Here is a 72,086-nt window from a genome sequence, read left to right as displayed (position 1 = left end):
GCCGTGTAGCTTTCCGTGTGCTATTTCGGATGACGCTTCCCCCCCCTCTCTCTGCGTAGTATAGCGGGCGTTATGCTGCAGCTTAGAGCCGAGCGAGGTCACGTAATCTTTCCGCCGTAGTTCCTTCGGCTGCCACTTGGGGCTGCAGGTGGGGGAAAAAGCTCGACTTTTGCTTTGCGATTAGCAGCGGAATCACAACATTTTTAATAAAAGAAGTGTTTTCTCTATCCTCTGGGATACGATAAACAACGTAAAAATGACGAGATGCAAATTCTTTTAATCACAAAATTGTTGCACCGCCCCTTTAACGGCGCGGTGACGGACACGGAGCGCCATGGGAAGAGCGGTCGTTGAGACCGACGCGCAACGGCCAATGGGAGCTTCCTCGACGCGCGCCAGCCAATGGGACCGAAGCTGAAAACAATCAGCTTTACTGCGCTGTTCTGGAATAGGGGAATTTTGGAGCCGTTGGCTACCTTTTCGCGTGGTGTCATAGCTGGGAGATGGCTTCAATCGGAGAAAAGATTTAAGGTGCCGCTTTCGCGGGTCACTTGACGAAATCCCCCCAGTTCACGCTTTCGCATTAAAACAGAAGGTATGTTATGGCGGCGCCCATGAACAGCTGCCGCAACGCGTCTATGAATGCTTTCAGCACACTAAGGGCCTGTTCACACATACAGCGGAGCGCTAAGTTAGCGCTACGTGAGCGCTCCAAAGAGCGCTCATGTGGCGCTTCCAGCGCGTGACTTCGTTCTAATATAGCGCGCGATTAGCGCTTCTGTAGCGCCTTGTTAGCACTCCAGTAACGCCTTGTTAGCGCTCCAGTAGCGCCTTGTTAGCGCTCCAGTAGCGCCTTGTTAGCGCTCCAGTAGCGCCTTGTTAGCGCTCCAGTAGCGCCTTGTTAGCGCTTCGGTACCGCCGTGTTAGCGCTTCAGTAGCGCTTCTTGTACCGCGGTGCTGCGGATTAGCGCGTGCACTGCGGTACCGGTTCCTGTGGTTGGGTGTGCATCAGCAGCACCATGGCGGACATGTGGGATGCTGAAATAGAAACGCGGCAAAGGCTCTTAGATACGTGATTAGTGCATATGTGTGTGGACGGCTTAACGCCCATAAAAGCCTTCCGGGTGCGCGAAATCTTTCGCCACCGAGATACCGACAAGTACCCGGCGAACCTTCTTCCCAGGCTGAGGGACAGAAACACAGAGCTCTTTCGAAGGCGGTTATTTTTAACTGGGTGTCTTTGAAACCAGGGTCACGCATATCGAATAGGAAGCGATGAGGTCGTACCAGGTCAATTATGGTATATTCGGCAGGTCGCTTTTCAGCCTCTTGGAGCGCTCTGAAAAGCCGGTGTGCACTCGGCTGGTCGATGCCAGGCGCTCCAAGTATATTCGTCAGGTTCTTTCGGAGCGCTCTCGAAGCTCCTACTCTCGCCGTCCTCCGAATCGGAGCGGTTTGAGGCGCTCTGACTTGGAAGTGGGAGCGCGCGAGAGATCTGGCTGGCGACCGGTCACGTGACCCCAGCCATTCCGCTATTTTGCTTTTGTGTCGGAGGCGGACGGCGAGAACGCAGCTACTGCGTAGAAAAAGGTCTGCGAAAAACAGCCGTCAGTCTCGACGCCGTCACCGTTTGTTGTCTCCCCGAATTGAGGTGAAATGTCGTTGAAACGAAGACGTTTATTGTTAGGGGTGGCACCGTCAGTGCTGCTGGCGAAGCTAGCAGACAGCGACAACACGAGCGCTTTGGACGACGACGACGACGAGGGCCGTGTTTACGAAGCGAAGTTTGCTGAGTTCTCTGACGCAACTTGTACGGTGCCCAAGGCCAAGGCCTATGTTTCTATAGACCTTTTTTGCAAGGGCGCCGCCATCTTGAATTGTCGTCACTTCCAGTATGGGCGAAAACATTGTTTTGCCGTCGCCACGCCAATAGAAGGCATTTAGGACATAAACGTAACCGTCACACATTCTCGCTTTGCCTCCCCTTATTCTTTTACTATTTGCACGTTGAAACCTTCTGATATTTTTTCGTCGCCCATACCGGATATGCCTACTTCATGGTCGGGGGCGAGAGTAAGCGGAAAAGGTCTATAGTGCGAACCTACTCGGACAAAGCGGTAAGAACAAAAGTACGAGAGTTTTCAAGCTGTAATGTTGCCTTTTGTGATAGTTTCGCAGGAACTTCCGCTTGACACGGCTGGCTTGCAATGACCTTATCAGCGTCCGCGTTGACGGCTGCCATTTTTTAAGGATTGGCGGATGGATGGATTACTGAATACTGCTGAACCCTTTGAATGCGAGAAGCAAAAGTTCCGCTAGAGGGCGGCTCGCGCCCTCCTTTAGTGGCGCAGGCCACCCTCTATCCGCTCGGTTTGCCGCTCCGAAGAGCTGAGCAGCGTTCGGCTGGGCGCGCCGATTCTCTCGCTCCGATGCGGAGGCGCTCCGGTATCTGGCGGCTCCGACTCGGATGATTGGAGCGCTCGAAAGTGACCAGTCGAATATACCATTAGTCGCTCAGAGTCCGTGACTCTGGATCGCCTGCCCGACCCTTTGCTTGGAGAGCGGCTGTTTTACTTCCTCTTTCAATGCCAAACGGAAAAACAACAACAAAGAAATCGCCGTACACGCGCTGTTCCGCAGCAGCAAGCACGGCACAAGGAGCGTGAGAGCGCTAACAGAGCGCTTCTGTAGCGCTAACATGAGCGCTAACAAAGCGCTTCTGAAGCGCTAACAGAGCGCCACTGAAGCGCTAACCGAGCGCTACGTCACGCGCTAGGAAGCGCCACGTGAGCGCTCTTTCGAGTCCTCGCGTAGCGCTAACTTAGCGCTTCGCTGTATGTGCGAACCGGCCTTAAAGGCCCGTTCACAAAAACATCGGAGCGCTATAAGCAAAGCGCTGACTTCGCGATGAGCGCGTGCTCATGGGAGCGTTCACTGGTTTTGTATCGCAACGTCAAAACTGTTGGTCATGGCAGATGATAAGTATCTGACGACGCATGAAAAGCGCTGTATCAGCGCTCCAATGCATGTGGGAACCGGCCTTAAAACTGCTCTCGCTAACCCGCGCTTGATCAATCACTGAGCTCTACAGCGCGCCCAATGCATCAGTGAGGTTCAAACACAGTTTGGTTCGCTAATTCAGTTTGCCCAGGGGCAATGCACACGACGCATAGCTTCAATGGGTTTGCAGCAGACCCTGTTTTTAAACAAAGAATCTTTTTTGCGCCCCGTTGTTCGCGGGACGCAGACACTAAAACACAGCGGTCGGTGCAACACGTGCTTTCTGCAGAATAAGAGCTGAGACATTTTTAAAGAGCAGTATAGCGAGCGCTTTAACGAGGGAGCAGCAGCAGAATAAGATGCTTCCACGTCTGCTTGCTTAATCTGGCAGAGCTGCGCCACTGTTTGTGTGCTCCCCTCCGAGTTTCGTTTTTATACTGCGGTGATTGCCATTTTGGTCACGATTCGTGCGTTATAATTAACAAAAGCACGCCGTACACTGCTCGACACCTTTACCCCGGGCACGATGTTGGCATATCTTCCCGTTTTATTTTATAGAGGTATTAGCGCGCATCAAATTTGATCGATCAAGTTAGTGTCCAAAATAGGCACTTTCCATCGCACCGTACTTGAGGAAACATTTTTTCTGACACTTCAAAGGAAATAAAAATCACGAGTGCACAGTTTTGATGGGCGCTCAATGAGTACGAACGAATTTTCACCCATATATTTGACTTCGTTGCCAAAAGAAGACGTTCTCAAGCATGGTAGTATTGACACAAGCATATAAATAAAAAAGGGGGAATTCAGTGTTGCGTTGAACATCGCCCTGTTCACGCACAAATCAGCGGAAGTTAAACTCGTAAGTACGGCAGCCTCTACTACAAAACTAAACCTCTTTTGATACATTTTTCCCAAGCCCCCTCGACGTCGTTGCTGCACACTGACCAAGGCTGGAACTGTGTAGTGCTCCTTTGAGTCACAATGAACTTGTTTGTTTTTATAAGTAAGCAAGTCGTTGACACGTATGTCGGAAAGTTAATTTTAGTAATAAAAATATAACAATGATCCACAGTGTTCGCTAGAAATACCCTCACACGTTTTGGGGAGCATAAATATTGAGGTGAATGAGAAATGCAGCTAGCATTCATACTAAATTACATTCATACAAATTAACGTATCGAAAACGCATCTGAACTACATTTAAATACATAAAAATATTTTTGGCGATACAAATAGAGAAAACGTTTGCCTGGGACGAAAATACTGGCCTGAAATTAATTGCGCGCACCTGGTAGTAAAAATTTAGAAGAAAAAATGAAAATTTTTTACTCTTTTCTGGTATGCGAAAATGGAGCAGAGCTCTTGAGGTATTTTAATTTGGCGATATACCGTGGCAAAGAATTTAAAGGAGAACTATTAAAAAAAGAAAAAAAATCGGCGCTCTCAAAGTGAACGTGATCTACAATTATTTTAAAAAAGAGTACAAAAAACATAGGATATCTTTGTTCAGACAGCAAAGAAGCCGACGCACGGTAAGATGACATCTGATTTTAGAGTTTTACATTGCCGAGGCAGAGATTAATTCTTCTTTTTTTATATTTTCTCATCAAAAACGAAGAGTATCTAGTGTTCTGCATATTCTACCCTTCTCGCGAAAAACACTATGTGCATTTATTTTAATGTTCCTGGCGCCTTATTAAGCGGTGATATCGTTAGATCATGGTGGCATGAATCGGTGTTTTCTTATCATTCGGTCGAATCTGAACACGACATTTTTACCTCAGCTCATGCGTACTTGAGCTAAACATACTTGTACTCGCAAGCTTTGACAAGCCTTGTGCGAACAACTTCTTTAACATTTAGGTTATTTGTACAATAGGAGATAACGGCACATGTGTGATCTTTCAGCGCTTATTCCTCAGTAAACACGCTCACAGCCACTAACCCGTAGGCGCGTGTGCCTACAGGTGGCGGTGAACTTGTTTACTGAGGTATTATTTCTAAGTAAACAAGTTCACAGCCACTGACCTGTAGACGGATGTGCGGTGCGGAAATTTAATTTTTTTACACAGAGCTAGCGCGTGTGTTCGCAGCTCATTCCAGAGTCCAGTAGAAAAAACATGGCGGCTAGCAGCTGGCGATTTTTGGGATGGTAACAAGTGAGAGACAAAGTGTTAATGCGCCCCCATCACTGCGCATCAAGCTCACCTCAGCAAAAAAAAAATAATAAAAATAAAAAATACCAACAATAAATTGTTGGCTTTACTTCGTCTTATTCAACAACGGACTTCAAGCAAAGCCGCTACGTGCTGCCAGTTCCAGTTACAAGACACAAACCACGTGGTGCACTGCTCGGGTGTGCGCGCGTTTCACTGTACGAATAGCATTGCACTATCGCGCGCCAGCTCGGAACACGTAAAGTGAGAGCTCGAGCGGCAGAACACAGGGTTCCGGTTTCCTGCGCCAAATTGTTCGGGGCCAAGTTGACTGCGTGGTGCTGTTGACGGCGCTGAACTTTCTTGTACCATCGGTGTGGACTTCCAAGTACCGATACAACTTTGATCACGATGTGAGGGCCATTTGCCCCTTGACACGTTTGAAACAGAGTTCCGATATTTTGTTTATTCGCGTAGACATCTTTTTGTGACTTCAATATTTAGTTTCTACTGCTCTAATTTTTTGTACTTGTAATTCACAAGACAGTGCAGTGCTGCCCAAGCCACTTGGTTGTTGGAAGGCACGTTAGTAAAAATTCCTGCCTACCTACCACTGTTACGAAAACGGGCATCCCATTCCATTCCAACTCCATTCCGGAGAATTCGTTCCCGACAATTCCATTCCTTTCAACTCCTCAGAATGGCGAAACTGGGTTCATTCCTACTCGTGGATTCGCTGAATTTCAGCCTTCCATTTCTCTAATATATAAAGGTGAAAAAATGGTCACTCACAGCCACGTTGTGTTACTGAAAAAAGATGCATAAAGCTGCTAACGTTATCGAACGCGGAGATTACTGCAAAAGTGTGCAAGAGCATCTTCAAGGCACTAATCGTGCTAAGCCGAAAGGTGGTCGCACAAAGTAATTTGTGGCAACCTCTTGTCACTACAGACATTGATCGCGCGATCAAGCATAAAAGATTTGCGAGTCGCAACAGACGCCAAAAATTAAGACTACCTATTTCCTTCGCAAACGGACCGTGTACCTGTATACCCTCCACAGATACGTGGTTAGCGTCTTGTTCGTTTAATAAGGCCTTAAAAATGTCTAGTTTGTGCGTCGAGCAAGAAGGTGCTATCTTTCTCTCTGCTTCGAATACCTCGCAACCGCACCTTTAGTGCTCTGTTAGGAGCGACGCCGCCTATACCTGCCTCCAACCTCCATGCATTGCGGCACGAACGGAAAACCACGGACAAAGTGCAATCGGTATACTTCGCCAGCACAAGGGACTGTACCACCATATTATGCAACGTGCCTTCAAAATATTAACTTTTACCTTTGTTGTATATACAATCTATGTTGTTGTTGTTTTCTTATATGTGTGCCACGGAAAAACCATAGACGTTCGGCAGGGTTAAAAGCAGTGAGTCGAGCCGGTCATTATTCCTGTTCGTTTCAGGTTTCGGTTAGGAATTCGGTTCGGGTTCGGTTCGGGTACGGGTTCAGTTCGGGTTCGGTTCGGGGTTGGTTTGCTTCGGTTCAGGTTTGGGTTGCTTTGAATTTTGTTCCTTTTTAGTTCTAGTTGAGGGACGGTTTTGAAATAACGGTTTGGTTACCGATTGCACGAAGCGCGAACCAGTACAAAGCTGTTGTTGAAAGGAAAATCCACAGCTCCCTGTTGTTAAAAAAAAAGGTAAGTTTAGCACGGCGTCACTTTTATAATAATGAATTACATCATCAAAAGCCGTGCTTCGAAAACGAGGAGAGCAAAACAAATATATGCTTCATTTCATATTGTGATCTCGAATTTTTAAAGCAAATACTTCTTTATGAAAAATACGCGGTTAAACAGGCGTTTGGAAACAGTACCAAGGTACAGTACTCACACGTGAAGTCAATCAGACAGCACGCACAGTGACACCGTGACGGTAGCACGCACCGTACTCGCATCCTACCCACAGAAACCCACAAAACAAATTAGTCGTCAGTAGTTCAGGTATGAGTTTATAGTGTGCCAGATTATGGCGATGTTATGCCCACTGTACATGCTTATCTAGAGCTCATTCGGATTGAAATGGCCGAATACACCCACACCGCACGCCCGAATGACTTTCTCGAACGGCTGAGTTGAAGGGGAGAAGACAGCGAGGGCCCGTCGAAAGACAGTCAAAACAAAAAAGACATAAAAAAAGGCGACTTGGTGCTTCTAGAAAACGCACACATAAGAATATTTGCTTTAAGCAACGTAGTCTTGGGTGAGTGGCGTCCCGGTGATCGACGCTGCAGTGTCTTGCTCGTCGCGGCTTCGCCTCTTGTAGCCTCCAGATTTCACCACCAGGGTGGGTAACAAACGCGCCGACAGCCGTCAACTTTTTGTGCTTACTTTGATGTTTATGTTTCCTTTCTCCTTCCGGCACGTGGGAAGGGATTTTTTTAACAGCCTGGATGGGAAAAGGAAGTAATGAAACAAATTTACAACGAACAAGTAACATTTTTAGAGCTTTATTTACCACCAAACGAATTTGTAGTTGGCGCCCGCAGGCGCCCTCGGAAAAGTGGCCCTTATTTATCACGTGACTGGGCCTTATTTATCACGTCGTACTTGCGCACTTTCGGAAGCTTCCCATTCTCTCTAAAAGTTACTTATTAATCTTCTTTTGAAGTGCAACGAAAGACCGAAGGTGTATACGTAACTTTTCGAGGACAAAAGAAGCTCCTGAAAGAGCGCAAGGCACCACGTGATAGACCTGTGCGCCAGTCGAAAATTGACGGCGGCGGCGCGCTGGATTGTTCACATTTATTCTCTTTCTGCTGTTGTGATGGCGGCGTGAAGAAACGCGTTCAGCCGACGGCGCACCACGCTCAGCGTGCGGCAGCGGTGCTTCGTTGTAAATAGGTTTTATGACACTCTTTTTCCACCTAGCATGTTTAAAAAAAATTTAAAAAAAGCTTTTTCCTTTGCATGTGGCTTTTAAGGAATATTGCTTAGCAGCAAGAAAAGCAAAGAAACACGCACACAAACACACACAAAGAATAGCACTTTACCCTTTTGGCACAGTCAGATATCCTCCGATTTACTTTACGATGTGCCGCGATGGAAGCTACGAGCTACACGAGCCAGTCCGTAGTTCGTAGCTTGTGTAGTGCCTTCGCACTCCCAGGGTCGCTCCACCCAACTTCTAAGGTGTATGACGCCCTCCGAGCTACAAATTGGTTCCAACAGCTCGTTCTTTGCGGTCCATCCTAAACTGAAACAAAGTATAGAAGTGTACGCCTCCACGCCGACTGGCCGGCGCTAATTCGCGCTGCACATTGACGTGAAGAAATACACTTTTAGAGCGCAGCTCTTAGGGGCCCGTTTCCGGCTTGAGCGGCGTCGCCGTCGCCGTCGCCGTCGCCGTCGGCGTAACCGCGCGGTGCATCATGGGAAATATCCCATAATGCACCGCGCGAGCCCCCCACCGGGGTCACGTGACTTCGTGGGGAGGCACGTGACCCCCCCCCCCCCGAGGTCACGTGACCCCCCGAAGTCACGTGACTCCCCTGAGGTCACGTGACCCCCTCCTCGAGGTCACGTGACTCCCCTGAGGTCACGTGACCCCCTCCTCGAGGTCACGTGACTCCCCTGAGGTCACGTGACCCCCTCCTCGAGGTCACGTGACCCCCGCCGATGTCGCGTGACCCCCCGATGACGTCATCGACACTGATGACGTCACCGGCATCCACATCGTCATCGTCATCATCAGTGATGACGATGACGATGCGGATGCCGGTGACGTCATAAGTGATGATGACGATGACGATGTGGATGCTGGTGACGTCATCAGTGATGATGACGATGACGATGTGGATGCCGGTGACGTCATCAGTGATGATGACATCAATGATGATGACGTCATCAGTGACGATGACGATGTGGATGCCGGTGATGTCATCAGTGATGATGACGATGTGGATGCCGGTGACGTCATCAGTGATGACGTCATCAGTGATGATGACGATGACGATGCGGATGCCGGTGACGTCATCAGTGATGATGACGATGTGGATGCCGGTGACGTTACCGACATCCGCATCGTCATCGTCATCATCACTGATGACGAAATCAGTGACGTCATTGATGTCGTCACCGGCATCCGCATCGTCATCGTCATCATCACTGATGACGTCGTCAGCGACGTCACTGATGACGTCACCGACATTCGCATCGTCATCGTCATCATCACTGGTGAAGTCATCAGTGACGTCACTAATGACGTCATCAGTGACGTCAGTGATGACATCATCGGCATTGGGGGTCAGGTGACCCCCAAGGTCACGTAACCCCCCCCTGGTTAGTCTAACCCCCCCCCAGCGCCCTTCCCTCCTCCTCCTCAAGAGCTGCGCTCCAATTCGGCGTTACAGGGAGTTGTAAGCGGCTTTCACTTTTTAGAGCGCAGCTCTTAGGGGCCCGTTTCCAGCCTGAGAGGCGTCGCCGTCGCCGTCGCCGTCGGCGTAACCGCGTGTTGCATGCAACTGAGAGGAGATGCAACAGGTTGCATGCAACTAGAGATGCAGCAGGTTGCATGCAACCTGAGATGCAGCAACTCGGAGGAGATGCAACAGGTTGCATGCAGCCTGAGATGCAGCAACTCAGAGATGTAATAGGTTGCATGCAACCTGAGATGCAGCAACTCAAAGGAGATGCAACAGGTTGCATGCAACCTGAGATGCAGCAACTCAGATAAAATGCAACAGGTTGCATGCAACAGGTCACGTCACCCCCGGTCACGTGACTCCCCCAAATCACGTGACCCCCAGGTCACGTGACCCCCCCCCCCGAGGTCACGTGAACGCCTGCCCGAGGTCACGTGACCCCCTCCCCCGATGTCACGTGACCCCCCGATGACGTCATCGTCACTGATGACGTCATCGGTGACGTCACCGGCATCCGCATTGTCATCGTCATCATCGCTGATGACGTCATCAGTGACGTCACTTATGACGTCACCGCCATCCGCATCGTCATCGTCATCATCACTGATGACGTCATCGGTATCCGCATCGTCATCGTCACTGATGAGTGACGTCACTGATGACGTCATCAGTGACGTCCCTGATGACGTCATCGGCATCGTCACGTGACCCCTTAAGGTCACGTGACCCACCCACCCCCCGTACCCTTACCTCCTCCTCCTCAAGAGCTGCGCTCAAATTCGGCGTTACAGGGAGTTGTAAACGGCTTTCACTTTTAGAGCGCAGCTCTTAGGGGCCCGTTTCCAGCCTGAGCGGCGTCGCCGTCGGCGTCGGCGTCGCCGTCGCCGTCGCCGTCGCCGTCGCCGTCGCCGTCGGCGTAACCGCGCCCCTCCCTCTCCTCCTCCTCCCCCTCCTCCTCCCCTCCTCCTCTCTTCCCCTCCTTCTCCTCCTCCCCTCATTTAGTATGGTCCGGGCGGGTCACGTGACCTCGGGGGAAGGGGGTCACATGACCCGTTTCCAGCCTGTGCGGCGTCGGCGTTGGCGTCGGCGTCGCCCCTCCCCCTCCTCCTCCTCCCCGCTCCTCCTCCTCCCCCCTCCTCCCCCGCCCAGGTCACGTGACCCCGGGGGGTGACTCCCCTCCCCCCGCCGAAGTCACGTGACGGCCCGCCCAAGGTCATGTGATCCCGTCCCCTCGAGGTCACGTGACCCCCCGGACCTCTGCCCTCCTCCTCCTCCCCCTCCTCCTCCTCCCCTCATTGTCTGGTTCGGGGGGGTCACGTGACCTCGGGGGGGGGGTCACATGACTTCAGCGGCGAGGAGGAAAGCAGTATGAAGGTGGAGGAGGGGGGGGAGGAGAGACGAGGAGGTGGAGGCGAGGGGAGGGGAGGAGCTTGAAGGACGAGGAGGTGGTAAAGGAGAGGGAGGGGGAGCAGGAGGGGAGGAGGAGTAGCAGGCATGATCACGAGGGAGGAGGAGGAATATACCCTCCACTCCTCCTCCTCAAGAGCTGCGCTCCAATTCGGCGTTACAGGAAGTTGTAAACGGCTTTCACTTTTTTGTTTCACTATTACTGAGCTGTTTCCATGACGTCGCAGCCATTTGTTTAGTTGAAAATGAGACAACGACGTCGATGTCTAGAATATTTCAGTCACTTCGCGCCGCCAATTGCAGGAAGGTACTGCTTATATTTTATGACGCCGAACCGTTTTTAATGAACTGGTAACCGCCGCATGAGATTACGGTTGTGTTCCGGTTCGGGTTGAATATCCATTGTTAAATTTCGGTTAGAGTTCTGTTCCGATTCATTTAGAAATAACGGTTTTGCTTTGGTGTTCGGCTAGTGTTCGGTTCGACACCTTGTTTATAAGCTGCATGCTAATTTCGCTTGATTACAATAGCCGAATTGTAGCATTTCGCGGCGCTGGGAGCGACACTATGGTGCGTGGAGCGCGTCTCCGACTGGTGTGTTTAGCGTCCTATGACGCCCATACATCAAAAGTGGTCCCAAAGCGGCAACAAATGACGTCACAGAAGCCGGAGTGTCATGATGTTGCACGTCGCGATCCTGGCGGTTGGTCGTAGAAACACTGGCGAAAACCACAGGCGAACGCGAGTGTCGCTGTCGTCACGGCGTTCCAGGCGTCCCAACTTCCGGCTGCTTTAGCTTCCATGGACTGTAACAATGGAGAGCGACCTGCAGCAGAACAGGCGCCTGCCACATACACCACAGCCATGGGGACGCCACCAGGTTCGCGACCGGCGACAGCATGACACTTGTATGACGTCATCAGGCGGAAATCGAGGGACCACTTTTTTGAACCCGGTAAACACACTAGTCGGAGACGCGTGCCAGGCACCGTAGCGACACCTTGTCTGTCTACCGTTTGGTTGCTCCATTGAGGGCGCGCCATTTTCATCCTCCAAGGAGCATGAGCGAGTGCGACAATAAGTCCGTCAGTCACCTCCAGTGTAATGATGCTGTTTCAAGAGCCACTTACCGCGCAATAGCGAGTTGCGCCATCAGCCCGTAGGCCCTAGATGAAAACCAAGAAAGCTCGTATAAGAACCGAGCCCCATTCTATTCCCACTCCATTACGGGCCAAAGTCACATAATTCCATTCCCATTCCACTCCCATCAGCGCTGCCGCCATTCCATTCCCATTTCATTCCGGGGTCGCGAAAGTGCGGAATAATTCTGGAATCATTCCAACTCCAGAAAGGCAACTCTGCAACACTGCGTACATGCTTACCACTCCTGCCCGTTTCGATCTGTAGGAGCATCGCACCCGCGAGGGCTTTAAAAAATTCCTACCAATAAACAGTTAAGAAAAAATGTATCTCTTTTCGAGAAGAGACAGCTATCCACAACGGTCGTCGGGGATTGCAAAAGAAAACAACAACAACTAATAAGTTAATCAGTAACTAAGAATGAATAATATACTTTTTTAATTCCTGAAAATAAAAAAAAAAATATTTAGTTGCAATCTTGTTGTGAGTCATCTCAAACTCCTGAATTATTCAAGTTTAGGAAGTTTGAAAGCACATGTTAAGTGTGGAAGTGCGCTAATAAAACCAACGTTTTCACATCTTCAGCCTTTTGTCAGCTGCACGAGGGGAATCTTTGTCACAACCCCGCACTTCACGCGTGCTTTAAGTTTTTATATAGTTAATTTATTTAAGGGTATTCGACAAGGCTGAACAAGTTTCTACTTGGAACCATGTGATACAAGTTTGGAGCAATACAAGATATACATTTGACTGGTTGTATCAAGACTGCAACAAAAAAGTCAGGCAATATTTATATCCGGTTCATATTAACGTCATGAAAACCGATATAAAAGGTTAAAAGAAAATTTAAGACATTGCCCTTTCTAAAAGTCAACCTAGAAATATAAAACAAAATTTTTTTATCACGTTTGGAGCAACATATAATAAATTTCATAAAACTGACCTACACGAACAGTTTATCTTCAGATAGCTTATGTTTGAAGCCATGCACTGATGGTTGTTTAACATCTTAAATCGTAACGGTTCAGTTGCTCCTGAAATCTGAGTAAAATTGCTCGGAAAAGCAAATTTGCGATTTATAAAGAAAGTAAATGTAAACTCTAAAAGTATACTATTTTTAAAGACAGTTAGTAATTGTCTTTAGAGGATGAATAAATATTCGTCGTAAGAAATAACTCAAGAGATCGTAGAAAACGGTCAAAATTAAAAAAAAAATCAAATCGGTTTTTTTTTTTTAATTCATTTCGCCAGGTTGAACTTTAGAATTGCTTTCTTTAAATTTTTGAAGTTCTTATTTCTTTAAAGAGCTGTTTCGCTTATCCTGGGACTGAAGCTATCATATTGTTTAGCCGTTTCGTTGGTCCCTTCGTTCGCGCATGGTACGCGGTGGTTCGACAATGCCTGGTGCTACTGAGACGTAGGATTTCTTGCGCCAGCTGAGCCATGAACGATGATCCATGGTCTGTAATGAGGACTTCGGGAAAGCCGTGTCGGAATGAACTCGAGGAAAAACTTTGCGACTTCAACAGCCGTACCGGATGGAAGGGTTTTCGTCCCAGGTATCGTCTTAGATAATTGGTCGAAACAATCATCCATTTGTTTCCTTGCGTCCATGGCGGTAACGGTCCATGCAAATGTATTCCGATTTGCTGGAATGCTGTAGGCAGTGGTGAAACACGCTGAAGAATTCCTGCCGATCTCGTCGCTGGTTTCTTCCGTCGTCGACACTCGTGGCGAGATCGGGTGTAGTAATGAACTGTCTTCAAACGCTTGGGCCAGTAGTACTTTTCGCGTATCCTGACAAGAGTCCTGCTGTAGCCAAGCTGTCCCACCGTCGAGTCATCGCGGCAGCCTTTAAATGTCTCTTCTCGAAGACTGGATGGGATCACAAACAGCCATGCTGTGTTGTTGTCGCTGACGTGCTCCTCTGAAGTCGGAGAATTCGTTACTGAGGCCCCAAACATCAAATGTGCCCTTCAAGCACGGGCATCCTGGTACCGGCAACTTCCCGGCGTCGCTGTCCTCTCGACTTCCAGCTGCGACGGCCCGGACCTCCGAGAGATCATCCGGGATGACGTGTGGGGGAAAATCAGGAAGCTTCGACCTGCCGCCGAAATACTGACTTCGCCTTCAATCGCCGAGATTTCCCGGGAAGAAGTTCAGCAGGCGCTGCAACCAGAAGTTCTCATCAACGTCGCTCCCGAACCCCCAACGCCGAGCTACGCCGCAGCTACCCGAGGACCACTGCCCTGCGCTCACCCGTATACGGCGCCACCCTGACGTGAACCTCCAGCGCCGCAGTTTTCCGGACGCCAGGAAGATCGGGCGCACGTCCGCCCAGAACAAGCTGCTCCAAGAAAGACCGACGTGTGGAGGACGGCCGATCGACGCCCGTTGTTTTATCACTGCGGGGAAGCCGACCACACTTACCGCCGCTGTCCCTACCAGCAAATAGGGCCGCGCGGCTTCCACCCAAAGGACCCACGCCCACGCTACGGTGACCTACCGCGCGATATTTAAGAGTACCTCCGACGACCTCAGTCTACCCCGCCTGCACCTCACCGCAGGTCCCCGTCGCCGTCGCCACGACGTCCAGCTTCGCCAATGCACCGACCCCGTCGTGAAAGCCTCTCACTCTTGTCGTGCCTGGAAAACTAAGCGCGGCAACCCCTGGTGGTGGAGTTTCCCTAGAACGACAACGAAAAGAGCCTTTAAAAACGCCGGTGGCCTCTCACTCGACCGAAAACGTACAGCGAAGCGACGCTTCTGCAATGGTGCCCAACAACCTCAACGTGACTATCGACGCCGGCTATCCGTCGGCACTTGTGGACACAGGAGCAGACTACTTCGTTCTGAATGGGAGGCTTTCACGCCGTCTTCGGAAATTGCCAACGCCGTGGAAAGGCCCTCAGAACCGAACCGCTGGTGGGCACCTCATCACACTAGACGAGAGATGAACTGCTCGCGTCGAGATCCACGGTAAAAAATGCCCTGTGAAGTTCGCCGTTTTGCAAGACAGTTCGAGGGATGTCATCTTCGGAATGGACTTTCTCTTTCAGTGTGGCGCCGTCATCGCCCTCGCAGCAAACCGGCTCACACTACGAAAACATGTTACACTACCGGAGGAACTCAAAGCGACGTCATCCGTGGTCCGAATCCTCGCAAACCACGTGAACTTACCGCCGCGGTCAAGTATTTTCGTACTCGTCGGGACCATAGAAACTTCCTGCGGCGATGTGCTGCTCCAGGGAAGCCTCCAGTTGTTTCTAGAAAGTGCAATCGGCGTTGTACAAGGAGTGACAAAACTTCAAGACGGGCGTGCCATGGCCCTGGTTACAAATTTCCAAGAAGAGCCGCAGCACCTTACAAAAGGTATCACCGTGGGTCACATCAATGAACTCGAGAACTCAGCCGCAATCGCTGCACTTTCGGAAGAGCCGACTTCATTGCAGAACGAGAGAACGCAATCCCCGGAACTTGACATAACCCCGAAGCTTTTAGCTACAGAACGAGGACGGCTGCTTGGCCTGCTGAGCGAATTTCACGAGTGTTTCACCACAACATCATGGGTACGGCAAACAACGGTTGCGAAGCACAACATCAATACTGACGACCACGCGCTCCCGGCCCACCAGTCACCGTACCGAGTCTTCTTAAGGAAAGTAAAGTGATTCAAGATAAAGTCCAGGAAATATTTGACGACGACATCGATCATTTAACCCCCGAGAAGTCCATGGGCGCCCCCTGTCGTCCTTTTAAAAAAGAAGGACGGAAGCCTGAGGTTCTTTGTGGACTATCGTCGACTGAACGCTGTGAAGAAGAAGGACGTCTATCCGCTCCGCCGCATTGACGATACCTTAGACCGACTGTGCAACTCCCGATGTTTTTCGTCGATGGACCTGAAGTGTGCCTACTGGCAGATTGAAGTCGATGAACGCGACCGAGAGAAAACTGCCTTTGTCACTCCTGATGGACTGTGCGAGTCCAAAGTAATGCCGTTCGGCTTCTGTGCAGCACCAGCCACCTTCCAGCTTGTCATGGACACCGTGCTGGCAGGTCTAAAATGTCAGAGCTGCCTCGTCTACTTGGACGATGTCGTGGTATTTTCACGGGATTTCGACAAATACCTAAGACGACTTCGAGCTGTGCTTCAAGCTATCATGATTGCCGGCCTGTCAGTCAAGCCAACGGAGTGCCGGTTCGCCTATGGTGAACTAATGTTCTTTGGCCACGTCGTGAACAACAGAGGTGTTCTTCCTGAACCCGACAAGACCCGCGCCGTAGCTGGATTTCAGCCGCCGTCCGACAAGAAGGCTGTGATAAGATTTCTCAGACTCTGTGCTTGCTACAGGCGGTTTGTTCGGAAATTCGCCAAGCTGTCCGCACCGCTGACGTACCCCACGAAGGACGCCATAACGTTTGAGTGGACTGAAGAACACCAGCGGTCCTTCGACAGGCTGAAACGAACACACCAGGCGCTTCGATTCTTAGCCATTTCGATCAGTTCGCTCAAACAGTGATCCCTACTGACGCCAGTAACACCAAACTGGGCGCGGTACTAGTTAGTCCAAAGGCAGGACGGGGCGGAACGAGTCATCGCATACGCAAGTCGGACGTTGTCTAACGAGGGGAACTACTCACCGACTGAAAAAGAGTGCCTTGCTCTCGTCAGGGCAATAACACAGTTCCGCCTATATGTGTATGAAAGCCCTTTTCGCGTGGTCACAGACCACCACTCGCTCGGCTGGCTCGCGAATCTAAAGGACCCTTCCGTACGCCTCGGCCGGTGGAGCCTACGACCGCAGCAGTTCGACATGACTGTGGTGTACAAGTCCGGCCGGAATCACAATGATACCGACTGCCTCTGAAGTGCTCCCGTCGAGGCCGGTCCTGCCTGCACCGAAGACGACGTCGATGACTGTTTCTTCGGCGCTCTGGATCTCAGCGACATGGCAACTCTCCAACGAGACGACCCTGAACTGCGAACACTCATCGATCACCTATAGAGGGACCAAAAAGCGTTGTTCCCCGCGTTTTCATACGAACACTGCCAACCTTCTCCATCCGAAAAGGTGTGCTCTACAAGGGGATCTTTAGCGACCACAACACGGCGTGGCTGTTGGCGATCCCTTCCCGTCTTCGGGAAGAGGTATTTAAAGCCTGCCCCGATGACCCGACGGAGGGACACTTTGGCTACAGCAGAACTCCTGGTAGGATACGCGAAAAGTACTACTGGTCCAAGCTTGCGAAGACAGCCCATCATTACATCAGATTTTGTCACGATTGTCAACGACGGAAGAAATCACCGACTAGAACGGCAGGACCTTCAGCCTATTTCACCGCCATCTACCTCACTCCAGCGAATCGGGATGGATTTACTTGAACCGTTCCCAGCATCAACGCAAGGAAACAAATGCATAATTGTCGCGACTGATTATCTCAGACAGTACGCCGAGACAAAAGACCTTTCATCGCCAAGTCGCCAAGCTTTTCGTCGAGTCTACTATCCTCCGGCACGGCGCCCCCCGAAGTCCTCATCTAAGACCGTGGATCATCGTTCATGGCTCCGCTGACGCAAGAAATCCTTCGGCTCAGTAAAACCAGCCGCTGTTGAACCACTGCGTACCATGCGCAGACATACGGACTAACAGAACGACTAAACAAAACTATCGCCGACATGTTCTCCATGTAAGTCGACGTAGAGCACAAGGCATGGGGCGAGGTGCTACCCTACGTCACGTTTGCTTAGAACACGGCGGTGCAAGAGACCACAGGAGTAACACCGTTTCAGCTGGTGCGTTGCCGAAAAGTAACGACCATGCTCAACGCGATGCTGCCCCACGAACCATCTGACGATGAAATCCCCGACGGACAGGTGGTTGCTCAACGAGCTGAAGAAGTTCGCCAGCTAGCCCGACTCCGGATTCAAGATCAACAACGTTTCAACGCCACCCGGTTCAACTTTCGTGAGATCGACGTTCGCTTCAAGCCCGGAGACCGTGTGGGAGTCTTGACCCCGATGCGACGACACGGTCTAAGTGAGATACTCCTGAAGCGCTACCTCGGACCCTACAAAGTGCTTCGTCGACTCGGGGATCTAAACTACGAAGTGATGTCCGACGGAACACGGACTTAACCTCGCCGCACTCCACGACCGGAAGTCCTCCACGTCGTGCGCCTCAAGCTGTACTACGATCGATAGGACTGTGAATTCCGTTTTTATACTACGCTCGATAGAATTGTGTTTTACAAAGCTCCGTACTTCGCCATTACTTTTGTTTGTTTTGCTGCTTCATTTTTCTGCCTACATCGAGGTGATGCTCTTTCTAAGGGGGGAATAATGCCATGCGCGTTGGCGAGCGAGCGGGTGCGTGGCCGAATGGTTACCGTGCTTGGCTGTCGTGCCTGTATTATTTTCGTAGCCTTTACCCCTCCCTTTCTTCCGGGTGACAAAACAAATAGTCCATACAAGATATAAAAGAATAAATGCAAATGTTTTGGCCGACTGACGTTTATCAAGTTGAAACCAGCTGTTCCGGGTTCTACTAAAATGTTGCTGCATTGATATATATATATATATATATATATATATATATATATATATATATATATATCAATGCAGCAACATTTTAGTAGAACCCGGAACAGCTGGTTTCAACTTGATAAACGTCAGTCGGCACCCCAACCCTGCGATCGCTAATCATATAGCTCTGACGAATTCGCCAAAACATTTGGATGTATATATTTTTTTTAAATCTTGTTTGGACTATTTGTTTTGTAACCCGGAAGAGAGGTAGGGGTAAAGGCCATGAAAAATCGCAAAACAACCTCTGCCCTTTCCAATTTGCTCTAAGCTCGTCAGTCAACAACAACAAAAAGTATATATATAGAGAGAGAGAAAGAGAGAGAGAAACATGATGATTAAAGCTTGTGGGCCGGTGATTATTGAAATACACAAGAAAGATCCATGGACCCAACAAAAACAGGTAAAGGTTCGTGGACGTTTCGAGAGGAGGCCTCTCTTCTTAAGAATGACGATCGAGGGAACTTGGTACGATTTTTCTGTAATCCCGAAAATTAAAAAGAAAATAAAAAAATCAGTTTGAAATTACGTACGTAGCCACTCCCCCTTTTAATTTTTCTTTATAAATGCAGCTTTCTTTTTCTTTTGAATGACACTCGCGGTGACTTTCAGTAGGTTAGTAATTACAGATAGATTCTACCGAAAATTGCCGGGAATCTTTTCAAGAAATATTGGGTGTTATATGGAAAAGATCTGTCTCATATGTTTTTGGTTAACAACTTAGGATTACTCTGATCTCTGTAACATGTAATTACCTTATTTCTGAATTATCAATGTACAAAAGAACATCCCAGAATACTCCGTTATAAAATGCTTTGTAGCAAAAGACTCTCAGCAGTTGGGTCATTGCAAGAGGTTTGAAAACCTGCCTCGTCTCTCTCCGTCCTACTCAGTTGCACGTTTATGAACGGACCTTTACATAATATTTATAAAGAAAGTTCAGAATTCAAAATCAAATTATGTTTGTGTTTTTAGCCTTGGGGGCTAAATTGCGGAGCCTGGGCCTATAAAGAAGAGGCTCAATAGGCTAATTAGCTAGCTAAATATTTACAAAATTTTCATAAACATTATTCAATAAATAATAAATAAATATACGCTTCTTGGGGCTTAATGATATCGGAGAATTCAGGCTCGACCTCATTATAGTGTAGCCTTGTTGTGAAACTTTAAAAACTTTCAGCTTTTCCCCTCTGGAAGCCTTTCCGACCTCAAGCAATTGCCTCAAGTCGGCAAGCCAGAGTGGAAAGGCTGGGAACGCTGCCGACGTCGCTCATAGATGGCGGTAGCTGTCCGGAGTTTTGTGTCGACATTTGTTTGCCTGCGAACACGATACTGGGGTAACTAGCCCTTAACAGCTCCGCTGTGAAAGAAACATGTGTAGTAGGCGCTACGGGGCGAGAAGTGTCATTCTCGTGCACCGACTCAAAACCGAAACTTTAGCCGGCGAAACGTGCTCGTGAGGCCGATCCTTCCGCTTTCCGCTCGCGTCGCACTGGTCACGCCGCCTGTAGAGGGAACATATGAACTACAGAGCAGGCGCAGGACGGAAAGATTGACGCCACGGCCGCGTTTCACCAATTAGTTTCGGTTTTGAAGCCGTGCAGGAGGATGAAAAGCTCACCCAGTAGCACCCCCTACGAATTATTTTATCGAAATTTCACATCACGGTTAGACTATAACGAGATCGAATTATAATTCTCCAATTACGTTTGGCTTAAAACAAGGGAAAATTTAGAAAGTTAGTTCAAATATAGGGGGCTTAAGTCACCAGGCTATACCTAAAATGGACCGTAAAAATCGACGCCTGCACGTAGCAATATATAAACTTTTCGTCAAAGACTATGTCACAGGTCGGTTTTTTCTTGTAAAATTAGATAACGTAGCTCCCTTTTTGTAAAAAGTAGCGCCAAGAAACTTGCCAGGGTTAACGGCGGGCGGTGACCCAAGCAACCAAGTTGAGTTGCGGGATGTGTTTGGCGCTCGTATTGAGAGGTGGTGCTACCTATATATCAAGACTTCTCGCGACAACCGCCGGTTATTAATATGAGCCTACACGTTTTATAATGTACCTTTGGTTTAAAAATAAATGCGAATAATAAAAGCAAAACTTAAAGGAACCAAAAAAGCGTTTGCATAACGACGGCGCTTTGCTGCCATCGGATTTCGGTTTCGTGTCGTCTGCTTTCTTTTGCTGGTCGGCTATATACGCATTCGGACGCTGCTCCCTACGCCATCTATCATTACGCGCGCCAAACCCACCCCGCAACTTGACTTGGTCGTCTGCGTCGCCGCCCGCCGTTGACCTTGGCTTGTTTCTTGGCCCTATTTTTACAGAAGGGGAGCTACTAGCTCTTTTTAATTCTGCAAGAAAAACCGACCTGTACAATACTCCTTTCACGAAAAGTTTAGATTGCTACGTGCAGGCGTCGATTTTTACGGTCCATTTCAGATAGAGCCTGCTGACTTTCGACATCCTATATTTTTGTTTAGTAACTAATATACAATGCATATATAGTCAATGATCAATATTACCTAAACAGTAATAATCCATGGCGCTTCTTTTTTCGTTGCTCCAAGAATCCAAAAACTCAGCCCCAGAATAAAAGAAACCTGATCTAAGCTCCCCATTTTTAAAATTCCAGACCGCACAAAGAAACACCCTGCATATGATTGAAGGCAACGGTATTAGGCAAATAACCTGTAGATTGTGTTGGTGAAATTTACTTGATACACACAACCTGGTTTTTAATCGACATTCTAAAACCCGAGACAAAGGCAAAAAAAAAAGACAAAACGTTGTGTTTTGCCCTTTTGTGTCGTCGCTTCTAGCCAGTATGTCGACCCTGCATATGTTGCATCTCCACCCCTTGCGCGAATGTTTTCCACCGATATTTCATCACTCCGCGACGTTTGAAACTTTGCGGAGTGAAAGATCTTCTGTTTCTTGCGCAGGGGTGGCCGTGACTTCAGAACGCCGAGCTCTGATTACCTCCGATTGTAGAGTGAGTGGGTAGACCTCAATGCAAGCCGCCTTGAAGTCTACCCACTATCGTTCCAATCGGAGCCAATCAAAGTTTGGCTTTCTGACGTAACCTCAAGCCTTGCTCCAGGAGCAGACGAACTTGCGCTCCGTATTATTTCGTTCAGCTCAGAGGGTGAAAGTTGCGTTTTCTTTTAAACGCTAGACGGCGAAAAATTCTTAAATACGTTAATGTTTTTTCCTTTTTTTTTTCTGACTTCATTTTGTAATAAACTTGTTTTGCCCCGTTTTCTTTATTTTGTCATTATATTTCCTGGGGAAGGATAAACTCACAAATGCATGTACTATGCCATTGAATACTAGACAAACCAACAATAAACTTACATGTTTAATTAGTAACAATATTTATTCAAAGTGAACTTGTTACGAATGCGACATTCTTAAATGATATTGAGTGCCGGAAAAATGTGATTAATTAATTCACTGGTTAAGGTGAAGTGGATTCTGTTGCTAGTTTTGGTTCTGTTGTAAACGTCTTCAAGCCAGTGGGAATATATACGCAGTCTTTGTTGACGCATATCTGAAAATAAATAGTAATATTAGGGTTTTTATATAAAATTAGCTTGCAAGAGTTTCAACAAGAAATGAATGATTTAAACCAGATCATTTGATATCTGATCAGAAGGCATCATTGGGCGATATGATAATATTTTTTTTATATCAAACACCTGTGAGATTGTAACACAAATGCCTGGACCGGAACATCCATTCGGAGCGTTTTTGTATGTCTGCACAAAAATGCCTCAAACGCTTTCTACGCTTTCATTCGCAGCAACCGTAACTTCAAAGATTTGCTATCAGTATATTTCCTCGTGCCTTCCTTTAAAGATAAAGAAAAATAGATGAGAGATTTTTACAAAATTCTGTAGTGCGAAATTAGAGCGCAGCTTTAAAGAAGGAGGAGGGTAGGGTAGACCCCTCCTCCTCTTCTATACCCTCCCCTCCTTCTCCTTACCCCTTCCTCCTCCCCCTCTCCTCCTCTTCCGTAGCCTCCCCTCCCCCGCCTGCGTACGCTCCCATCCTCCTCCTCCGTACCCTCCCCTGCTCCCACAGTTTCCCCGCTAAATTTAAGTGAAAAATTGAGGCCACGTGACCTCAACACCAATTCCATTTCCCGCTAAATTTAGCGGGGAGGTTACGCCGTCAGCTACGGCGACGACGACGGCGATGCCGCTTACACGGAAACAAGCGCCTAAGAGCTGCGCTCTAAAAAAAAAATACTGTCTGTAAGAGTACCATGGTGAGTCAAATGAAAACAATATACATTTCTGCTCGACCCTTTTTTAAGTAAAAGTAGTACACACCTGTATAATTTTTAATATAGTCTCCATTCTTCTGAATGCAGACCTTCCAGCGCTTAACAAGAGCTTAAATTTCCGTAGAAGATATCACTCGGTTGTTTGAAATGTCTCCCGTGCACCGCCCGTTGCACATCTTCATCGAAACGGAAATGCTTCCTAACTGCCTTTTTGACTGGTAAAAAGGCTGTGGCCACTTAGGACGAGAATTGGGACTAGCGTTCTTAAGTAGATGTACATCATCCACCGTCACTCGAATATTTGCCATTGTCAAGAATTCAGACTCTGCAATGAAACAGACGGTAGGATTAGGCAACCACAAGGCTTGCCTGACCCTATCGAGGAGGGTCTGAGGTGCTTGTCTGCTACCTTCATTCTGTCCCTTCTAATAGACGTATATTCAAGTATTCTTCCCAGTCTCAGGGTTCAAACACTATGATACAAAACTCGCGTCATTTTGGAACTTCCTTGTCCATTTGTTCATTTGCTGGAGTTATAGATTGTGTCAGCATACTGCAGCTTAATTTGACAATATAGTTGAATAGTTTTCACTCCTTCCATACCTAAACAACGAGCGAAAGAAAGCTTCTTCTTTGGTGTGTTGCCTTGAGTGTGATGGTCATTTTTACGCGGCTTCTGTGAGGCCACACCCGTTGCCTGCATGATGCTACCACCTGCTGAACGCTATTTTAAGTATTTGTAAGAATACCACAAACTTCAAAGTCAATATCGCCCTATTTGAAAACGTTATTGCAATTTCGAAAGTTTAAGGTTTTCATTTGACTCACCTTCGTATAAAACGTTTTTGGCAAGGATAATTTGACGAAACGTATAAGACGCAAAAGCGAGACGAAGTTAGGACCGAAAAAACAATCTACAGCCGGTTTGATATTTAATTCAAACATATTTATTTTCAAAATTCCGAGAAAGATACACTAATGTGGTCTGTACATGTCAATTTTACGGACACAGGGACAAAATGTAAGGGACTAATAATCAAAAGGAGTGACTTAATTTACTAACATTTTTTAATTAACTTCATTTGTACGTGCACCACTCCTAAGGCCTGCCAGCTAGCCCCTCGGGAGGAAATCGAGTTCTTGAATTGGCTTGACTTCAAGTAGTTTATATTCTAACCTCATGTTTGGTAAGAAAAATTTGGTCCTTTGTGTTGATGCGTTAAAATAATTTCAAAATGGCATGCGCATTCCTCATCCATACGATAACAAACTTCGTGCCGCAGAAATGCGTTTTCACGCAATAGAACATCAAATGACTGAAAGTAACCGCCAGCATGATGACATTTAGAGAAGAGAGGATTGTAGTGATGGCATCAAATCAGAATAGATGCTATAGTAATTTAAGCGGTGCAATACACAAAAAGGAGGGCTTTAAATTTTTCTTTTACTTGAGAGTTTAGAACATATTTGCGGCAATCTATATTTATCTAACTCTAGTGTATAAAACTGTTTACGAAAGCATCTAATTCGAGCGGCTAAACAATGCAGCCAGGACTTGGCAAAAAGTGACTACAGTTGTTACGGTATTTGGAAGCAATTCTGGCCGCTCATTGTTCTTGAAATCCTAATTAAAGTAAATGTAAAACACAAAGAGTGACAACGAAAATTGACTTGCTTATCATTATTCATCTCTGAATTTATAGGTCAATATGCGAAGATGTAGAGCCGAATTTTATCGCGCTAACACAACTGACAAACGAAGATGCATAATGCTTGTTAGCTGTTATTTCCACGACGGGGAAGTTCGACTGATATCTCCACGGAGCACGAATCACCCGAAGAAAACGCCAAGCTTTGCGAAGCAGCGCTGTGGCGTCAGCTTTGTGGTGGAGGTACGGAGGGATACTCATGCTGTACAAACAGCCCACTTTAGATATCGTTAAGATCGATGTAATTTTAACGACTTTTTAAAGATTTTATGGAAAGAGTGGAAACCGCTAAATTTGACGGTTAACGCTACTATCCTCCCCGCCGGCCTCTCGAAAGCGTAAACGACGGAGCTGGTGAAGGAATTAGGCCCGCTGCTGAAGTCACGCATACCCTTTCGCGGATTGCTCTCTCGTAGAAATACGGCTTTACTTCGAGTGCTTCCGTATTGCGAATTCCACTGAATTCCGTTTTGGAGTGCGCCGTGATCGACTTTTCTTGATCGCGCCTATTTCACTGGGTGATCGGGATCAAGACGGACGTGTTCTCTCTTCGTTTTGGATCAGCTCTCACCCCAAATCTCGATCCGGATCCGAGAAAAGCCGCCCCGCCAATTTTGGCGGATTCAACCGGAAGCCACTCTCACCAGCCCTCGGCGCGCACACGTGACTTCCTTTTTCGCTGGGCATCTCGCCTCGAAAAAATCGTAATGATCGCTCGCGAAGTGCCCAAGTGCCGCCCGCTTTACAGCTGCTGCCTGATGACCGATCGTCGTCAAGTTTCTCAAGCAGCTCTTCGAGCAGCAGCGTCTCGAGTAGCAGCGACGACGAGGATTGCCTATGTCCCGCATGAAAGCGACTGCATTGTCGAACCTGCGCAGAAGAGGCCGAAACTCGAGCGTACATGGACACCGTTTACGAGTATTCCAATGAAGGGGAAAGTGGGTTACACTGATGCACATCGCTTATCGACACGCATCCTTCACGTCAGGATCAACTTCGCTCGTGCGTTGAACATGCGTTGTTGGCGCCGCGAGTGCTTCGAGATCCGGGACCGCGGAAAGGGGATTCCCGGGAAGGTGAATGATGGAAATGACATCCACCACTTCCGGAGGAGTGGTCTTGTTCCACTGGGGATTCGAAGGCGGAAAGACTTCGTTCGGATCGCGTGCTTCATTTCGGATATGTGTCAACTGATCCCGGCGCGCTCCAAAACGACAAGTGCAATTTGCCATTAGGAGGCATATGCGAAACTTATGTCGACAAATACGAGATGTTTTGCGTGTTGATCTATTTCTATAATTTATCTAATTTTGTTAATGATGCGACTTGTGTACCGGCTAATCTTCGATAGTGGACAATGCTTAACACCGAATTCAGAAACCTCACTCAAACTACACTCAAAATGAAGGGCCCCTCCACTTCCTAGAGGAAGGCGCGAGGGCCGGCGCTGGCCATTCGCGAGGGCAGATCCGCCGTCGCGATTGGCCCACGCCGGTCCTCGCGCCTTCCTCGAGGAAGTAGAGGGGCCCTTCAGTTTGAGTGAAGTTTGAGTGAGGTTTCTGAATTCGGCGGTTAGTCTACTGAGAGCCGGAGAAACCACATGCGGCTTTACTTAAGGGCGCCTTACTATGGAAGCGCGGCAATCGAAATAGTCGCATTGACCGATGACAACGCCTGAGTATAAATAGCGCAGCAAAGCACATGACCTTAAGGAGACACGCCCTTTGTTTCTTAGGCTGAATATGATCATAGCAGGCAAGACGGGGGTTCAGCGCGCGAGAAGGTTCCTTAAACACGATATCGGAGGAACGCCTGCCACGCAGTGTAATGCTTATGTGGGTCACGGTGTAAGATAGTGTAAAACCTTTTATTTTCGCTGCCCCGGTTTCTCGCGAGTTGAGCAGCGGGGTCATATTCGCGACTATTAAATTTCGCGAATCCTAAAGTCTGCAATGCGCCTCCAGAGAAAATAGAAATATTCGCGCCCACTAAAGTTTGCGAATTTTACAATTCGCGAAATTCGCGAAAATAAGCATGCAGAGCGGTATTACAGTTTACGTATAAAGGTGAGAGCGTACAGCACGGCGAACTTCGCGACGCGATCGACCAGAGAAAGTCCTGCTGGCGCGCGTCGCAGTAGCCACAGCCGACAGCGTCTCCACCGTCCGGACAGCGCAACAAAAAAAAAAAAAAAAAAAAGCAAGCGAAACCAAAATAGTGTCTCGTTTCCATGGCACCCGGGCGCGCCCTTTCCTATTCGGGAACGTCTGCTTCTGTTCTTGACGGCCGCTGCCTTGAACACCGCGCCAGAAATCTCTCCGCTTCAGTGCGTTCATAAAACCGTTATTGTCGCCGTTGAGGCACACAACTACAGTCAATAAAAATGAAGTTTCTAAGCAACACGTGTAGCGCAAGGGATAAGTTCTACATCACGTGACGCACTCAGTAAACGACTTTAAAAGGAAACATGCCTTTCAGAGAAAAGCATGGAAAACCGGGCCCGCGATAGGCTCCCATTAGCCCGCGTATCGAGGATTCATCTGGTGCCACTGCTTAACCATGGCGGAAGGACTTTATCTGGCAGCCGCTACGCGCGGTCTGTCTACACTTATAAGTAACTAACTCCGTGATATGGTATATATATTCCTTATCTGTATTTTAGTAGAATTAGCTTCTACATACAAGCCATTATCTTCTGAACGCATTTCTAGTAAGCTCAACGAAATCGCACGTGGGCAAGACTCACCAATGAAGTATTTTCTCTGGAACATATAGTGTTATCAGGAGCGTCATGTAGGGTCAGAGTATTCCTCTCCTTGTTCACGCATATGATATCACAGCGAATCAAGTCATAATCCATTTTTGTTTGTTCGTCCTTATAATGCTAGAGAAAGAACGGTTATTTTCACCGATGTCAATACATTTGAGGTGTTAGAATATAAAGCTATTAAGATAAATACCTCCTGATATGTAATGTTCGTTCCGGGGTGTTTTAATTCGCAGAATTTCTGTGGAGAAACTGCTTTTTTTTCTATGTCGTTGACCGTTAAATTCTTGCTATGCCTTGGCGGTGTATTATTCAGGCACTTGATACTCGGATCCCTATAAAAAAATAAAAGTATATGTCTAAAATGAAAACCAAACACATAACAGAGAACTAGTGCGAAGCTTTGTTAAGTCTCCTTAAATTGCTGAACATCCTTCGCATATGTCACGGTGAAGGCTGTGGGAAAATATTGCTTTTTAATGGCAGCAGGCTTTATTTAGATGTGTATGGAGAAAAATGCTGCAAAGCAACTCTTCAAAACGACAGTATTTGTAGTAGAATTCCAAAGAATCTAGGGAAACGGTGTGGTAGAATTTAGTGTTTGTTAGTGACACCTAACTCTATTAAAAGGTGTGTGCGGAAGAATACAGTGAGGCAAACAAAAAAGGAACAACATTTGGGTCTAGTATTTTTTAATAATCTAAGAAGCCTAATAAATTAAAAATGAGGGTGAAAATCGAGACGTATCAATAATATTTTTTTTTACTTTCCACCACTCAACGGGAACCATTGCCTAGTGCCCGGAACGCCGCAATATATATTTTTAGGCCGGTACTATGTAATACATATATTTCTCAGTACCTAAACTTAGCATTCCTGCAGGGAAATGGCAGATCTAGCTTGTAATTGTTGCAACATGTTTAAAGTTAAGAACAATTGAGTTCTATTTTAGCTTTTCAAACATACGAACGCGCTTTAACTGAGTCAAGAGTCAAGTATATAAAGATTTTGCATAAGGTTGCGTGCATTAATGAATAACCATGAAATCAAGTGCTCTGCTATACCAAAAAAAAAGATATAAATATTTTCGCATTTTGTATGTATACATTTTGTTATTTCTCATTTGATTCACCCAGAGTTCTTCTTCATTTTTAAGCGATACCGAAACAGGCTTTTTTAAAATAAACCACAAACTTTTGAAGTTGCTTTAACGTTAGATACTATGGCGCTCCGTGCATTCACGAGGGCGTCCATCAAACCAATCTGCCAACCTTGGCCTCGAGGCAGCTATGTAGCTGCCTGGCCTCAGACAGGGTCACATGGTCGTGTCGCCGCGGGGTCGATGGGGATCTCGAATTCGGCTCCCGACGTGCCGCTTTCTCTCCTAGCACTAGATGGCGCTGCAGGCGCCCCGTGGCGGGCGAGGAGAAACCTCCTCACCCATCGATCGATATATACTCGGTGGGTCAGGGGGCGAGAGGCCGCTTAGAACTTCGGACGAGACCAAGACGCAGGCAGGTGCGTGGCGACCGGATCTAGGCTATCGCGGGACACGAGGTGTGGGGGCCTTCTTTGTGTTTAGCTTTTGGCTTAACGTGCGTTTGTAAATATTTGTGTAATGTCGCTTGTATTTGTAATTTAGATTGAGGGTTTTGTAACGTTGTGTTTTATTGTACCAATAAATTGAAAGAACCAGGCTAAACTCGGGTTGTTGTCGGACCACGTGCTAAACGGCGAATCGGCGGCGGTACGCGAATCCCTACAATACTTATATTGTGTAATAGTCAATTGCTACATTAGGTCTTTCTTTGACAAAATAAAGAAAACTAGAATGTTATACGTAAATGCGCATTCCTAATATCAGAACTGTACATAAAGAAATACTAATGATGTCTGAGATCTTCGCGCGAATAATATAACTCGGTGGGAATCCGAGATTTCTGTTTTATACTGGTAATTTTAAAGATATGTTTTGCTCACAGTGTTCTAGAAATGACAATATAATCCGAGAAATACACGCAACTTCAGAGACGGTGTTATGAGTGCTCCATGTTCCCGTTATTTCAGTACTTCCTCAATTCTCTAATTTATGTATGAAATGTGACTCACATTTGAAAAGCCTCGAGCTGATCTGCGCTGCACACTGAAAATATATGAGTGCTATTTACGTGGTACGAAGGAGCCATGATGTATCCTTCACTCGCATTACAGTAACTGGCTCCTGGACTGTCTGTTACGCTGTCTGGTGGACCGTCACCATCGTGAGACATCCCAAGTCTGTTTGATCACCAAAAGTGAAGTACGTTTTAGCGTGTTGTACTCTATACATAAATTCAAATACTCACACAGTTGCTCAATTCAAAGTGGTAATTTACCCCCTAATTCACGAGTACAATATCTCTCAAATCTTTTCTATTTGGTCAAAAGAAAAAGAAATAATTACTAAAGTATTAAATATTAGTATTAACTAAAGTATTGTATTACTAAAATATTTATTATTAGGCATTAACTAAAGTATTACAATTACTGAAGTGTTAATTATTAAGTATTAACTAAAGTATTATAATTACTAAAGTAATAAAGTATTATTTCTCGTCAGGTTTATGTAATTACGACTAATTATGTATGACAGTTAAACCTTCTCGTGTATAAAGTGAGATTGTGTGCGCGTATGACTCTATAAAAATTCGCATACTTCTATTAATGTAACTTTTTTAATTGCTGATTTTCGTTAAACTGTGTAAAGTGCAGAAGTGGAAACTCACAGGTGTCCGACTTCGTGGACAAATGTGTGCGTACCAGTGAACATATTCGCCTCGTCTTCTACCATGCCCACCTTGCTTGAGCGGCACGCACCACCAACGTAGGCATACCCTTTGATTAAAGAGTAATATTCAGAATAAGGAATGTGGTTACAATAGTTGTGTGCTTGAATAGGCGCCATTGCGGAAATATCTATAACTAGTTTTAAGTTTTTCAAACAGCACTAGAGGTAATTCATAGCCAAAACCGCATACAATGCTGATCATTTAGTTTCTATCAGTGTTCTAAAGAAGGTGCATTTTGTTTGAGAGCGTTTGTGAAAATAAATTTTGAAAATGGCCCAATACAATATATTGGGGTAACAGTCAAGAACTGTTTCATAAATATTTAAAAACGATCAAGACTTCTCAAGAGTAAGTACACGTCAAACATATTTCTACGCGTAAAGCGCTTTATGTAAGGCAGTAATCACATCCTAACCTTTTTCAATGGGCTGGCAATATTTTGATAGACAGAGTTTTTTAAGTAGAAAAAAATGTTAAACATTTATGAAAGCACCAGCAAAACAACAAGCATTCTCTTCGGCAGTGTTGTGTCATTGTTTTCTGGATAAATGAAGGTAGAACTCTTCCACTGCAAGGCATTATTGTTTATGGAGGCCTGCCACTTGAACGCAGTGACTCAATAACTTTTGGCTACCTGTCCCGTAAATATTAATATTTTTATGTTATTATTCGATGTTCATGACTTTTATGGTATTAATCTTGAACAGTAGATAATAAGTTGCCGAAAGGTGGGAATGTGTAAGGAATGTACTCCTGGTGCGGCTTTTTGACCAGTCTGGTGTTGCTTCGAAATATTGTTTTCACTTGACCTGAGTAGGTCTCGGTGAAATGTTTTGGAAGTTGGAGCACAGAAACATGAGCAATGCAGAGTAAAAGTGTCTTCTGGTATCACTCAATGTGTGCCTATTTCTTTCATTTTGTGGTTAACATTTATTTATTGGCCCTAGCTTGTACGAATACATCCGTATAACACAGAAAACACAAAAACGTTTGAAGGCCTACAGGAATATTTAAATATGTATTAAAAAATTTTCTGTCCGCCCTCAAATTTTCTTTTGTGTTTTCAGTGTCATACGAGTATATTTATACGAGAAACATGACTTAGTTTCCTTTTTAACTCTCATTGACGACCGTTTTTTCTATCTAACTTATAGACGCGTTTAATTTTTGTGCAACATACATACCTAAAATGCCTTCAGATTCAACTTTCTTGGTCGTAGAATTATACAACGCAATGTTAAGTCTGTAAAAAATATTTATATTGAGCAGAAACACAAACCTACTTAAAATTGAAAAAAGAAGGTTGTGATGGAGTTGTGATGAGTTTGTTTATCAGTCGGCATTTTATAAAGTTCATAGTCTATGTGACCGAAGGCAGGGTAGCTGGGTGGATTACATTAGGATTTTGGAATAAATTCTGTAAATCTTGAAATCTTAAAACTATGTCAAACTCAATATTTACCCAAAGTGTAGAAAGGGCAGAACATATATCGCATCGGATACCGCGCGTGGTGTGTGCACGTGTCTTTAAGGTGCCAAAAGCACCTGAAATTAATTTATCTTCCATCTGGCACCAGCTCTCGTGCACTACGGGTCCCAGCCTGGGACCGAAACCTGTGCCTCTGTGTGCAACGCTGTCTGCGGATGCTTCACGGATCATGTCCACGATCTTTTGATTTTTATTTTTTCTAATTGGTACTAAGGAAATATTTTGGTTGATATCTTTTTTATTAAATAAATTTTATCTATACGCTCTAATGTGTTGAAAATACAAATATGACAAGTATGTGTGTACTTTTTATGTATTAGAAAGGGGCCAAACCTTGCGACGCGCCCCATTTTTCAGATAGCTCAGAAATATGGCCGTATTGCGAGGTTTGGCCATGTTTGTGGTAAGTATAAGTATACGCCACATATATAACTTTGATTTTTTTAGGACGCTTGAGGCGTGTGGATTGAGGATTACTTATAAAAAGACGAACTGAAAATACCCATCCTAACTTCTTATGGTTATCCGGAATATCAATATTTTTTATGAATATGTGAAAGCACACCATTTTATTAAATTACTTCAGTTAATTTCGGTAATACCAGGATTTTGCGTATTTGTAACCAACCACATTTTTATGCAACATGTTTCGTGGGTTTAATTTTTCAAGAGACTACACCAAAATAAAGTTTAAATGGGAGCAAATAGTTGGTGCTGTGGTGTGTACCGGTATCGCTGTACAAATGTACAGCAATACATATGCGATAAACGAGTAAACTAAGTTCCAGGGCTTTCACTATATAACGCAGATTTTCATATATATTCTATTTCTCAAACATGCCGCGTTCGACCACACAGGATATAACCGACAACACGCAATCTACTATATTGCTACAGGTGCTATCCCCACAATTTTCTTACATTTTCTATTTGACAAAAATCTAACTTCCAAGTAGGGAAATCAAATATATCCACGAGGAGCTGCTAGCAGTTGTGCAAAACAACGAATTATTTTGTAAAACGCCACGTCCAAGGAATACTCGTGATAACCTCATATAAAACTCGAAATTACCTATTTCCCATCTAAGCGCCAATTAATGGGCGGCTAAATGCATTGCGTTCTACTCTGGCATTGAATAAATTACTGGTTCCAAGTAGCTTTTGACCAATTTGCTTAAACCTGTGGACAACCGAATGTTCCAGTCTTTGGACGGTATCGTCTTTAGGTATAGTAGCCTATTTGCTTAGAGCTACAATAGTGTCTTTGCGGCATTTTACTCCTGACATTAAATCTCGATGTTTCGCTTGGTTTCTGGTGCTTTCATTTCCTTCTGCCTTTATTCGGGTGAATTTCCCAAGCACCGAGCAACATCTTGGGAGTGTAGTTATACGTGGTGTAACGTTTCTAAAGCAAATTTAATACCAATGCCAATTTGCCCACGCAGTCACGTAAGGCGAGCCCGTGCAGCGCTTTTACCCACGCCCCCGCATTTCTTTTTGGTACTGGAATAATGTGTCTAAAGGTCTATCGCGAGGCTCTTCAACCTTTCTTTTTGCAGCGTAATTGTTTGTTTTTTATGGAAGGTAAGTTATTTATATCACCGATTGGATAAAAAGATCAAACCGCAGGTCGAGCGTACTGAGTTGAAAAACTGCTTCCCGGAAATCCCAATAGCTTAAGTTTGTTCTCACAACCCAGCATACAAGCCAAGGTTAGACTTTGTGGGAAAAAGTGAATAATATTGCCTGTAGATAGTGCGAGCGGACTGGTTTGTTCGCTGTTTAACGTTAGCGTTCATGACTGCAAGCCGTTCTCTGTGTTTTTCTACAACGACGTCATGTATAGACGGTGAATAAAATTGGGGATACACTATTAAAATAAAAACCATAGAGGTTCTTGACTACGTATCAACCGAATTCTTTTTTTTGTACTTGACTACAGGCATTCTTCAAAGAATAGAGTGCTATTTCGGAATCAATGAATCACCGGCATTGAGATGGCGTCCTTTGTGTAGATATCTTGGAAAAATAGACCAAGTTCCCTTTTATATATAAAGTGCTGGCCGTTTGTACAGCATGACCCGCAGTACAATAGTTGACTTTTTTTTAAAGTAAGTATACATACCCAGTTAGCAGTACAACGATGTCGTCCTCTTTGAATTCGTCTTTGTTTTGAGTGTAGTTCTTTAAGTACTCAAGGCTGTCTGTAGTTATGACACTTTCATTTTTTGGCGGTTTCTTAATGAACGTTTCAGTTCTTTTCTGAAATCGGTGTTACCAAGTGATATATATATCACCCGAACGTTAATATTGCAAGCAGATATGACGGATTCCGTGTGGCTAATGTTATTTTGAATGGGTTGATCACTCATAATGTCTGATATGTAAATCAACCTCGCCTTCATGGAAGGCCAGACAGCATTGTTCACAAATCAAACCACATAATATTTAGAAAATAGCTGAAAATCAGACAAGCCCTACATTTTTGTCATCTTGATATTTTAATTTCTTGCCCTTCACGAAAAGAGGCCGCATATCAACCATTGAAGCGTTTAGGACTTCAATGGCTGGTATTTAGCTATTGCCCATTTTATGTTCTTCCATAATAGATCTTAGCTGATGCACGTGCTGCAAATATCTTGAGCGTGCTCCTTTTGACTCTGTGCATTATTAGTTAGGCTACTCGCCGTTCATGAGCACAGAAAATACACAAATTAATGAAATGAATGAATGAGAAATATATCCCGAGCATCACATTCCAGAAGAACAAATTTCTTTTGTCGCTTCCGGATTGTTATTCAATTAACAGGCGTTTTCAAAATGCAAGTTAGGATTTGTTGGTAAATGCCTCTAAACACCATGAATATGTCTTCTGACTGAGCTTTAAAACGAAATCGAATAAAGAGATCCCTTAACGATTAAGTGTCTCTCCTATGGACTCCACGTTCAAAATGCCGTTGGTGTTGCTACATAAAGGATCATCACCTTCATAATTAGTTTCTCAATATCAGATTTATGGCGCATAGTTTGTTTCTTCTAAGTAGAGGTAGGTATATGAAATACTTCATCACAATATTAAATATTTTACATTTTCCCTAGATGCCTTTAAACTCAACATTTTTATTAAAAAAGAGAAAAAATTACATCATTTAATCTAATACATATGAGGCATTGCAGAAGCAGATAATAAGTAAAATATGTATTAAAACAGTTTCAAAACACCATAAGCACTTTGCTTGAAATGTTCCCTGAGAAGTTTCTAAGTCTGCAGAAAGTTGATGAGGCGCACAAAATCAGCATTGTTTAACTCACCGTAAATATCGTGATTTTGGTAATCACTAGCTGCACATCAAGCCATTCCTCTAGTGTTTTAAATTTCAAATTCACCTGGAATTATACGGAAGACCTATTTTAATTTCTTTAGCCGCTGTTCTAAGCTGCAGTTGCCACTACACCTTTACCCTCTAGTTAGGGGGTAGGGGGTATTGTCGACGTAAAATGTCCCAATACATTAAAATTGTAAATGTTTCATCAATTCTTAAAAAGCGAAGAAGCCGTGAATGTTACTCAATGGAGTTAATAAATATTAAACATAACACAATCCCAAGTCTGCAGGTAATCAAAGGACACACATAGCGTAAACGTCTCTAACACTGCAATCTCGGGGTTGTGTTATGCCTAATCTTCACGAGTTCGTTTGCGACCTGACATTTTGTTCTCTAATAGATGTGTTAAGTCTCATTGGTGAACGTATTGCTCCTAAAATTTAAGGCGTTGATTATGAACTTAAGTGCAGACCTTTTTTTTATATGTTGAAGTGTAAATGACTGACGACATGCGCATTATGAGGGCCTTAGTGTATTTTCATAGTTAATAGTGATAGATGTAAGTCCTCATGTTAAGATGAAACTACACGCGTCTTCACCTTTTCATGAGCAGCACCAATAATCCAAACGTAGGCGTAACAGGATTGGTGGTGCCAGCACAGTTTTTACTCGGAAGTTTACATGCGATTGGGCAGTCTACTCCATTAATATAAACACCTATTTTTTGTAGAACTTTAAGTGTATACTTACAAAAGCTGCAAATATGGCGTAATATTTGACGATGCTTTCCGTGTCATTAAACTTGCTCTCAAGCGCAGAGTCGATGAGTAGGTGGACCTCAGGAGTGATTATTAGTGCTAAATGAAAATCATAACATTCAAATGACATTGGCAGATCACCTCTTGTAATCAGTACACTATATGCAAGTGCGTCACCAAATATTAAAATTGCTCTTAAAAAATGTAACTTAAAATAAAGATTTTTCTTCCAAGCGGCGCAATCGGCTAGGTTGTACATCAGGTCAGAAGCGTAAGAAGATTCAGAACAGATTGGGCAAAATACCATAATTACATTTTGAAATATTTGCGTAGCTGGTTCATTACAACTAGATATTTGTTATCCATCGTTAAATATCAAGTAGCAGTCTTCTTGCATGGCTATCTTCTTGCAAAGTTTAACCATGACAGGACCGAGGTACCGAAACGAAGAAAAAGGAGAGTGACTGATGTCCACTTGGACGCGAAGTCAGCCTCTACAGTGGGCTCGGGTAGTGTGGAACCGCGAACTGATCTCACAGCGCCGTTTCGCACAAAAAAAACCGTTATACTATGCTGTCTCCTCAGGTGCAAAGTTTTATGCGCATTACTCCTCTATGTTTTATGGTGTGGCGATCTCGAGACGGTATACGTTTGTCATTGAATAGAGCTGTAAAATGATATAGCATTTTACTTGTATAACTGCTTTAGGAAATTTGAATGGGAAATAAATCTCTAATTGAAATGTGAAAAATTAGGAGAATGTTATCAAGGGAATCGCTAAATAAAAGTGCTAATTATCATTTCGTTATAACATAAAGTCCGCGGGCGCCAAGAACGTTGTACTGATGCTATCATTTTTGTATTTAAAGTGCATTTTCCTAAATACATTCATTCATTGCTGAAGCACGCCTGGCTGCTAAAAAATGCTTTTTTAATGAGTACTCCAAGATTAGTAATGGCGTCCGAAATGGTATTGTAATGGAAGTTGTTGCAGCAATAACGGGGGTTTTGATTCTGGATGCTACTGTCATAGCAAAATTTGCTGTTTTAATTCCAGGCAATCGCTCAATTCAGCAGTCCTTTTCACTCTATATCAGTGTGCTCGTGAAGACAGCCCTTAAGTAGCTACAAATTATATAGAGTTCGTTTATTACTTATTTTGATTTTTGACATAAAGATTTAGTTTCAATTACACACTTCCGCGGCGTCATCTTAAATTACTTAATCAGAATTTTACTAAGGTATGAAGGATGCGCTAACCTTTTCACACGTGCAACAGGCGCCACGCTTGCAGTCCGAAAACGCGGATGATTATATTTTCATCCAGGTTTTCGTACCGCCAGCGTTACGTCTGTTTCACAAGTGCAAACTTTAGCTTGTCCCCGCGCGATCTACGTGCTTCCTTTTTTCTTAATTAACTTTTTCTAAATTATTTCTAAAACTAAACCAAAGAGGTGGGGGTAAGGCCAATGCCTGCTTTAGTTTCTTTAGGTGACGCTCAGTATGTTTCCAATCTGAAACATGTTTATTTGTAATAATTAAAAAGTTAATTATTACATTTGTATTAATTATATTCCAGCTATCGTCATGATTAACCTTGTATATAATGTACCACTGCCCGTACAAGTCACCTGCACAAATTACATAGTTTTACTATTCATTTTTCTGTAATAAAAATGCTCTAAACAAAATCTAAAAAGAACCTGCATAAATCTAGGCACACGTCGAATATCATACAATTTTTCACTCCCTGCCAGCCCTAAACAATTAAACGAATAACTATAACTTAAATAAATAAGTTCCAGCTGAGCCAAGACAACGGATAATGAGTAGCAATTTCAACATGGATTTTTTTTATAAAAGATTTAACCGCGTCATGTTAAGAAGTTTGTTTCATTATGTTTTGGTATATATTCTTAGACGATGCGCAAAGTCTGGAGCGATTTTGCTTTAGACCAATATCAGTAACGTGTATACCAAAAATAGTCCAACCTCAATCTTTGAAAACATATTAAAATAATAATAAATACGATCGCAATAAACCAAACGAATATGAAAGAGGCGGTTTCATTCAGATATACAAATAAATTTAGCACAGCCTGTTGTTTAAACGTCTTGGTATGCGAAAGCACAAGGAAACAAGGGACACAAAAGGAGAATAAAGACCATGTCGGACATGTTTTTTTTTTTGTCCCTTGTCTACTTTTTCGTTCGCATACCAAGAAGTTTCATTCAGTTTTTTGCTAACATTATAGCGAGCTTCAAGAAAGTATTTAAAAAAAAAGTTATACATGAAAGTTACAACATATTGTATGTACCTCTCCTTTAATAACGAATAATTAAATTTGATAGTGAAAGCATATAATGTATTGTAACAAAGCAACCTTGGGAGACTGAGGTAAAAATTGCATGATGGAGCAACCCATTTGTTCTTGTACACTTGTGCGACTTTTTTCTTTTGTTACTTTATGAAAAAGAGCTTAAATTTCAACATATTTTAACAAGCATGCAGCATGAATCCACTGTTTACTTACGATCATAAAACCGCTCCATTGCTCTTGGGTTATTGTGTTTTGAAAGATTGACTGAAGCGAGATCCCCATTAGATGGCAGCGGTACCATGTCATTTCCTGCAGATAGTTTACAGTTCCACACATTGAAGAAATTATATGAATATGATAGCACCTTTTGATGTCAAGCAAAAGACACAAGAAGTGCCTCGAATGTAGTTTTAAATCATTTTAAGTACATTTACGTACATTTTAGTTCTTTTTATGAGAGAGTAACACACTTTTGGTGTTACCTTTTCTTAATCAGGCTAATACGAATTTGTGGAAAAGTACCCAGTTTAACCAGCCACTAAAGCTTCAATATTAGATCTATGTCTATACTTATACCTTTTTAATAAAATTAACAAACAAATCGATGTAGATTTACCATAAACAACACAGAGTAAGTGCGAGATCATTATACTGAGGACGAATTTAATTTTTTATGGATACCTCTTAGCATTTTAAATCTGTTCTTGATGGTGTGAGATCTAGAAACGTAAGTATATTAAACAGTAAATGTCTAAGTAAGCAAAATATGTCACCCTTTTCGGACAAACTGTGACCCCTAAAAGAAATTTGTTCGATGGTTTATTAAAAAAAAATTTAGCCGTTTGTAAGCGGCGGGAGAATATTGCTTTTGCAACCTTAGGGTCGAAAGGTAAGCCATAGGTTAATATATCTAAAATAACCAACCTATGATTATTTAAGAAACGTTTGTGTTCACTCGTACCTCGCCCACGCAACTCTCGAACCGTGAAAACAGAAATCGGCAGATTTGAGTCTATGCGCATGGGAAAGCTGTAGCCCGACAATGAAAGCAACTTGGCAGTGGAATACCTTCTGAATGTCGGATCTCAATTTCGTATATTTCATGTACCAGGTTGCCTGCTGCATTCCGTTCGGCAGCATTTGTAGGCGATATTCTCAGGCGATCACTGAGCATTCCTTCCTGAAAATGCACGTATTTTTACTCTTATGATTTCGCAACTACTCGCAAGCAATTTGTAGGCTAACCAGTCTAGAAACAACACAAAGTACAAAGAGGGGAAAAAACAGTTACTATATAGGGACGTGGAAAGTAAAACCGTGCAACGGAACAAAAACGTGTTATCAAGATGCTTAAAAGAATCACCGAAATTCTCCGAGGGGTTGTATTTTGATCACTGCAACAAACTAACTCAGAGACCACGTTCACAAATAAGTATCTTGATAACCACGAAATTTTGATTAATTTAGCTCTACCTGTTTTTATTCTGCCTATACGCATGCTGATTTTTTTATGGACTCTCCCGCATTTGTTTTTATTTTTATTGTTTCGCAAACCGCATCTATAGAATTTTTATATACAACTGTTTAACTCCTTGTTAGTCAAAAATTTAAAAAAAAGTTTAACATAATATAGCGCACTAAGATTATCTAGTAACTTTAGTTACGAACGTTGCTGCATAAGAATCAGTAATGTACTCAACGGTGCAGTGTTCAAACAATTATAAAAATTGTTCCGCCGTTATTTATCGTTCCTAAATAAAAACAAGAAATGTACTCAAAAGTGCAGTGTTCAAACAATTCTAAAAATTGTTCCCAGATTATTTAGATTGTCGTCCTCTGTACGGAGTTTAATTTAGTTTGTGCGCTCAGAGATCGAGGGAGTTTTGAGTATGTCTAGGATATTTAGTAATGACAAAAATTATTTTTTCCGCAAAAGCTAAGGCCCTGATTAATCACTTGTAATCACAATGCCACATGGTGAGGACGATAACTAGACAGTGGGTTTAGCTTAGTTTTCATTCATTCATTCATTTATTCCCTTATTATTCAGTCATTTGTTCATTTTCTGTACTCATGAACAGCACATATCTCGGTATTGATGCATAAAATAGTGAGAATACAAATTAGTCAGTAACAACCTAAACGATAAAACCTTCCAGTTAAAAATGTCAATCTCCGCTGAACCGAGGCTTCTAGACACGTTTTGTATGCATGTCACTTGGGCTAATTAAATGTTTTGATAAAACAAAGTGTAGGAGAAACTCGCCCGCTGGTATGAAATAGATCGTCGCTGCGATCAAATGAATTCAAAAATATCAATTTGTGTTCTAAACGCCGTATAAAAATATAAAAACACGTTATTACAGCGTAACACTGTGCTTATATGGTTTTAAAAAAATCCACAATTACAATGATTATGATAGCAAAACGTAACAAATTGAGGTTTTGCGATTGCTGCGTATTGAGCGCCACGAGCACGTGGAATAGGTTTTGTGACGTAAAGACGCTGGGAAAAATTTCCGCGTCTGAAAGCGGTCACCAGAAGGTTGTCTGCAATTTACTGTAAAAATTGTTCACATACCACACGGAGGCCATCGGTGTCGGCGACCATGACAGCTGCTCCGCGTTCGGTGTCGTGGTACAAGTTCTTCTCTATCGCTTCAGCTCGCACCTCGAAGACACAAAATCATAATTAAACAGGAAAAATATTTTATGTGAAAATCCTAATTAAAGCTTCAATGTAAATATTATTAGGCTGTAACAAAGGTCACAAAAATTACGTCACTATTTTGTCAAATTTTGTTTTGCTGCACAAAATAAATTCAAGATATGACTTTTTATGCAGATAAAATAAAAACTAGCCAAAAACCTAAAACGTTTTGACAACTATGGCGATTTTTAGAATTTTTTTAGAAACTTTGATTATATACATTGTTTTTACTTTTAGTTCTTTTAATGTACGGCAGGTTGCGTAAATTATAATAAAAAAACGGAAATGAGTCGGGTTTCTTTAAGAGACAAATGTTTCGCCATTTTCATCATTTATGGGTACCTATTACTGATGTAGCCACCATGAGAGCAAAAGCTTCAACTCACATTTCGTACGAGCATAGTATCTCCGTGAAACGATGACAACTGAAAGGCATCCGAAAACACGGATGCTCTCCGTAGATTAAGCACGATGTCTCGATTAATTCTCAAGGTGAGTTCGCCCGACGAGCTTCTTTGTTCGATAATCGCCGGAAACACCTTCTCGGTTTTCACAATTCCTATAGGGCAGAGAGATAAAAAAACAACTTTGTTGGATTAGATTGTTTATACTTCTCTTCTTTGTTAAAGTGACACAAAGTATACTTCTCGTATACTTTGTGTCACTTTAAGTCCGACTGCAGGCACCGCTACGATCCAGTAAAACCAAAGAAGCAGCGCAAAACAAGAAAAAAAAAACACTAAGGCAACAATTTACCCTGTGAAGATGGTTGTCAAGTAAAGCTGTGGTACCAACTGCAACAATTTATAACTGCACGATAGACCCTTTTTATGGTAAACGCCACCAGGTGATTCCCGAGTCTTAGACGTGCCAGAGAACTTCCAGTTTATTAAAAGAACGAACAAGTGCCACCTAAACACCGTTGCATGAAATGTCGATGAAATGTTTAACCACAAATTCTCCAGGTGAACGCCAAGGAACGAAGGACTGCGAGACCTGTTAAAATGTTTCGAGTTTTCTTGTAAACCAACTTGCCTCTTCCAAGATGTAATATTGTACAGCCGAAGGCCCTCGTTAAATTTTAAACTTTGTTGTCCGGGTAGCATTTGTGCTTTCTACCACCGGTGACAAACGCATGCTCGACGGGCTTGCAAAGACGGTGCGATCGGAAGTCAGTTGGGGAGCAAAGGGCAGTTCATTTTTGTAAACAGCAAAAGGGTCGATATCAAATGATACACAAAATAAAAGTAAATGCACTGTGCCAAAACCTTTTTATGTATGAAAGACTTCGTACGACCGCCGTTAGCGCAGCAGCTTATGCAACCGTAACTGTAATTATCATCTATCACGTGGTTTTGACACTTGTTTTGGGGTAAAAGATAAGGCGCGCGCGATAAGATGATAAGGCGCTCGCGATGGTTTTCTGTCGAAGGACACAAAAAAACCTGACCTACGATTGATATACAGCTCCGCTATAAAAATGCATCATCACGGCGATCACTGTCTTCGTGCGCTTTCTATCAGCTACTAAACCAATCATACGCAGAAAACAAAAAGCACAGGACCGCGGTGCATTCGCAGTACGGGATTTGGTTCAGTTTCCCAAGTGCTTTCTAGGAAAGTAGAACCCCCATATTTTTTAACAGTGTAAACTTTCGGCACTCATGTACGCCAATGGGGCACATGCGCACCTTTTAGATAACTAGATGTATCCCAAAATATTTATTTCTGCGAAACAATTTATTTCCTCACATGCCTTGTAACTCGTATTGTCTTTCTACCAACATCGTACATTACAGATGGTCTTTTTTATATAATTCGCAATACAAACCCCCTCACCCGAAATGAGTCGTTAGCTCGTGTGTCTGCCATGACCGCTTTTTTTTTTCTTCTTCTTTTTCTTAGTCTGGAGATGTTTATTCCGTAATTTTTTTCGCAAACGATAGTATAAAGTACGGAAGTTATTGCTAACATTAAGCAGATATCCGAGTTATATCCCTGTCAGACGGGCGCCTAAAGGGACCTGTACGCCGAAGGATCTTTAGTGTAAATGTCATTTCAGCAGTGCCACACGGCAACTCAAATGGCATTTAGCGTAACGGTCCTTTTCGTGAGCCTGAGCTCCCGCAACTCCTTTACGGCCACTAAAGGCCTACTCTCGTCAGCAGCGGTCTGCACTAGAGAAGCGAATTGAAATAAAAGATCGTACTGATATTTAAAATAAATTTTTGCATGTTGATTATTGAAAAAGAGCGTGTTTTATGTTTAGTTTGTACAGACTTAGCTCTACTGATAGTTTTTAGTACTCGCAGCCCCAGCTATCTAGTAGGCTTCGTCGTCCCGCTGCTCGCCTTATCGCATCGTCCACTTCGTCACTTTGGTTTTCCTCCTCTCGATTTTGCTTACAACCATGGTTATCTTACTTTTATTTTTCTACTTCATATTTTATCGTCCTTTAATAATATATTGCTAACTGTACAGTGTATACTTATTGTTCTATGTACATATATATTTCTGCATCTCACTCTCGCCTCGTGCGATACGTCGAGCGACGGAGCAGCCTCCACGAGAAGGGGTCGCCGAGCTTCTAATGGAGCGTTGAGGCGAGGAGCGGGAGGCGCCCAGGGTGGCAGCTAATTGCCATAAAAACCACTTTACTTTGGCTTAAAATGAACTTTGTTGTAATCACTCTACTGAACTCATCATTTTGTCTTTTTTATTATTTTGTTTGCTTAAGAAAAAATAAAAAAATATTTGCCGTCAAAATATCATTGTTCTGGCGTGAACGTGAAATTTATGCGTGTGTAGGAGTTACGAGATTTCAGTCGCTGTAAACTTCGCTTAAATGCCATTTACTTGCGCTGCCTGGCACGGCAGAACTTAAAGGTTATTTGAAAATCCTAGAAGCCTTTGGCGTAAAGGTCTTTTTAGGTGCCCGTCTGAGAGAGGTATTAAAGAGCAACCAGCACACTCATAAAACTGATTTTCCACTTTCTGACCTTGTCACTGACATTCATTTTTCTACAAAATATTTTTAATAAACCTTATATTAAGTGCTAGGGTTGGTTGTAATGAGCCCTTTGCGTAAGTTTTATTCCATTACTTAAATACAAAGGGACACTTACCTGCAATGCTTTTGCGGTGATAATAAATTACACAAAAGGAGAGCTATGACGTCCATAAAAGACCTCGAAATTCTAGCCAGTTATAACTCGTTTCTTGAAAGACAGTAAACTAGCAATGCATAAGTTGAATTCACAAAAAAAATGCATAAAAAGGCAATTCAAATAATTTCGAAATTCACGACCGGGCAACTTTAGATATTCAGAAAATTTTCAAAGGGCAGCTTTGTTTTCTTGCGCCGGTTTCAGCGTATGTCACGCTCACGTCTGCCAAGCGAGAAGAGATACCAAATGTCATTACGCGCGTCGTGCATTGCAAAGATTGGCTGTTGCCTCATCCGCTCCTCTCTTGACGTGTTTTGTGCTGGCGACAGTGAGCAAGTGGCATTTTCTTAAATCGCTAAAATGCCCCACGTAAAGGCGTTTGTTTTTTGTAATAATGCTGAGAACGCCTACCTTGGAAGTAGACGTCGCCAGCCGTTACACAGTTTTGTGGCCAGACTCACGGCAGTGATACGGGTGCATGCAGCGGCCCAAGCAGCACGGCGATGCTTGGCCAGTGTCGTGGCAATGTCGGCCGAAAACCGGCTGCAATATCGGCCGAGCGTGCGGTTTTGCACCACGTCCCGACACCCGGCAGGTATTGGCGTATGCAACCGTTCAGGCACCGGCTTAGTAGCTGGGCCGTACGCGTGGGGCCTGGCGCTCGATGGTCAGGCGCCAGACTTCCAACACCGTCGTCGTCGTTTACGTCAAAATATTAACTCTGTGCTTGGCAGCTGCGAGCGCCATCCAGAAGAGTTCGGCCAACGGCCGTGGCTTGCTCTACAGTCCGGCAAGTACGTGAATGACACGTCACACGAACGCCGTGGCCGCGCTCCAGTTTGTCGTCATCGCGGCCGACCGACGTTGAGGACCTATACCTGTGTGCTTGCCTCTTGGTTGCCTTCAACGTAGGACTGTTTAGTTTGGTTTTAATTCGGCCGCCAGCCATATTTATACGGTATCATGTTTTTATTCACACCTACCAAGTGAGTTCCCGCGGTCAATTTGTCAATTCTCCCTCCGTACGCTCGACGACATCAGCCCTTTCATGGGCATCGCGAACGCTCAATGCCTTGCGCAAATTATAATAACAAAAAAAATCATTTAGCTTTTTTTTTTTAGCAGTGCACGATGAAAACTTATTAGTTAAAGCTAACAAACGCGTGGTAGAATTTTGGGGTCAGCGAGCGTGGACAGGTGGTCAATCAGTACAAAATGCCACCGTCAAACAAGGTCTTATGATGTCAACACCCGTGTTTTTTTTTAAGAAAATTGTCCGTAAGATTGTATAATCAACTAATGCCATTCGTCCGCAGTCTTGCTTTTACCGAACTTTGTTTCTTCCTAATGGGATTTCCTCTCCTTGGTCTGCGTTTCAAAACCGCGGCTTATTTCTCGAAGCTATACTCCTACTATGGGGTAATCGAGTCGCGCATCCATGCGTACCACGATCTTCAACCGAGCTCTTTCATCAATGCGGCAGCAGTCCTTTTATCGGGACGTCTCCGAGGAATCCAGATGGTTTCAAGATAACCTTTGAGCGACTCTGTGTTAGACGACTTTCCGTGAATGGTAGGTTAGATCGTTCTGAGAAATTTTTAATTTAATTGATTGACCTATTGTGAGGGTGCTCAAATCTTAGCATCAGTAATACTATCAGCACATCAAAATTGACGAGAAACAAAATGTCTGGGAACTAGCTTTTTCATACGTAAAATAACTATTATTGCGAGTAATCAAATAAATTTTCCATTAATTCGCTTCCCGGTTAAAATATGAATCCAGGGAAAATAAGCTACACAGTGCATAGCAAAGTCTGTCCCTAAGCTCCCGCTGAAGAGTCGCACTGTGGTTTAGACCACAGCAGGATCAGCATAGCTTCATTTGCAGCCCTCCGGTTGAAGAGCATGTATCACAAGGTCAAATCTACTGACCTCTGCTTAGAACACTGTACGTCTATGATCGATCGTAGCTGCGGTGACAGCTTTATTCTATAGGTAGAAGTTCAACGTAAAACGAAGAATTTTCAGCCCTCAAAGTTGAGAGCTTGCCGTGGGCGTCCGCTTGACTTTCATAAACAACCATATATTTCGACTGTTTCTTGGTTTGCTTTTTGTCTTTTAAGGATGATACAAAAAACGAAAGCCTTGACGGCTTTAGGTGGAGTATTCAACGGCGTAACAATTGACCATTTTCCATCCAGAAAATTTAAGAAACTATGGCCATTATCGGTAATGGATGACAGGCGCACGTCGTTCGCACGGCGCGCGCCCGTTGCAAGGCGGTTCCTAGGCGCGACGTCACTCTTGAAGGAGGAGCCAAGAGGCAGCAAGAGGTCACCGAGGACAATAAAATGCAGAACTCCAGTTTGGCGGCGTCACCGACGACAGCATTTGCGTTACGTCACGGAGTGAAGTACCTCGCGCTCCGAACTCTTCTAATGCCACCGTAGCAGCGTCTTGGCCGCGTTTCTATCTTCCCGCGGCCGTGTTTCTCGATCTCGCTCCAGAATAGAGGTTTTACACCTTGACATTTGGAAATCTACTCGCGCCCAGCGTTACTCTGTGTGCGTTCTCCTGTCATTGAACCCCCAGAAGTTTCCCAGATCTTAGGCTCAATCGTGTCCCTCGTAATTGTAATCGGCAACGACGGCAACGCACCTCCATAAACTTATCCCCTTTATTTATTTATTTATTTTGAGGGGTGGCGGGTGGGGGAGGGACTGAATTATGCCTTTATGAGGAGTTGTTTGTGCTATGTTTCGGAAATCACTACGGGGCGATATCTACCGGTGCCAGGAATTGATAAAGTCTACATAAGAAGTATTTTTCGCTCCGTTCCTTTTCGGATTGCTGTTTAGCTAGTTGGCGGATAAAGCAGACGTGTTCGGATTTAGATGATGGCTGGTATTCTTTCCACCACATGGAGGTGACCTGTGTCCTCAAATATCGGGTCTTGCGTTAAGAACGTTGGCGCCAACTGCGGCTCCGATTATTTCGTATAGCGCCGGGCTGAAGATGACATTGATTAGCAACTAAGGTCGGCTGCTACACACGATGTCTATGCGACTTAGTTCTGCTAAGAGCCGCACCATGACGCCAGTGTCATGCCACACGCTTCTAATAGATTCATGTTGCTTCAAAGTTTGGAGCAGCCCCCCGCCTCCCTCACCTGGTGAGACGAATATTCTTAAGTCTCATTTCGCTTACGTGGCATTTAACAGTTCCACGTAGCTTACAGACAGAATGAAAGAAAATAAAAAAACAGAGGTGAAGGAACTATAATTTGCTATTATTTAAGACTTTTTTTACAGCGCCAACATAAAACACAAAGACGAAGAAGGAACACTTACAGCATGAACGGGCGACAATTTTCAACGTGTTGAAAGTTGGCTTCCATGTTGTAGATGTTCCACATCTTTAAAAAAAAAAAAAAAACATGAAGCGATTTGACCTAAAGTTGGCGCTCGTCCATGTTGCATCTGTTTCTTCCTGGTCCTTGTGTTTTTTTGTGTTTTTAAATCTTTCCAATAAATACAAAACAGCTAGCTAAATCCGATGTATTAAATACACATTATTACGGTTTTGATAGGACGCTGAAGTCGCGAGCTACACCTTTATTCCGTTGAGTTTGTAGTTTTTTTTTTTTGTTTTTTTTATTTCATATACTTTGCTAGCACGCTAGGACAGACACTGATAGGCACTCCTTTACGACAGCGACTCGTGTCATACCCCCTATATACTGACAGAGCCTGGCAGATCGCCACGAGAAGCGGCCGCCGAAATGAAAAAAAAAAAACAATGAAGCGGCAGAAAACGAATGAGAGGAGAACCACATGCGTGACTCGCGCCCCGCTGCGGCGAGACGCCGAAACACATTTCTCCCAAGCGATCAGGTGTGTTTCGGATCCTCGCCGCTGCAAACGTTTTGCGCTGCCGTCCAGGTTCCCCGAGAAATGGCTCTTTGATGCACAGTGCTACCAGATCCTCGAGGTCCAAATCTACGCCTGGCACTCTATGGCTCTGTCGCCGAACTGCCAGGCTTTCTGAGTATAGAGGAGGCTATGCTCGTGCATAACCAGATTCTGCAGCGCCGCGTCTATGGTCTTGTCTTGCGAACGCGAAAGCGCCGGTTTTTGGCATCGTTAGACGGTGGAATAAATCGGCCCCGTGAAAGAAAAAAACGGCTCTGTGGCCTCTTCCAACATTTCCCATAGACGCATGCACCTTCAAGAACTGTAGTAAACAAAATCCGGCACCTCACGGGACGTTACTTTTTTACCCCTTTCTGTAATGAAGTATAAGATGCGTTTTTTTGCATCTTAGATTAGCTTTAGGTCATGTTATCATGACGTACACGTTTCTAAAGCCAAAGTTACCGTTTCTTCCTTGGACAACCAAATCTCTTAAGAGCTACTTCTCAAAACGCGTGAACAGTGCCAAAACATTCTATTTTTCTTGAATTGACAATGAGTATAGGTAACAATGCCATTCTGCTGAATTTTTATGTCGCATAAGAGGGCGAACGCCGAGCACAAACTCGGTACGGCTGCTGCGGCGGCGTCCAGCTTAGACTAGTCTTTAGTCAGTGAGGAGACGACACTCGGACGAGTCCTTACACATCTGTTAGATTGTAACCTTGAGTTTTACATTAGAATATATATAGTTATACCACATTGACTGCATATGGAAACTTAATGCTCAGCTGTAAATTTTTCATGAGTTGAAGTCGGTTGCTATTGCACAAAGGGGACACTTACGGGCTATGCAGATAGAGCCATCAAAGATGGTGTAGAGTAGAACTACGACAACAAAAACCAGTGATCTTCCCATTGCAGCCGGTGACAGCTCGTCCCTCAAAGAAGTCGCTATACTTATATGATATTCCAATTTTTCTTGTTAATTCTTTTATTAGAGGTCCAGGTGTTCGCCAACATTTTGAAAGAAATGTTGCTTCCGTGTTGCGTTGTGAGTGTACGTCATGGTCATACCTGGCAGATTACACGTGTCTACCGAAAATGTGCGCGGCGTACTTGGAAAGGTCGGTCGTTGTACCGCCAACATCTGTGCGGATGCTCAAGGGTTGTTCATGATTGAGGAAGACTTTCGTTCATAAGGAATCGCTGAAAAGGTCTTGTGCGATAAAACACGTGGAGGACGTTAGCCTAATCATTCTCGAATATCCCGTGCATGCAATGACGCAAGTACCGGAAGCGCAGCACGTACAGCTGTTATGACGGCCACCACCGTGGCTGTAGCGTGGAGCAGCAGTGCATAATTATACTATCGAGGAAGGAAAAAAGTAAAACCAGCAACAATTTTTAGAACATTGCTAGCAAAAAATGAAAAATAAGTCCTGCGATGAAAGTGAGTGTAGAAATAGTGTCAACAGTTTCGCGAAAGGCGCCAGTAGGCGACAAATGAACCGCCCGAAAACGTTCGTCCGACTACAGTCCCGCAGTCTTCTCATTTCGACGCCAAAAGAATCGCAGAGCTGCCAAAACAATGGCAGTGGTGTCTAAACGTGCACCAAGGAATACTCTGACATAATTTTGTATTTGGAGAGTTTTCCATTCTTTCTGTTGCATCAAAAGCCTATGTTTCTAGAACGACCATTGTATTACACGAAATATGATACACAATCTCTAATGTGTCACATTTTTTTCCATAGCTAATTATTTCAATTTCAATTATGCCGTTGTGACCTCGTTTGGGTTAATACGTCGTTCACCAAAATGCAAAGCCGCCTCGGTGGCTCCGAGGCGAGAGCGCTGGTCTACGGATCCCCATGTGGCGGGTTCGAATCCCGGCCGAGGTGCCCGCAATCTGACGAAGGCTTATTGCGGAGGAGGCGCCGTGTAACTGAGCTTTCAGTTGCACGTCAAAAGATGCCCAGGTGGTCCAAATTAATCCTCAGTCCTCCGCTGGGGCCTGCCAGATGCCCGTCGTTGGTTTGGCACGTAAAACCCCCAAATTTGACTTTGATTTGACCAAATTGCAAAGTTGCTAGAAATAATTTTGAGAATCGCAGGTGAGGCATTATTATTTTATACTGCGTTTTCTGTCCGTATGTGTATGATTTGTATTGTATCCTTATTGTATCCATATTGTCTCCTTAATGAATTTTTTGAATTTGTAGCGTGTTATTCTGTGATGCAAATATTAGACTTGATCGTGTTATATTTCACTTGATTAGGAAAAGAAATACACAATAAGAACTATTCTCCACTTATTGGAGGGAGTAAATATGTAAAGTGGTTATGTTAAGACGGTGTATAGTGTAACGGGCACTGACATAATTTACTCAATTCAGATGCCTAACGGAATGATATCATGCATTAATTTGGCATCATCTACTTCATGTTCGGTATGCTTATGCTTCCAATAGTTACGTCTACTTCTCAAAGAGAATTTCGCTCGACCCTGCAAAATTGGTTGAAAATAGGGGAGTAAAGAGCTTTGTTGTAATCACAAAACAATTAAAGTGTAGAATGGCAGATCACAAAACAAGAAGTGCATAAAACATGTTTTGCTAATGACAAGAACGAGTATGAGACATAACTACAATATTAATGCAGGTACCAGCAAAGTATCTTAGTTTATTAGACTTCAAATATGAATATTTAATACGTTCGTTTACAATTTATAGGTGTGGGAATAGGTATTTGAATCGAATAGCACTGCATGTCATTCATAACCTTCACATTGCAAAGAGAAGCCACGACAACCGGCCTTCTGAATAGTATAGAAGCTACTACAACCCGCTTTTCTATAAGAACCATTCCACTCACACTCCTATCTAATTGTGCAAGTTAACACTTTTATCAAAAATTACGTTTTCTTGAGAAGTATTAGGTGCAGCTGAACTCAAACCCATACAAGATTTATGCGCCATCGTTCATCTTTCATAAACGCAATACTATGCCAGGTTCGAAACTTGAGTACCAATAATACACAATGAGAATAACTGTATCATTTTTTTTTTCGATCGCATATCATCGCCTCAAATGCATTTCAGTTTTGAAAACATTGAAAATATGGCACTACAATTTCATGCACAAGCCTCCACTTTTGTAAGGCTTGGGAGTAAATTACTGGTCACGTGGCAACTCTAATCTACGCTTGTGAACCAACATATCGCAAGTTTCACCAACATTTATTTTAACGCGCAGGAACACGCGACGGTTTATGTTTAGGTGAGGCTTGATTACGTGACTAATTTTTGATGCAGTGATCGCTGTCAATAAATTGTGACCTCGTATAGTAGGTTCTTTTGGTGAAAGTAGTTATGTTCTTGGGAATTTCGCACTCTTTGTTCAAGCACATTTGAAATAAACGATACAACTTAATGATATGATCAAGGGATGCTATATTGCTAATATAAAAAGGAGTTGCGGAAATAACATGTTATTTGCAAAAATCCGAGCAGGAACAAACATAGTGGTTACAGTCAAAAAGGCCATGCAAGTCGCTAGGCAGTACAACTATATACAATCAGTATACCGTTACTACTAAAATGTTAGTTAAACTGTTATAAAGAGTTTAATTATTTAACATGCGGACTGAAATAAGTCAATTCTTAAATGTCATATTCTTTGGAAGGAAAATAGACCACAAGAATCCTGTTTGCTTCGTCCTATATGTTTGTATATTTACATTAAATTGCAGTCTACCTATAAGCGGGAAACATTTTTAACTATTTATAGGGAAATTAGATGCCTCTCAGGAAAAGTTAAGGTAAACTTAAATTAACAAGTGCGTACTTTTTACGTAAATGAAAATAGTTTGATTTAAAAAAAAATGACTGGGGCCATAGATTTTTATTACAACAACCTTTCTCTAGAAAGATGTCATTAACGAGAAGCTAAAAACTTCATCATTTTTATATTAGTTATTTTTTTCAGTCAAACCGTCAAAAGGCCCACACTGTACGGTTTGCCCTCAAAAGGGTTGAATTGGGGTTGTGAGTATGTTTATACAGCCTAGAACTTGGTCTGCCTCAACGGGCGATGAGTTTCCCAGCTGTAGATTAGCAATTTAGCCAGTGCAGTACAACCGCTAGCCTGGGGTCTTTAACGTGCACCACGCAGTAGTGATACCCGACCGCACGCCGGTACGATGCTCATCCAGATCGAAACGGGCAGGGTGGGGATTGAGACCAGGATCCCTGGGTTCTGCAGCGCGAGCTTTAGCTCCACATGCCCCGAGCGCGCTAGCCCACTGGGCCTCCGACGTCCCCTTTCTAAGGGGTTGACTTTTCGAAGTCAACCCCTTATATCGGTTTCTTAATGTATATCACACCTCTTTACGCCAAAGAATAAACTTACTAAAAAAAAGAATGAGAAAGCATTTTACAACCCTACGGTGTCTGTGTGCAAAAGACACAGGTTTGATCGTCACCACATCGAACGAGGGGCGAGCACTCCACAAATGGCGCCCGAATAGCCGAAATAACCCGCTTTCGGATTGTATTTTCGCATAAAACTAATATTATGCTATCGCGTTCACAGGATACCTAACTGGGTAAAAAAATCAGTCGAGCGAGAAAGAGATCATCAGAGAAGAACGGAATGACGGCGACGACTTACACCAGAGGCTTCAAGTGCCCAATGTAAATATTAAGCTCGTATTTCTTTTTACTTTTAAACAACGCCCGTTCAGTTTATACATGACAACCCGACATACTATGTGACTTTTGTGTTTATTTCATGCGTTTTAATAATACGTATGATGAAATAACGCACCGTCAACTCAAAATGAACAGGCGGCGAGGCAAAGCCTTTGCGAGAAAACAAAACTTAAAAATAAGTCGAGGGGCCACTGTCCTTTTATATTTCCTTTCATCATGATTCCAACATCTCAACATAGATGGTAGACAAACGAAAAACTTGGAGGACGCTTAAGCTTCGCCCTTAAGAGTGGAATGCAATAGCGTTATCAGGCCCTGTTCGCATCGTCTTCTCATTCACCGTGCAAGCGTGCCTTGCGTGGCTAATTCTGCTTCCGGCTCTCGCCGAGCGCGGACGCAAGAATGGCTGCATGGCTCCGCCGGAGCTGTGATAACGGTCTTATCGGGCCGTGGTTTTTCTGCTGACGAAGTTCCCAGGACTACCATATTGCTCTGCCTCAACTGCCAACAGGCGCTGTGGTTTATACCACCGTCTTTTTCCACTGCGACATTACTGGACGGCCGTACAAGATTGGCGGCTTTAAGACAGGGCTGGAGACCACTGGCGTCTTGAAAGACCTTAAAGCTTGTGATTCATACCAAATGCATCACGTATGGATGGCCACCTTTCACTCGCTTGCGTCCAAGCAGAAGCTTCTAGAAGCTAAAGAACTTCTGGTCAAGGGCAAGCGCTGTCTCGTGCTCGACCCCAACAAGGCTGAGGTGCGGTTGAAGCTGCATTGGGTGCCGTGCGACGTGTCCGACGAAGCTATCTGAAGGGCGCTTGAACCAAACGGATGAACAGCAGACGTCACCCGGGTAGGCTGGCATGAGGACGGCTTTCAAGGCGTAGAGTCCACCGCACGGTCAGACCGCCCGAAGCTCAAGGATGGCGTCCGCATAGAGATCTCCCGCACCAAATGCGCCTTCCCCACGGTACGGCCCTCGTCACCGCCCCGGGCTGCGCCCCCATGTGCCTGCGCTGCCGGACGACTGGACACGTTCGACGGGAATGCAAGGTGCCACGGTGCGAACTTTGCCGGCGCTTTGGACATGAAAAGGACGCCTGTGTCAGGACATACGCCTCAGTAACAGAAGACAAGGCAATGGATGGGCTGTCCGAACACCTCATGAACGAGGAGGAAGCCGAGGTCACGGATGGAGGCAGTTCGCCGGTCAACGTAACCGTGGACTTGCAAAGGGCCTTCATTAAAGCAGCCCCAACGAACACCGCCCCTTCCGCCACTGTGTTGACCCAGGCCTATAGGCCGCAGGCTCTTGTGGAGAACGGACCTTCGAGCACGGGCCGTGTCGATGGCAACGCGCTTCCGAGGGACACTCTCCCAAGTCGAAAGACAGCGACGACAGCACAAGGCGAAGCCAATGGCGTCAAGTGAATGGAGCTAAGTTCACAAGACACCAGCAAGCCACTCGGTCAAACTATTCAAGGCGAAGGTGTTGGCGCGGAGGACAGCCAAGGGACGCCTGACCAACGCCTTAAGTAGAAGCCTGCTGGCCAGTGGAAGCAGAGGTTCGATCCGAAGCAACGCATCCCCGAACCACGCAGGCGAAAGGACTCCCAGTAGGTCCCTCTTATAGTGTTTGCTTTGACCGCGTCTTTTCTGGCGACGTCATGCATGAGTGTTAAACGCCGGCCGTAAACATAGAAACAACAATTAGCATATGCCCCGCCTAAAAATTATTTCATTTAACTGAGTGAGCTTCATCGTCAGGAAGAGAAAACAGTGGTTACTAAACACGCTCCTGAGCGAAAAAGCTGATGTAGCAATTCTGCAGGGAACAAGACTTACTTCCGGATACATCGAGCGAGCGAAGATGTTTTTTAGAAAATCTTTATGGGACTTCCGGTATTCCTGCGCTATTTCACATAGCGCTGGCACTGCAGTTCTTATCTTCAAGCATAGAGGTATCGCAGTTCTCCCAGAATGGTGATCAAAGCGGCAGGGTTTGCGCCATAGATGTGCTCTAGAATAATGATATAAATTGTGTTGTGTCGATTCACGCGTCCAACCAACCTGCGGAAAGGGAAGCCTCCTTTACCAACCTCCGCCAGTACGCTAGCACTTCGGCAGCAACTGTGTAGTAGGAGGGGATTTTAATTCTGTCTTGCAAACAAGAGACTCGTCCCGAGGCATCCAACAAGATGCCAGTACCGTCGACCTTAAAAAGCTGCTGAGGGATTTTGATCTTCAGGACGTCACCGATTTTGTGGACAGCCCAAACTTATTATACACACTGGCAAGGGCAGTGTCATGCGCGACTAGACAGGATATGCGTGTCTAGTTGCATAGCAACGAAAACGACGGGCTACGGTGTCAATCCGGTAGCCTTTTCGTATCATGCGATCGTCGCAGTTGTGATAGGCAGCCAGACAAGAAGGAAAAAAAGTTCGTCATCGTGGCAAGCGTGGAAACTGAATGATAAGGTACTCGAGGACGAGCATCTGCAGAGGACGGTGAAAGACCTTATCGGAAACATGACGGGTCGAAAAGAAGCAAAAGCTGTTAACTGGGAGCTACTGCAGGAAGATATCACAATGCGCGTAATGTCGTTTTGTCAGGAGAAAGCACTAAAAAGACGCTCAAAAAAGCTGGGACTGATCAAGCTATTGCATACGTTAATACGTGTGGAAAGTGAGAAACCGGGTTGTTTTGCATCCCACATAAAGGACTGCAAGGCACGACTATTCGAACATCTAGAAGAGTATCACGGAGCAATAATTAGGTCACGGCTACGCACGCTAGGCAGGGCAGAGGACCAGACTAAACTTTTTAAAACGCGAGAGCGGGAGCGAGCTAATCGAAACCAAATCTATCAACGGCAATGCGGCAGTAACATTCTTTCCGATGCTGATGAAATCGAGAAAAAGTTTGTTTCTTTCTACAATGAACTGTTTTATCAACCTACAAGCTCTAACCATGGCCTTGCAGATAAAAGTCTGGAAGGAATGCCTAAGGTGTGATCGATGCTCGATGAAATGTGCCAAATGAGCCACAGAAGGCGAATCATATATCCCAAGACAGAAATACTGAAATACACGGACATGATCTCAGATAGATGTACGTTCGTCCTCTCCGGCCTCAGTCGTGGTGTTCAATGCTTCGTACTTCAGTGCACTTGAAAGCAGAAAAATTGGGTATGACAGGCGTGCAAGTTCGGCGGATCCGAAGAGGCCATTCGCAACTCATCTGCACGCAGAATTGACCGATCACACCTTTAATGAGAGCATGCTCTTTACTGAACCGCATAATAAAAGACAACAAGAGCATCTCGTCCGGCGAACATTCAAGTCAACTCACGCCCGTGCGCAGCTTCCTGTGCTTTTCTAGAGATTTGGTTAAATTCCTTAAGCACGACGCCATCTGCAAGATGTTTACTGTTGTAGATGGTAAAATTCGCGACGGAACCAAAAAGGACAACCGCGATACTTTTTATCTGCCTCGGGTTTTAGTAGGTGCTTATCAAGGTTGCCTGTACTCTTTGGCAATGTTTGTTCTCTGCCAGTTTAGGCGAACTGAGCCACACGCCTGTTTCGACCGGTTCAAATTTGAATAAATGGTAACCAATGGCACAAAAAAGACAAGTTTCAAGTACTTTTTGAGATTTTTGAAGTGATTTTTACTATTGAACGACTGCATGCACTTGAATGTTCAATTCAAGAGTTTATAAAACGTGACTACCCCATGCTTCTCACTTACCAATAGGGTGGTAACGGTCAATGGCTCTAGCCCAGTGGGTAGTTAAGAGTGCCTGTGGGGTAGTTGCAGCCGCCAAAACGCATGATGACTAGGGGGGGGGGGGGGGGGGGGTGCTCACTTTTTCTTAGAGTGTACGGCCATCTATAAGCGATGGCGCCAAGCACACAACCAGTATGGTTTCCACCGTCGCTCGTAGATGGCGCCAACCTTTCCAGCTATAATAGAATAATGGATAGTCGGGCGCGTTGGTGGGAATTCATCGTAGGAAACAGCGCGAAAAACAGACGACGACGAAGAAGAAGCACCCAGTGTATCGAGTACAGCTCCGCTGGTCTTCCTTCTTCACGAGAGTGGAATGGCTGAACGATTTTTGTTCTCCTGCGAGCTCTTCTGTCCACTTACCTGGTCTGTGGCGACACTGGCTTGTTTTATCAACGTTCTTTCCTTCGTTCCGAGCGGTGCGGGACTTGCTCCTCGCTGTCTCGTCTCTTTCTCTCTCTCTCTCTCTCTCTCCCTCGCCTCAAAACACTTCGACGTAGAGTGCTAGGCTTAGCTTGAGAGGTGTGGAATTTAAAACACAGCACCATCGCAACTGGAGCGAGCAAACGAGCTGGCAATCTTAGCCGAACCAGATTAGCGGCTACTTGATATGAAAAAAAAAAAGAACCTAGAAAAAATCTACCCATCTTCCGTTCGGTCTCAACTCACCGATGTCCTGAGCTCCCACACGTGCGTACCCAATGGAACGTTTTATATGCTTTTATTGTTTGTGGCTTAGGGCCAATGTTCAAAAGAGCCTAGTGATAACTTAAGGCCCGTTCACACTCTTGCAACCGAGTACGACCGAGAGAGGCCAAACCGGTTTTTAAGCCTTTTGCGACTTCTTAGGACCGGGTGCGATGCAGCGGAGCCTGTCCTATGAGATCGCAAGAGGCTTAAAAACCGGTTCGGTCTGTTTCGGTCTTACTCGGTCGCAAGAGTGTGAACGGGCCTTGACGCCACGGGGTAAACCAGCCAATTATGACTGGATTCTGCGGTGATAGACTTTCGGTTAAGCGAACTAAATGGAATTCGGTACTCTGGGAACACTCAGCAACTCTTGCGGCGCCCATGCACAGCTGCTTAAAATCATCCCATATTTTGTTTAAGTTTTAAGTCCAGGAGCCCTAAACTCGTCAGACACAAAGTTGTAGCCGAAATTTCGCGCAGCGCGCCGATTGGACGTCGACGAGAAAAACGCCAAGTCATCGTCATGATTGTCCAATCGGCGCACTCCGTCAACTTCGGCTCCAAGTTTGTGTTTGACGAGTTTAGGGCCCCAGGGCCTCTAAACTCGTCAAACACAAAGTTAGGGCCCAAGTACGGAGCGCACCGATTGGCTTTAATGGCGATGACTTTGCGCTTTTCGCCGACGTCCAATCGGCGCGCTTCGCGAACTTTGGGCTCCAACCTTGTGTTTGTCGAGTTTAGGGCCCCAGCCAACGCTATGCGATCGAATGGAGCCAATCAAGGAGCACCAAAAGTGCATCCTCACGGTTAGCGTTCTCTCTCTGTGAATTTGCTAAACACCGGTTTGAACCAATCACGCACAGTGGATGCGGAGTGATCCTTTACGCTCGTTTTCGTGCGTGATTGGTTTCGTCGCTGGCAGCAAACGCAGAAAGAGAACGAGCGAGCATCGTGACGATGCACTTTTACCGCGGCTTGATTGACTCCATCGGATCGTGTCGCGTCGACTACATTTGGACTTAAAGAGGAACGAAGTATAATAGAGAGTTTTAGGGAAAACCGTCTGTGCACATCAGATACGGTAGGACGAGCCCTCCGGTACGAACTGCGCATGTGCGAGCCTTCTGTGGTGGTGCATGTGGACTTACACCCCCCCCCACCTACCCTGCGCTGCGCTTACGCCAATTCGCGGCAACAGCCTGCGGCGGCTCCCACCCGTAAACGTCCCTTGGCGGAGTCCGACTATTCGCTAAAGTGTCATTCAGTGAGACGTCGGCGTTCGCTAAAACGGCATTCCATCAATTGAGTGCTTCCCGGTCACGCAATGCTATAGATAACGCGACGCTCCTGAGATTGACAAGCGATTACTGCCTCTATACCTCCACCTGCTGACGCCGCTTCCGAGTGGAACATCTTCCGCTACTTTGCGTATTGTTTTGGTTTCGTAGTCTCCTCGCGACTTAAATTTGCCAGAGCATTTCGAGGAACAGAATTTATTGGGACGACGGCACACTAATCTCTATTTGAAATGTGCCACCTAAGACGAATATTTTCGTGACCAATTTACATAATATTACTTTACACTCATTACCTAATGTCTCCGGCAACTCATAAAGTTATTCATCCTGCCATGTATATGTAAACTCATCACATTATCACGTTCATAAGACGTGGCGCCGCGGGCCTCCATGGTACGGGCTGTTGCCTTTCAGTGGTGCCAACTAAAAATATTATTATGACCCTGAAAAAAAAAATTGTGTTTATTGGTTTTAGGTTTGCTTTTCTTATGATTTCAGTCTCTGATAAATATCTCTATACGTATTATATGTAAGATTCCGTGTTTACGGACTTTATTTTTCGTCAAACTCAAAGAATGTTTTTCAGAGTTGTTTGTTTTTAATTCGGAGTTTATAGGAGTTTATTTTGTTTTATTCCAAAATCTATGAAATTTGAAGTTAAATTTCGCAGTGTTTCCTATAATAAAATTAAAGAAATAATATCCGGGTGTAAAGGTATGCTTGACGAAGAAAAAGAAAACGCGCTTATATCAATAAATCTTCCTTCAGCTGGATTTGGTGTTGGTGCCACTGCGATAAATTGGCAACACTAATTTGTCCCACTGCAAAAGTTGCGAACATGAGTGGCTTCGATAAACGTCGATACCTTAAAAATAAACTCCTGGAGGAAGTCGCAGGGAAGCACGTATCCATCCCATCCTATTCCCTGCTACTCCGCGGCCGCGCGAGGTGGAGTGGTAAAGGATGCAATATGGGAAGTTTCAACTGCCCCTCTTCCATTTTTATGCAATCTCTATGGTCGATAGCTTTAACTGTTACAAAAACACAACCTCTTCTTTCTCTTAAAACACGAATAGTATTCCACAAACTGAAAACCAATACACAGGCTTTTGTCGCGACCCGAAAGTACAATGACATATCCTGAACCTTTGCGAGATAAGTGGTAGGACCCCTTTCGTCAATGTTCCGAGATTTGAAAGATAATTGCGGTGGCATTTTCCCTGGACCATTGACCCTGTGCGCTGATCAAACTTGTTTGTAAAATACCGCCTTTATTCAGTTCATTTAGGGGGGGGGGGGGGGGGGGTGTATGGGCCCGAATCGAACCAAATTTTACCAGCGGGTGTTTTTCGGAGTTTTTCGGATTTATCCGAAAACAGGGAACTTGAATTATACGGTATGTTTGTTGGAGAAATCATTTGACTTTTTGAGCGTGCGACTGCGAATCAGCATGCGTTACCAACCTCATCTGATGCATTTGGTATTTATGCATACATAAGTGCGGACGATAAAATATTCATAAAAAGGATCATTTTAAGAAATAATGTAGTCTTAGGTATACTTGCCCCAGTGTAAAATTTATATGACTCTAATAGGGCTCAGTAATTTACATGACAATCTAGTTTTTTATATAAATTGTGATATGTACAATGGGAATCACATTAGTCCATAACGCGGGAGAGCGCGGTTTTCTCCGACTAGCGATCTACTGGAGGCATTAGCGACTACTAACCTATAGTCACGTGGGTAAACATGGAACAGCCCGCTTGAGGGGAGTCCTTCCCTCTCCATCGGGGGCCGCCGGGCCACCAAACACGGGAGCCTGAGGCTGCTATCCAGGACCAATTACCCTCTTCACAATCGTCGGGAAGTTTTAAGAATATAAAACAAAAGTTAAACACAGGGGTTTCTCAATAACGTCACTATCTACAAGATAAAAATGAAAGCCGTTTACAACTTCCTGTAACGCCGAATTAGAGCGCAGCTCTTGAGGAGGAGGAGGGGAAGGTTCGGGCAGGAGGCTATGCCCCTCCTCCTTTCCTGGTCGCCTCCCATTTAGGGGAAAATTGTCCGTTAAATTTAGCGAAAAATTTTTCCGCTAAGCGCGGAAATTTTTCCGCTAGAGTTAGCAGGGTAGCGGGGAAATTTTTCCACTGCATTTAGCGGAGAAATTTTCCCGCAAGAATTAGCGAGAAAATTTTCCCGCTAAATTTAGCGGGGAAACTTTTCCTCTAGATGGAGCAGGGACATTTTTCCGCTAAATTTAGTGGAGAAATTTCCCGCTTTATTTAGCGGAGAAATTCCTTCGCTAAATTTAGCGGGCAAATTTTTCCGCTAGATTTAGCGGGGTAAGTTTTGCGCTAGATTTAGCGCGGACATTTTTCCGGTAGAGGGCAAGTTTTTCCGCTAGATTTTGCGGGGAAATTTACCCATAATGCACAGCGCGGTTGCGCCGACGCCGCTCAAGCCGGAAACGGCCGCCTAAGAGCTCCGCTCTAAGCAAATAAGATTGTAGCGCTGTTCCTTTGAAATTGTTTACCTGAACCCTTAGGCCCACTTCAGACGGGGCAACTTTTCCAGCAATTTTGAAGTTGGTGACGTGTTGTTCCCTAGCTTTCCCTAGATTTACACGAATTGCTGAGATTGGGTCCGGCTCGAACAACTGAGCGACTCGGAGCCATTCGAAGACGTTTAAAGCGGCTGCAGCCAATCAGGGACGCGGTATTTTCACGTGACACCCCTGTGGTGGTGATCTGGGCGCTTTCGCGTTACGGTCAGGCCTGAATACCACAGCATTACATAACTTACTTATCTAACACTTCTTAACATAACTTAAGAAGCAGATCACCGCCCAATTAAAAAAGGCATTTTGTTCATGCTGACAAATACGATGTTCGTAAAGTAGAAGCACATTTGTAGTAACTCTGCAGTGACATGAAGGTTACGCATGTTGAGGCGGTTAACACGTGCGTACATTCAGAACTTCCTCGAGTGTTTAGTAGCGTGGCCTTTAAAGAGCAACTGTCTACAAGACTGAATATGAAAAGGTCAAAAAAGCAACCGCTCAAAAACTGCGCGGCTTCCTCCAAGAATGTTGTTCTTGTTTGCTGACTCCTACACTCAATTAATCGTATTATTTCCACTCAAGAATCCAAGAGGTATTTTAAATCCTATGAAATTTGCGTTGAATGTGATTCCCCCCCCCCCCCCTTTAACAAGTAAAAATGTCATTTCAGCCTAATACGCTGCACATACGGAATAATTAACGTAATATTTACATAAATATTATTATAGAGTTTTTGTAGATCGTTCCGATAGCTCCTACGCCCCCGATAACGATACGATGCTCGCGCAAACGCTGGGGCGGAGACTCGGGTACCGTTATCGGAGTCATCGGGACGATCTTCTAAAACTCTCCATTAGCTAAAGCTGGTAACACTTTCGCTCCTTTAAAAATTTTCTGGTATAGCTTTGCTCGCGAACTTATGCATGTTCATCACAAAGCGACTGCAATTAATATTATATAAATTACATATCAAATACGCGGGGTTTACTTTAAAAAGCAAACCAAATTTTGTAGTCTGCTGTTGAACGACATGGACATATTTCTGTTTAACGGAAACTTGGCTTTGCAGACCAGCATCAATAGTCGGTGACAGGTTAAGACTTCAGGGGAAGCTCCCCTCACCTCTTTCCACAAAAGCAGACCAAACGCTGGAGAGGAGGTCGCCTTCTCTCCAGCGTTTGCTCCGCTAAAGCGGGAAGGGGTGGAAAAAGTGAAAGCCGTTTACAACTCCCTGTAACGCCGAATTAGAGCGCAGCTCTTGAGGAGGAGGAGGGAAGGGTACTGGGGAGGGGTTCAACTAACCAGGGGGGTCACGTGACCTCGGGAGTCACGTGACCCCCCAATGCCGATGATGTCATCACTGACGTCACTGATGACGTCATCAGTGACGATGACGATGCGGATACCGATGACGTCATTAGTGACGTCACTGATAACTTCACCAGTGATGATGACGATGACGAAGCGAATGTCGGTGACGTCATCAGTGATGATGAAGATGCGGATGTCGGTGACGACATCAGTGACGTCACTGATGACGTCATCAGTGGTGATGACGATGACGATGCGGATGCCGGTGACGTCATCAGTGATGATGACGATGACGATGTGGATGCCGGTGACGTCATCAGTGACGTCACTAATGACGTCATCAGTGATGACGATGACGATGTGGATGCCGATGACGTCATTAGTGACGATGACGTCATCGGGGGGTCACGCGACATCGGCGGAGGTCACGGGACCTCGGGGGTCACGTGACCTCGTGGGGGGTCACATGACCTTGGGGGGGTCACGTGCCCCCCCCCACGAGGTCACGTGACCCCGGGGGGGGGGGGGCTCGCGCGGTGCGTTATGGGACATTTCCCATAATGCACCGCGCGGTTACGCCGACGGCGACGCCGCTCAAGCCGGAAACGGGCCCCTAAGAGCTGCGCTCTAAAAAGCTTCCCCTGAACTCTTAGCCAGTCCCCGACTATTGCAATTAATATTAGCCTGTATAGCCTTTTAGAGCGCAGCTCTTAGGGGCCCGTTTCCGGCTTGAGCGGCGTCGCCGTCGCCGTCGCCGTCGCCGTCGCCGTGGCCGTCGCCGTCGCCGTCGGCGTAACCGCGCGGCGCATTATGGGTAAAATTTCCCGCTAAATCTGGCGGAAAAATTTCCCCGCTAAATTCGGAAATATTTCCCGCTAAATTTAGCGGAAAAATTTCCCCGCTAAATCTAGCGGAAAATTTTCCCCGCTAGATTTAGCGGAAAAAATTCCCCGCTAAATCTAGCGGAAAAATTTCCCCGCTAAATCTAGCGGAAAAATTTCCCCGCTAAATCTAGCGGAAAAATTTCCCCGCTAAATCTAGCGGGAAAATTTTCCCCGCTAGATTTAGCGGAAAAAATTCCCCGCTAAATTTAGCGGAAAATTTTCCCCGCTAGATTTAGCGGAAAAAATTCCCCGCTAAATCTAGCGGAAAAAATTCCCCGCTAAATTTAGCGGAAAAATTTCCCCGCTAAATCTAGCGGAAAAATTTCCCCGCTAAATCTAGCGGAAAATTTTCCCCGCTAGATTTAGCTGAAAAAATTCCACGCTAAATCTAGCGGAAAAAATTCCTCTAGCGGAAAAATTTCCCCGCTAAATCTAGCGGAAAATTTTCCCCGCTAAATCTAGCGGAAAATTTTCCCCGCTAAATCTAGCTGAAAAATTTTTCTGAGGGGTCACGTGACCCCCCAAGGCCACATGACCCCCCACCCCCCCGCCCCGACAACAGGTAACCCTCTGTACCCTTCCCTCCTCCTCCTCAAGAGCTGCGCTCCAATTCGGTGTTACAGGGAGTTGTAAACGGCTTTCATTTTTTTTTAAACTGCATGACCGTGCGTGAAGTCCTCTACATTCCACTTTGCCCCCGCAGCATCTACCCAACACCTCCGACTTAACACAATCACATTTTTCTACAGACGTCTTCTACGCATACCTCGTGCCATTTCGTACCGATTATTTAGCGGTGTAATATTTTGCCCGAGTAATAAAATGTTTTCTAGACTCGTTGCTATGTGCAGCTTTTATTTTAGCTAACATGACACGCGTATGTGACGAAAAGCGCGTTACGAAGGTCAATCCACGCGCGTTGCCTTCGCTTCGACGTGCGCCCCCGATGGCCTTCCTTCCGAGAAGAGCACTACGACCTTCTCTTCTAGGAGGTGTTCTTGATACCGAAGGGAGAGAAAGAAAGCAAGATAGAGAGAGAGAGTAGGGCAGTTGTTTCGCCTGCACTCGCACGCGTGTCCTCCTCCACCTCCGCCGTCTGAACGATGGTGACCATGACGCCGCACAGGTGCATAATTAACAACCAACGCTTTCTTCTTTCTCCAACGCCATCTCTCTCTCTCTCTCTCTCTGCTACAATCGGTTCTGTAGATACCAATCCCACTGTTCCTTTCGAGACCACGGGCGGCGCTGCACGTGTTTGCAACACGTCTATTATGTCGTGCATACTCCTTTTTTTAAAAACGCGCCACCTGTGCATCAATTCCACGAAACGCCGCCCAAACATGGCGTCCGTTTCGAAACCGGGGTTCACCAAATGTCTCACCGGTGAGCGACTACTTTTCAAAGGGTACGATAACAATATTAATAAAAAAATGGCTTGATATAAGCATTGAAATAGCATAATTAATTGTTTCGCCTTCCATGCGGGGGCGTCGATATTAAAGCAACGTACCCTGGCGGTAGCAGGTGGAAGTTGAACTATTCGGAAGTGCCTAAATATTTTTTTATGGATGCTGGCCGCAATGCGATTTGCTTTACTAGCGTTACCTTTCATTTGGGACAAGAAATGATGAACTGCACTGTGTCTTACTGTCTGTCAAGCCGTCTTTTTTTAGAGCGCAGCTCTTAGGCGCCCGTTTCCGGCTTGAGCGGCGTTGCCGTCGCCGTCGGCATAACCAAGGTCACCCCAAGGTCACGCGACCCCCAAGGTCACATGACCCCCCAAGGTCACGTGACCCTTCCCAAGGTGTCCCGAGGTGACGTGACCCCCCAGGTTACGACGCTCCAGGTCACGTGGCCCCCTCAAGGTCACGTGACCCCTCCCAAGGTCACCTCAAGGTCACGTGGCCCCCCCAAGGTCACGTGACCCCTCCCAAGGTCACCTCAAGCTCACGTGACCCCCAAGGTGACCCCCACGTAACCCCCACGGTCACGTGGCCCCTCCCCGAGGTCACGTGACCCCTTCCCCCCCCCCCCGAAGTCACGTGACACTTCCCCGAGGTCACGTGACCCCCCGGAGCATATTAAAGAATGAGGGGAGGAGGAGGAGAAGGAGCAGGAGAAGGGGTCTGCCCTCCCCTCACTACCCTTCCCTCCTCCTCCTCAAGAGCTGCGTTCCAATTCGGCGTTACAGGGAGTTGTAAACGGCTTTCACTTTTTTAATTACTTTTACCTTGTTTTTATTCTATAGTATTTTTGCATTCAAAGTGTACATAAATGCAATGCAGTGCAATTTGCTTCATCTTTAAATATAGCTTTGAGCCCATATCAGCCAAAAAGTCAAGAAAAGTTGTGCATGAGACGCGGTCGGCGCTACTGCTTTTTATGCCAAGAAAATAATAATAATAGTCTTAATAGTTTATTTTAAAATGAGGACCATAGCCACGGCACAACGCAGGTTCGTCAAAGACTTCAAAAATTTGGAAGACCAATCCAATCGAGCAGATATATAAAAAGAGAAATATAACAAAGCAAATTCAGGTAAAAGAATGTTGACTTTGCGAGTCTAATAATAATAATATTAATAATAATAATAAAAATTTATTGACAGTCTTGACATACAAATCACTGGTTACGGGTCCGTCAAAGCCTGTAATGGCTTGTGGGACGTGACCCGGCAACGTTGTAAAAGAAAACAACATAAGAAATCGGAACATAAGCATACATCACAGCAACAATAAAAAGACTACAACACACATCGAATGCATGAACAAAAACGCAAGCATTTCTAATATTGACAGCGCAGCAGAAAATAGCGAACACAATAAAACGATGTAGCACAGTTTCGATATTTAACAGTTTGTAGTCCATTTTTTTAGCTGTCATTTTGGGTTTATATTACGAAGTGGTACTGTCAATTTGTTAAATATATCAGGAGCATAAAATGAGCGCTTTTTTTTCTCTCCATATTTAGTGTATACTCTGGGATCGCAGAATGTTCGCTGTCCCTTAGTGAACGTTGAGTTGTGCGTGAAATTTTAAAAGGACTATTCCACTAGTGCTTTCCTATGACACATCTCTCGAAGACTGTTGCGAAACGAGGGAGATGTAAAAAAGGGAAAAGATTGTCAGATGGGATGTTGGTACCGCATGCTGTACAGCTTTCAGAATTCCTTTTAAATTCTTTCATTTTTTTTTTTTTTGCCAACCAAATAAACAGTTAGCATGCAGTGTAAAGGCCCGTTCATACTCTTGCGACCTCTTAAACCCGAGTTCCTTAAAACTTCTTAAACCAGAAAACACACTGGCGCCATCTATTGGGAAGCAGTGTAAACTCGGCGGTCCGGCATATTTTTTTAATTTCTCGCGCATTATCCTTTCTTTCTTGGCTCGAAAAACTTTTGTCAATGTTATAAACGAGCCTTTCTATCGGTATTACGCACATTTGACCTCGGAAATCCCTCAAAACCTTCGCTCTTGTGAAATGCAGTTCCAGGGTCACCGCATAGATGGCGCCACCATGTCAGTGTGTTCCCTCATTCTAAAAACATTTAAGAAGTTTTAAGAGATCTCGTCTCTCTCAGTCGTACTCGGTCGCAAGAGTGTGAACGGGCCTTAATACCGTAGCGTAGCACACCATAAACCAGAGTATTTGCTATCATTTTTCAGACTGTGAAAGGCAAAAACATTTTTGTTGAATATAGCAAACATGAAACACTACGTAGTTTTTTAGCAATATAACAAAAATGGGAATAATAATAATAATAATAATAATATCATTATTATTATTATTACCAAGGTCAGTACCAGGACCGCATGGTTGTTCCTGGAAACCTAATAAAAATTCTTATTGTTTCTTGATTATTATTATTAATAATATACCTCAGGGATCAGTTCTGGGCCCGCTTCTTTTTTCTATTTTTGTGAACGATGTGTGTAAGCAGATTGTAAACTCGTCTTTTTTGCAATATGCTGATGATATTAAGATATTTAAAAAGATTAGAACTATCTCAGATTGCAAGTTTCTACAAGAGGACATAAACTCATTTAGCAAATGGTGTTCACTGAACGGTCTCCTACTAAACAGCTCGAAAACCAAGGTCATGTTCTATAGTCGCAAAACGCAAACGACGTGTTTCCCTTACAGTGTTCGCTCAGACGTATTGTGCCGTTCTAGTGAAGTGCGGGACTTGGGAGTGCTTTTTGACTCCTCCTTGAGATTTGATAGCCATGTGGCTCGTATAAGTACCTGCGCGCCTTGCGCGCGCTCGGTATCGTTTGTCGAACGACTAGAGTATTTAAAAACCCCACAACGTTTGTAACCCTGTACCGCTCTTTGACAAGGTCTCAACTCGAATATGCATCTCCTGTATGGAATGGCAGTTGTAAAACTACCCTCCTAAGGCTGGAGCGAGTGCAAAACAAATTTTTATCTATTTATCGATATCGATATCTGCGAGATGAAACATCTCTATCAAAGGGTAACAATGTATTGGACGTCCTACATATGGAGAGCTTATATCACCGTCGAGAAAAGGCAGATCTGGTTTTCCTTTTCAAAGTCCTTCATGGCATGGCCGACTGTTCAGAATTGCTCTCACAGATATCTTTGCGAGTTCCTCGGACAGCGACCCGTTTGACAACGTCTTTTTACTCTCCTCGAACGTTAAATATTTTGGACCCGATGTTTCGTATGTGTCGGGCATATAATGGCATTGGAAGTGATCTTGATATTTTTTGTGTGACTGAATTTGTCAGATCTCTCAGATTCTTGTATGGGTCTCTCTGAACCTGTCGGTGATTGTGATGTTATTATATACTATTTTAAGAAGGTATATTCGTTGTTGTGGTAGTCTTCCTACTCTGCGTTCGGACCCTGTGTTCCGTTCTTTCCTTGTTGTGTATATCGTATCTTTGTGTCAGCATGCGTTATATGTATCACATCTTTTACTCAATGTTTTGAGTTTTTTATGTTTTTTTCCTACTTTTTTGTAGTGTGTAAGTTTCGGTGTGCCAGCACCAAGACCGCATGGTCGTTCCTGGACACCTAATAAAAATTATTCTTGATTCTTGATTCTTGATTAGAGTACGCCCCGAAGTGAACTTTCTGTGGTTCCTGAGGATAGCTATCACCCTGCTCTTGACGTAGTTCTTTCTGTTTTTGATCCTCCGGTCCTCAGTCCCTCTAATGGTCCTTCCCCACACACATCGTATAAGTATTCAGTGGGCGACTACACTGGGAATGTATCACCATCTTTCGGGTGTTGACTGGATATCAACGACCAAGTATATCTCCTCACAACTGTTGTTCAGGAGGCTATGGACATATATATCCCTCTTAAAACGTCTAAAAAATCTCGCTTCCCTATCTGGTTCTCTCGTGAACTCAGAACGCTTTTAAAACGGAAAGATTTTTTGCACACGAGGTTTAGGAAAAGTGGTCTTCCAGAGTGGGAGGTTGAATTTAATATTTGCAGAAAGCGATGTAAGAAAATTTTAAACCGTGATCGCCAGGCCCATTCTGACTCGGTAGAATCAGATCTTGTTAAAAATCCCAAGAAATTTTGTAGGTACGCTAAATCGCGCTTGGGGAAGAATATTGAGTCCGAAATCGTCTTGAATCAGCATAGCGACAGTGCGAAGGGCATGTCTGAGTTGTTTGCGGATCACTTTGCCTCAGTTTACATTAATAATAATAACTGCTCCTCAACTATTTTGCCTCACTCGGACGTTTTTGGTGACTCGTTAGGTTCTGTAGTTGTCGATGAGGAATGTGTTAGGCTATGTATAAAGAAAATGAAATCCACATTGTCTGCAGGTCATGACGGGATACCCGGTGCAATTCTTAAGGGTTATTATGAATTACTTACGCCTATACTGTGCACATATTTCAATAACTCCTTGACGTTAGGGATATTCCCTGACGACTGAAAAATGGCAGTGGTTGTTCCGGTCCTGAAATCTGGAAATAGTGGTGATGTTTTTAATTACAGACCGATTTCTCTTCTCTCTTCTTTTTCCAAACTCTTTGAAATGGTAATCCATCTATCCCTCTCCTTCAAGTTTCGTAGTATAGTCATTCCTAATCAGCATGGTTTCATGTCCGGCAGATCGACATCCACCAATCCCGAACAAAAGGTAAGGGCGCAAACGAGCTGGTGGTGGTTAAACATTTTGACAAAAACCCCGAGACTGGGTCAAAAAGGGACGGACAAACACAAAGTCTCTGTTTGAGACTTTGTGTTTGTCCGTCCCTTTTTGACCCCGTCTCGGGATTTTTGTCGAAATGTTTCACCAATCTCGTATCTTTTATGTCTGCTGCCTCTGAAATAGGCAGATTTGTTGTTTTTGTTTAAGATCCTGCACGGCTCGATGAACTCTCCCAGCCTTCTGTCCGAGGTGAGCCTCAGAGTTCCACGTGTGCCTACACGGCTACAATAATATTTTTATATAGCTCGACAGCCACTTAAATCCGATCCAAAGGTCGGCTGAGTGTTATAATTGCTACTCTGACACAATTAATATTTTTAACTCATGGGGGAGAAAGTTCGGAAATGCTGTTCGAATTTTCCTGTAGCAGGAAAGGGCTGATCAGTTGAAGCGTTGATGTAGTATTTGCTTTTTTCTCTCACACCTGGTGATGTCTCTGTTTTGTGCCTTTGATTTCCCTTCTTGATTTGAGTGTCTTTCATACTTGTTAATATTTTTATTGTCAGACTGAAGAACTACGTTCTCCTTCTGCACTCGTGTGTATGCGTGTTTGTATGTGTGTTTTTTTGCTCATGATTTTTAATGTGTGCCAGCACTAAGACCTATTCGTTGTTCCTGGACACTTTAATAAACATTGATTGATTGATTGATTATTATTATTATTATTATTATTATTATTATTATTATTATTATTATTATTATTATTATTATTATAAAACTCATCATCATCGTAATAATAAAACGGTAACACAGGTCCACACCTTCACTATGGACACAGTTTAAACATCATGATGTTTAAACTGTTCGAACAAGGTAAAGAATTATCGCACCGTTCTGGCGAAAAAATAATATGTCGTCGAACGAAAATTCGACGTTCTGTGTAAAAAGAATGGTGAAAGTTTGATGTCACTGCCTTCTTGCACAAACAGCGACAAGATTAACAGTATGATATTGGAATTAATTTTTATTTGATCGATGTCAGTACCGTCCTACTAACTACATTGGCGCTGTTTCTTGAGAATGCAGCGACTTCAATCATTCACCATGCTTTTCACAAACATCAACAAGCTCAACGAACATATTGTTCGACGCCATTTTCCTTTACATGCCGCCGCCATGTTTCGGAATATGCTGGTAACATGTTCCGATACCGAGAGACGTGCAATCCTTGAACTACATATGATACCGACGACGAAGTGGAATTTATTTCCCTGCAGTCCGAGATAAATAAACAGGCTTTTTTTTTTTTTTTTACATTCAGCTTCCCAACCGCGCCGGTTATGGTCTGTCCGCCATTGTGCAGGGATCCTTCAGCTTTCAACCTTACCCTACTCGTAGACAACTCGCGGACAGTGTTATGTCGCAGTTTCTAGACGTCACGGTGAGGCAAAAAAAAAAATAAAAAGAAGCCAGGCATTGTTTGCTCATATCTAGCAATCAGGAAAGGGTAAACCGCTTTCCCGCGACGCGCAGTGAAGATAGGTCAAAAGCTCATGATGCCGTTTTCCTTCTGACTAATTTCTGTTTGTTTGATTTAAATAACAGCAGTATCGGACAGTAAACGTTTGCAACGTTGGCTTCAGAAAAAGCAGTCTTAAAATCAGGTTTCTTCCTTTCCTTTCCTTAGCGATTATAGCGGCAACATATTAAAGCCTGAAACAGATGTGAGTAAAAATCGCGTCGGAACGCGCCGCCAAACAGCCTAACCATAGGAAACTTCGGGCGGGATGGCCCGGAATTAGGCCACGTCATAGAGTCGTTGTGCCACTTTACTCTGGAGTTTGCTTGTAAAGCATATAGCAAAATGCCGGGAGTTTATAGATGACGTCCTGAACTAACAAGGTCCACAATAAATGTTTATTCTCTCGCTCTCTCTCCTCGCGTGTGCTTTACGCTTTATTAATTGAAACCATGATTAAACTCATTTTTACGAGGACCTCGCGTTCGATACAGGTGGTGTCTAAAAGAGTACATGATCCTAAAGGCCCATTCACATATGGACGTTTGTTTATGTTTTTCTACGTTACGTTTTAACTAGGTCTGGGCACTTGGCATAATAACCTACCCATGAATAAATTAATGCTTTAATGGTGATTGCATTTTCAACCAGTTAATCGGCTAAATTTTAACAAACAAAAAAAGTTAAAATTGAACGCTTTCACCACGCAGACGCCGCTATAGAGGCAACTTTAGGTAAAAATTTGACTTAAAGTAAGCTGTATGGGCCAAATGGGTGTAACTCGAAACAAGTGAAGAAGGTTATATGTGCCCCAGCCACTTCAACGCCATGCGGTTGTCTGTTTAGCGCAGCTGCGACTATTGTGAACAATCAAAGGAGTTCCCTATTGCTGGAAATCATTAACGAACCTGTTTGCTTCTGCAGCTGAAATAAAAATTTGTTAGGGTGGGTGTCTTTTGACTGCTCTCAAATACATATCAAAGTTGATTTAAAATCTGAAATTGTACATTTTGCCGTTTATCACAAACTAAACAAAAGTACAAAAAAAACTGTATTTAAAAAAAATTATGATACATGGGAATCTCTGAAACCTGTTCCTTAATTATTTAATTAAAATTGACGCTCAGCCCTAGTTATAACTTAGTCCCCGTGACATCCGTGCTTT

The 72,086-nt window shown here is 44.5% G+C and overlaps 1 pseudogene; it reads right to left on the bottom strand.

Moving 5' to 3' along the window:
- Positions 1 to 22,132: 22,132 nt before the first annotated feature.
- LOC8031152 lies at positions 22,133 to 48,913 on the bottom strand (annotated as a pseudogene).
- Between the last annotated feature and the right edge of the window lie 23,173 nt (positions 48,914 to 72,086).

This window comes from Ixodes scapularis, unplaced genomic scaffold (assembly GCF_016920785.2).
Source record: "Ixodes scapularis isolate PalLabHiFi unplaced genomic scaffold, ASM1692078v2 PGA_scaffold4__175_contigs__length_147842914, whole genome shotgun sequence".
Classification (NCBI taxonomy): domain Eukaryota; kingdom Metazoa; phylum Arthropoda; class Arachnida; order Ixodida; family Ixodidae; genus Ixodes; species Ixodes scapularis.
Note: the sequence above shows the minus strand (reverse complement) of the source record. Positions and strands in the feature narration are given on the sequence as shown.